We start from the raw sequence: 72,089 nt of genomic DNA, 5'->3' as shown, positions 1-72,089 counted from the left end.
ATTATCTTTTTATTGAGACATCTTTTATTATAGTTTTAAATTCAAGAGCAGCACATTTAAACTACACTGAAATCTCTCAAATTGAAAATGAAACTCTTCTTCTACTCTGGTAGGCTTACTTCCCTGAGGAAAAGAAAGTATTGTGAGGTCTCTGGCTTTAGTTTGAACTAAATTTGCTCCTGAAATTATGAGGGGTGTTTCCAGCAACTGTGTAAAAATGCAGCTTCAAACCTGAGCTTTTTTTAAGTGTGCAACATTCCCATGGGATCTCAGGAAGAATATTCTAGCTCCGTTATCTTTTGATTTGTGGCCAAGGGTGCCATTCCTTGGACATTTCCTGTTGTGTGTGGATGACCATTTTTATTTTCAGGATTTGGCTGCTTGTTTGTTACTGGGGAGTCAGTTTCATGACTAGGTAGCAGAGAGCAGCACCGGGAAAAAAGGATCTCCTGATTGTTTCTGCCTCTTCGAGTAGATCATTCATCTCTTCTGAAGACACTGAGGCCCGCAGGGGCAGGACCTGGAGCTGCCATCTGTTGGCACTGTTGTTGGCCATGAGAGGATCAGGGAAGCGTCCTGGGTCCTTGACTCCTAAAGTCATTATCCTATGGTTGGACACTGGGCACACTGTCGATGTTGGAGCTGACCACAAGCAGGGCATAGAGCACGGATAATGAATGTGGCAGAGTGTGGCCTCTGAAGTGAGACAGGCCTGGGCTCAAATTGGTCGGATCCAGAGCCTACTAAGGATTCTTTGCCTTTGAAGTAACTGAGCCCCTCTGCACCTGAGCTTCCCAACTGTAAAGAGGTTGTTAGACACTCTGTTACGTAGTTTGAAGAAGATGTGAAAATGTTTGGTTCTATTTACCTGACACGTCTGTGCCATCAAATAAAAGTTTGTTAAATGAAGGGGTGGATGAATGACCCATGGAGCCAGTTCAACCCCCTATTTTTAAAATGGCCATTTGTGGGGCGCCTGGGTGGCTCAGTGGGTTAAAGTCTCTGCCTTTGGCTCAGGTCATGATCCTGGGATCGAGCCCCGCATCGGGCTCTCTGCTCAGCAGGAAGCCTGCTTCCTCCTCTCTCTCTGCCTACTTGGGATCTCTGTCAAATAAATAAATAAAGTCTTTTTTAAAAAATGGCCATTTGTGATTGAAAGTATAAGAAATATCAATGCCATGAGTTAAATGTCAATTTCATTTCTTCCCCAGGATTGCAGAAAACAGAAACCAACTCTAGCTAGCCAGAATGAAAGGAATTTATTGATGGGACACTCAGGTCCTGAAATCTAAGAGTTAAATTAGCCAGTCTTTGGATGGGCCAGATCTAGGCAATTCTGGGGACCTTAGAAAAAGAAAATCAGGGGCACCTGGGTGGCTCAGTGGGTTGAGGCCTCTACCTTCGGCTCAGGTCATGATCCCAGGGTCCTGGGATCGAGCCCCGCGTTGGGCTCTCTGCTCAGGGGGGAGCCTGTCTCCCTTCCCCTCTCTCTGCCTGCCTCTCTGCCTACTTGTGGTCTCTGTCTATCAAATAAATGAATAAAATCTTAAAAAAAAAGAAAAAGGAAAAGAAAATCATGGACCCCTTCTCTAAAGCACCGACATCCATATTTCTCATTTTTTAGTGACCTGCAGTGTCAGATGGACCAGCTCTGTCCAGGGAGGTAGGGTTGGGTGGTATACACATGGTTGCTGGAGGCCCCTCCCTTGTGTCAGGGACAATAAGGCCAAAGGGAGTATTGGGAGCTAAGAAATTTTTAAGGCTTTCATGAGGTGTAATTGTCATATAATAAACTACACATATTTAGAACGTACAAATTGATACATTTTGATATATACATAAAGTTATATACAATTATATTTATGTTATATATATATTAATCTGGAAAGCTGTGATTGTGATGGAAATAATGAATATGTCCATCATCCCAGAAAGTTTCTCTTTTTAAAAATGTGTTCTGTTCTTTTTTTTTTTTTAAGATTTTATTTATTTATTTGACAGAGATCACAAGTAGGCAGAGAGAGAGGGAAAAGCAGGCTCCCCACTGAGCAGAGAGCCTGATGCGGGACTGGATCCCAGGACCCCGAGATCGTGACCTGAGCCGAAGGCAGAGGCTTTAACCCACTGAGCCACCCAGGTGCTCCTAAAAATGTTTTCTTTATTATTTATTTGAGAGAGAGACAGGGAGAGATAGTGAGAGAGAGCATGAGCAGGGAGGAGAAGGAGAAGCAGGCTCCCTGTCAAGCAGGGAGCCCAATGCGGAGCTTCATCCCAGGACCCTGGGATCATGACCTGAGCTGAAGGCAGACACTTAACTGACTAGCCACCCAGGCACCCCATCCTAGAAATTTTTTTTTGATGCTCCTTTGTATTTCTTCCTTCTTATCTCTCCATGCCCTCCACCTTTTCCCAGGCAATGACAGATCTGCCTCTTTCACTATAGATTAATTTGCATTTTTTAGAATTGTGAATAAATGGGATCTTGTAATATATACTATTTCTTGTCTGCCTTTTTCACTTGGCATAATTATTTTGAGATTTATTTGTGTTGGAGCATCTATCAGTACATCACTCCTTTTTATGGACGTGTAATATTCCATGGTACGGATATACCACAGTTTGTTTATCCTTTCACTTCTTCATGGACTTTTAGGTTGCTTCTGGTTCAGAGCTATTACCAATAAACCTGGCCAAGCAGTTTTCCAAAGTGATTGTAACATTTTTCATTCCCACCAGTGATGTCTGAGAGTTCCAATTGTTCTATATCCTCATCTTCCATTTGGTATGTATCCAGGAATTTATTTTTAAAACTTAATACTAAGAAGACCAACAACCTGATTTTTTAAAAATGAGTAAAATATTTCAATAGATAATTTTCCAAAGAAAATATATGGTGGCAAATAAGCACATCAAAAGATATTCAACATTAGTAGTCATTAGAGCAATGAAAATTAAAAGTGCAATGGTATGCTTACTCAAATAGCTAACATTAAAAGGGAGCTAATATTTTTATATTATTATGATGCCCATCTTATAGGTAAGAAAACTGAGGCTCTCAGAATTAGGTGAATTGACCAAGGTTGACCACCTGTGAAGTGGTTAGAAGTTGAATCTGAACCTGAGTCTGCTAAACCCTGCTTAATCTTTTTTTATTTTTTTTTAAGTTTTTTATTTATCTACTTGAGGCAGAGACAGAGCAAGCACAAACAGGGAGAGGGCCAGAGGGAGAGGAACAAGCAGGCTCCCTGCTGAGCTTGGAGCCGAAAGCGGGGATTGATCCAAGGACCCTGAGATCAAGACCTGAGCTGAAGTCAGATACCCACCCCTGCTTAATCTTGATGTGATACCAGCAATCGTCTTTTGATGTAGGCTTCGCCAGCAAGATTGAAAACAAGGAAATTCACTTATTACTCAGGAATACATCCCTTTCCTCTCTTGAGGATTCAGGCTATCACCATGCACGGTGGACATTGTACATCTTCCAAGTTTTGGTGTTTGTTTTGCCTAAAACATCAATTTGGTTTTTCCAATGTCCAGTTTCGTCTAGAAGCCTCTGAGAAAAGTATTCAAAGTGTAGAACGCCCACCAAAGCTTCACTGGTCCAACAAAGACAGAGGTCTATTTAGCCCATGATTGCTACATAATGAGGGGTTTTTTGGTTCAGACAGATCTTCATTTGAATCGCAGATCTACTGTTTCTTAACTGTGTGTGATCTTGGACAAATTACAACACCTTGAGTTTGATATCTTTGTCCATCAACTGGGCATGATGCTAATCTTACAGTGTTTTAAGGGTTAGGGGAGCCGATGTGTATACAGAGTTCACCATAATGTCCTACACTTAATAGAGTCCCAAAATACTGTTACCACAGCAAGATAGTAATACAGAACCACCCTCACACTAGGTGTGTTCAGCTCCTCGCTCGCGATGAACCCTAAATAAAACTCATCCTTAGCTGATGGCTTGCGTTTCTCTGGGGACTTGCTCCTTCCATTAGGAAATGCTAAGCCACCGACAGATGATGGCATTTCATTCTACAGGAATGACTAAGCCAGTGAAACATGTATCCTTTAGTTATAACTTTCTCCTTTAGGTATAAGTGTTCTCTGAAGGGAGTATCTGTGGTTGCCATTGGGCCCATCAATGGAATTCCCGCATGGCGTTTTTGGAGTTCAACGATCAGATATGCGGGTGTACAGATACGTGCGTGGTGTAAAGAGATCAGAGTCCAGGTAACCAAGAGCTCCTCCGAAGCCCGTTCCTCAAGCTGAGGGGATTGAAGGACACGCTGCAGTGTCACGCGGCTTACACACCTTACCAGGCCTCACATTCCGGAGACTTCCTTCTCCCCTTCCCTGTTCTCCCGCCCCCAGCTCTCTTTCCAGGCCCCTGGAAGTGCTCCTTCAGCCACCCAGGGGCTGTTTTCCTTCATCCTCTTACTTTGTTTCTGAAATACAGTCAGTGTTTTCAGCTGCTACTTGGGGACTAGAGCGAGCTTCCTCTGAGCACTTGGATGTAAGATTATGTGGAGAGACCAGCCAGCTCCTTTACTGAAGGCCTCCAGCAACTTCCTCGCAGGTGGTCCAGTAATGAGCTGGCCCAGCACAGAGAGCCAGAGGTTCTGCTGCTTGGCACCGATGCTCAGGATGCAACTTTTGCAGAGGACGGCGGCTGAGGGTGGAATGTTTTCACGCTGGTGAGGCTGGGCTTCGTGTTCAGAGCACCTGAGCCAGGTGATCTCTGTTGCCGTCCGGCTGTTAGTGAACAATGAGGTGGCAGAGCACTGGGGGTGGGGTCGGGGTGGGGGTCTTCCTCCTAGAACACAACTTAAATTGTCTCCAGCAGTGCCCATTGAAGCAGGACACGCATAGCTGAACTCCTGGGATGACCAGAGACGAGGAGACTGCCTCCACCATGGGCCTTGAGCCCAAATGTTGACATTTTCATCATTATGTCTTATTGTGATGTTTGACCCAATCTCTTGTGCAAATAGAAAAATACTACTGCTTTTTCATAATTTGACTTAAAAAAAACAACAACACATAGCACTTTAGAGAGGAGATACCTAAATTCAACCCCAAGGACTGTAAGAGAGGCTCATAATTCATCTGATGGATCCATTTATTCCTTTTTTAAAAAAATTATGGTATAATATACATAAAATTCACATCTTTCCTGTTTTTAAACGTGTGGTTCAGTAGCATTCAGGACATTGAGACTGCTGTGCAAGCACCACCATCCATCTCCAGAATTATTTTGTTCATCTTGCAAAACCAAGACTCTACGCTCACTAAAAAATAACTCCCGTTCCCTCTCCTCAGCCCCTGGCAACCACCAATCTACTCTTTGTGTCTATAAATTTGGCTGCTCTAGAAATCTCGTGTCTGTGGAATCATACAGTATTTGCCTCTTTGTTCCACTCATCCTACGTTAGAATCCTAAGTTAGATGTTCTAGAATACTCAGTAAGGAAATTCATGTGGAGGGCTGCCTGGCTGGCTCAGTCAGTGGATTGGATCATGTGGCTCTTGATCTCAGGGTCATGAGTTTGAGCCCCACACTGGGTATAGATTTAAAAAATAAAATCTTTAATTTTAAAAAAAGGGAAATCCATGTAGAAAGTTGTGTGAATCCTACTGGTTACCTTGATATCATTAAGGACTTTGTATCTGTTTTCCTTCATTCTGATTCCGTGTCACAAACCAAACCACTGATTATGGTATGGCTTCTTACAGTAGATACAATTAGTTGCCCCCAACCATCCATCCCATCCTGTATATATTGATTAGCATTGTATTGTGGTTTGAATGGTATTACCGTCCTGTAACTCCAGAAAGCAACCATCAACCAATTCTTATTAACCCATACTCTTTGTCACAGCAATTGACTCAGGGACCTATTGACTGGGCCTACACCAGTCCATGATGATTCATAGATAGGTGTTTACCTAAGTTGGCCCAATCAAAGTGAAGTCTAGGACCTTTGTTTGATAGCTGGAGAGAGAAGCCATCCTTCTTTTACTGAAGTTGAATTTTTAAAAATGTGCTTACATCTTATTGTTGCAAGCAGCCATTTTGTAGCCATGAGGATAAGTAATCCTAAGAGGGTTCCAATATGATGAAAAATAGGGTGAATAGGTGGAAAGGAATTTAATCCTTGGTGATAGCCTTAAACTGCTGGATCAGGCCTTACCTGGAACACTCCCTACCACAGTCCTTTTGAGTTCTTGGGTCAATAATTTCTCTATTATTTAACCAAATTTGAGTTGGGTTTTCTGTTACTTGGGTTTTTTCTTTTTTCTTTTTTTTTCTTTTTTTGGGGGGCAAGGAGAACATACAAGAGGGGAGGGGTGCAGAGAGAGGGAGAGAGAGAATCCTAGACAGGCTCTACATCCAGCACAGAGCCCAGTACAGGGCTCAAAACTCACGACCCTGAGATCAGGACCTGAGTGAAACTGAGAGTCAGATGCTCAACCAATTCAACCACCCAGGCACCCACTATTACTTGTTTTTAGGTACATTTTAATCGATTATTCATAAAGATCTCTGGACAGAGTCAGAAAACAATGATTGAATGGATCTTACACATTCCCTTTGATATTAATTTCTCATTATGAAAAAATAAATTGGCATTTCAGGTTGACATATTATTTTCTTTAGCTTGTTTCAGGTAAGATGTGGATTCATTCTTGGGATCCTGACAAGTTTTTAATTTCTGGCTTTATCCTGTGAGGGACCAGAGTAATACTGTCAAGGTAAGGAATGTTATACTAAGTAGGTGTCGAGAAGACCTTAGAGAACACGTGTGGTCTACCTCAAAAGCTGTCCTTGAACTTGAGCTTCCATTTCAACTCTTTGAATTTCTGTAGTCATTGGAAATTCTTCTGAATATCAGTGATTGCTCTAAACTAGCAGCCAATGCTAGCTGCACTGTTGGCTACCTGGTCTCTGACATTTGGCCTCCCAATCCTGGGAGGCTTTCACCTTGGATCCTATTGCATTTTCTGGTTAGCAAAGGATAGCCAAATCTCTCTACAAAAGTGAGGACCCTTTGCATGTGACTATGATGGACGTGCACAGTGCCTAGTGTATAGTGCATTGGCTCTGAATCTGAGGGGCGCCTCTACTTCTGTCATTGGCAACCCTGGGAAGGATACAACATACCAAGTTCAGTAAAGGTCCAGACTTTTTCCACATCTTGTTAGACACTCTTCACAGCTATCTAGAGGTACTACATGAGAATTTGTTCTATGGGAAATTGTGTCTTTTTCGTGTTCCCCTCCTTCCTACGTCCCTTAAAGAGATCTGTGCATCATTTCTTCTTTTGCTGGTCCTGGGTAAAAATATATTACATGCAGAATAGAAACAACACATTAACAGGGTCATTTCCATGTGGTGTGCTCATGAAGCATTTCTTTCTAAAGGGATTGAAGATTAAAAAAAAGAAGAAGAAGAAAAAAAGATACTAACAAAAGACTGCAATTATACCAAAAACCTGAGTGTTTATTGCTTTTAATTTTATGCTAGAAGTTGAGGAATCCTTGAATGTAGAACAAGTTGTGAGTGAAATTCTGTCCAGCCTTCCTTTAGAAACGTCCATGGACACATACTCCATCGGTTATGGCTAAACACAGAGCCATTCACCCTGTCAGTATCAAGACAAGATGCACTTGGAATTCTAGTCCATAAACATTTAAATACGGTCACTCTAAACCTAGTGTGGCCCTGACTTGCATTTTCTCATTTCCAGTGACGGGACCATTTTTTAACGGAGCTTGCTGAGTGAACTGGTTGAATGGAGTGCCACGAAGGTCTTTAATAAATTATAGGTGGATTTATGAGTTCTGCTCAGGGCCAAGGTAGGCCGGCTAGTTGAAATGAAATAGTACATATTCATCCAGAAGGTCCAGTGGGTCCTCGGAATTAGGGAAAGAAGATTCATGAACGGATGTTGTGTTTTTCACCTTATAGCCTTCCTATTCTACATGGACAATTGTCTCTAGTCACATGAATGGGACACATTGTCTAGTTGGTTGCTTAGGACAATTTCTTCAGAGTAACCCAACTACCTTCTCTGAAATCATAGGAGAAAGCAAACTCTCAAAACCAACTGTAGTTAAAACAGGAAAGCATCAAAGCAATCCAAGATAGATGGGCCTCATTTGTATTCTGACCACCTCTAAGTCACAAATACTCTTATGACTGGTGTTTCCCAGCATGGATCACGTTGTCTCCCTCCTGTGCTGTCATTAGGAGGAAGAGATGACTGTAGATGACAGGTGAGAGCTTCTGCTGAGCTCAGCCACTTGTAGGGATACTGTTGGCTTTGTCAGTCCATTGTAACTTTCCATTTTCCAATTATAAGTGCTATGAACTGTGAACTTCCAAGAAAAATGTGGAGATGAGAAGGAGTGAGGTTCTAATTTAGACAACAGTGTTTCCCTAAACCGGGGCCAAAGTGTTGGCAGAAGCTGTGATGTTTGGAGATTATTGCTGAAATAACTGGGATTCTTGAAGGAATGTTCCAGAATCCTGAAGATTACCTATGTTGAATATCCATATTGAAAGGGAGAGAGCTGTTCTATCTCCTGATGAATGCAGTTACATGGACCTAATTCCTCCTTGAGCAATAATGATGTACATCATGCCTTTCCTTTCCTTGATACGAGTTTCTCTTCAGCTGTCTCTTTGGGATGGTTGGTAATTAACATGGGTGTTTGCTATCCACCATCACTGAACTTGTGTGGTCATTTTATGCTGCTCAGGCCAGTGATCTAGTTAGTGACATCATTGGGCTAATGGCTAATGTTTCTGAAGCAAAACAAGGAGAATTTTATCTGAAAGAAAAATTTCTTCCCTGTTTTCCTCTTTCAGAAGATCACTGGGGTGGCTAGAATTTATGTTTGCTGCACTAGAAGAGCTCTGGTAGATAGTGCAAAGGACAAGGAAAAAATAAAGAAGGAAAGATAATGAGCAAAATAAAAGATAATGAGCAAATTCCTCTTTGTTGGCAAAAATCATAGTTGCTTTTTTTCTGCCTCCGAAGTTTTCTGTAACATTTCCATTGACTTAGAAGCTTGAGTGCTTTCTGGTGGGCTCCTGTGAAGGTCCTACTCAGTGGAGAAAGACTAACAAAAGAGTAGTTCCTGATACAGGGGATGGGATTGCCTCTCTTTGCTGTAGTACCAAGTTGTAAAATGAGTCTAGACATTTGTCAGGGGGTGTCTTAACACTGGAAGCAGTTGCATGCAAGAAAGAAAGAAATGGAATTAGTGATCAAGGTGTGGTGATACCGTTAGGATCACGATACACGTTGCCAGTTAGCGCCCAATAGAGCTTATACCAGTTTACCTATAGGCTAGCTGTGTTGGAGCATGCTCACCATTAGTACTGTAGCTTTTCCCATCTTGACAAATGTGATAGACTGAAAAAGACATTGAGCCAGACTCAAAAGGCCGCTTACTGTATGGTTCTATTTCTGTGACATCCCAGAGAAGGGAAAACTATCGGGGAAAAAAAGCTGGATCAAGGTTTGGGTGTGAGAAGGATTGACAGAAGAGAGATCTGAGGGAATTTCTTGGGGGTGAGGGAAATGTTCCATGTCTTGATTTTGCTGGTGCTTTCATGACTGTATATATTTGTCAAAGCTCACTGAACTATACACTTGGAAAGGGTGAATTTTACTGTACATAAATTATACTTCAATAAACTTGACTTTTAAAAAAATGACATTGCTTTGTGGTTTTAAGTCACAGTTCTTTTGCTTTGTGGTGAAATTGAACAGCTTTATATTTATTTGCTATTTATATTCCTTTTTTGGAGAACTGTCATTTCATCCCATTGCAGAATTGTCTATGGAGACTGAGTCTTTTTTCTGTTAATCGGGTGATCTTTTAATATTGCATGTCAAACTTGTTAAAAATAGTTCTTTAAGTTTCTTTTTTCATTTTATTTGTGACTAGTTTACATCTTTATTTGATCTAGCCAAATTTATTGACTTTTACTCTAATGGTTGCTTTACTTTTTTAGAAGAACTTCCCGATAGAAACCTTTGGAACGCGGAAATATTTCAGTACATGCTACTTCATTTTCTCTTGCAAATTCACCAGGTGGGCTGTGGGTAGCCTTTCCAAATTAAAAGAAGGAAACAACCCCTCTGCACATCAGGGTAGTTGACCTCCCTAAAAAATGCTCACTAGGCTCATGGCTCATCCCCTTCTTCCTGTTCCTTGGGTCTCCACTGGGCTGAGAGCTGAGCCACACTTGGCCTCACCAACTCAGTCTCCCCCCGCCATAATCAGCTGCAGTAACAGTGCCCCTCAAAGTAATTGAGAGCAACAAAAATCAACAAAGGCCTCAATCAGTCAAAAACCTCATTTAACATTTCCCTTTGCTCTCCAGTTTTTGGAAGTTCTGTTTTGTCCTGATTTGCTCCATAATGAGATTTGGGTGGGGGGTGGATATGACCTCATTTGTACATTATGTAGTTATTTATTTTAAATATTTTATTTATTTATGGTAGGGAGATAGAGAGAGAGTGGTAGCAAGCGAGCAAGGGGAGGAGCAGAGGGAAAGGGAGAGAAAATCTCCAGCGGACTAAGCGTGGAGCTCAGAGTTGGACGCGGGGCTCGATTCCAAGACCCTGAGATCAGGACCTGAGCTGAAACCAAGAGTCAGATGCTTAACTGGCTACATGACCCAGGTGGCCCTCAGTAATGATTTACTGAATGCTGACCATGGGCCTGGAGCGTGGCCATGTGCTAGACATACTGTGGTGGGTGACATAGACTAAGTTTTTGTCCTCAGAGCACTTACAGGTTGGTTATGCCAATAGTCAATGAATACGTATCAAACTGTGACACAAGATAACTGGAAATTATGATAAATGCTGTGACAGGAGCAAAGAGGATGTTGTCCCCTCTTGAAGTGGGGATGCAGGGAGTGGCAGCGTTCCCCCTTCTCTCCGAGTTTTTTTTTTAATATTCATGTATGTATGTATGTATGCAATGTATGTATGTATTTAACATATAATGTATTGTTTGCCCCAGGGGTACAGGTCTGTGAATCAGGCTTATACATTTCAGAGCACTCACTATAGCACATACCCTCCCCAATGTCCATAACCCAGCCACCCTATCCTTACCCCCCAACCTCCCAGCAACCCTCAGTTTGTTTAGTGAGATTGAATGTCTTATGGTTTGTCTCCCTCCCTGGTCCCATTTTGTTTCATTTTTTCCTTCCCTACCCCCCATAACCTCCCACCCTGCCTCTTAAATTCCTCATGTCAGAGAGATCATATGATAATAGTCTTTCTCTGACTGACTTATTTTGCTCAACATAATACCCTCTAGTTCCATCCACATTGTTGCAAATGGCAAGATTTTGTTTCTTTTGATGGCTGCATAGTATTCCATTGTGTGTGTGTGTGTGTGTGTGTGTGTGTGTGTGTGTGTGTGTAACATCTTATTTATCCATTCATCTCTTGATGGACATCTAGGTTCTTTCCATAGTTTGGCTATTATGGACGTTGCTGCTATAAACATTTGGGTGCATGTGCCCCTTTGGATCATTACATTTGTATCTAGGGCAAATACCCAGTAGTGCGATTGCTGGGTGATAGGGTAGCTCTATTTTCAACTTTTTGAGGAACCTCCATACTATTTTTCAGCGTGGCTGCACCAGCTTGCACTCCCACCAACAGAGTAGGAGGGTTCCCCTTTCTCCGCATCCTTGCCAACACCTATTGTTTCCCAACTTGTTAATTTTAGCCATTCTGACTGGTGTGAGGTGGTATCTTATTGTGGTTTTGATTTCTATTTCCCTGATGCCAAGTGATGTTGAGCACTTTTTCATATGTCCGTTGGCCATCTGGATGTCTTCTTTGCAGAAATGTCTGTTCATGTCTTCTGCCCATTTCTTTTTTTTTTTTAATTTTTATTTTTTTTAAAGATTTTATTTATTTATTTGACAGACAGAGATCACAAGTAGGCAGAGAGGCAGGCAGAGAGAGAGGAGGAAGCAGGCTCCCCGCCGAACAGAGAGCCCGATGTGGTGCTCGATCCCAGGACCCTGAGATCACGACCTAAGCCGAAGGCAGAGGCTTTAACCCACTGAGCCACCCAGGCGCCCCTTCTGCCCATTTCTTGATTGGATTTCTCGTTCTTTGAGTGTTGAGTTTGATAAATTCTTTATAGATTTTGGATATTAGCCCTTTATCTAATATGTCATTTGTGAATATCCTCTCCCATTCTGTCAGTTGTCTTTTGGTTTTGTTGATGGTTTCCTTTGCTGTGCAAAAGCTTTTGATCTTGATGAAGTCCCAATAATTCATGTTTGCACTTGCTTCCCTTGGCTTTGGTGATGCATCTAGGAAGAAGTTGTTGTGGCTGAGCTCGAAGAGGTTGCTGCCTGTGTTCTCAAGAATTTTGATGGATTCCTGTCTCATATTGACGTCTTTCATCTGTTTTGAGTCTATTTTTGTATGTGGTGTGAGGAAATGGTCCAGTTTCATTCTTCTACATGTGGCTGTCCAATTTTCCCAACACCATTTGTTGAAGAGACTGTATCTTTTCTCCATTGGACATTCTTTCCTGCTTTGTCAAAGATTAGTTGACCGTAGAGTTGAGGGTCTATTTCTGGGCTCTCTATTCTGTTCCATTGATCTATGTGTCTGTTTTTGTGCCAGTATCATACTGTCTTGATGATGACAGCTTTGTAATAGAGCTTGAAGTCTGGAATTGTGCCACCAACTTTGATTTTCTTTTTCCACATTCCTCTGGCTATTCAAGGTCTTTTCTGGTTCCATATAAATTTTAGGATTATTTGTTCCATTTCTTTGAAAAAAATGGATGGGATTTTGATAGGGATTGTATTAAATGTGTAGATTGCTTTAGGTAGCATAGATATTTTCACAATATTTGTTCTTCCAATCCATGAGCATGAAACGTTTTTCCATTTCTTTGTGTCTTCCTCAATTTCTTTCATGAGTACTTTATAGTTTTCTGAGTACAGATTCTTTGCCTGTTTGGTTAGGTTTATTCCTAGGTATCTTACAGTTTTGGGTTTAATTGTAAATGGGATGGACTCCTTAATTTCTCTTTCTTCTGTCTTGCTGTTGGTTTATAGAAATGCAACTGATTTCTGTGCATTGACTTTATATCCTGACACTTCACTGAATTCCTGTAAGTTCTAGCAGTTTTGGAGTGGATTTTCTTGGATTTTCCACATAAAGTATCATATCATCTGCAAAGAGTGAGAGGTTGACTTCTTTGCCAATTCGGATGCCTTTAATTTTTTTTTTATTGTCTGATTTCTGAGGCTAGGACTTCTAGTACTATGTTGAGTAGCTGTGGTGATAGTGGACATCCCTGATCTGTTCCTGACCTTAGGGGGAAAGCTCTCAGTTTTCCCCATTGAGAGTGATATTCGCTGTGGGTTTTTCAGAGATGGCTTTGATGATATTGAGGTATGTACCCTCTATCCCCTCACTTTGAAGAGTTTTGATCAAGAAAGGATGCTGTAGAATAGAGAGCCCAGAAATAGACCCTCAAGTCTATGGTCAACTAATCTTCGACAAAGCAGGAAAGAATGTCCAATGGAAAAAAGACAGCCTCTTCAATAAATGGTGTTGGGAAAATTGGACAGACACATGCAGAAAATGAAATTGGACCATTTCCTTACACCACACACGAAAATAGACTCAAAATGGATGAAGGACCTCAATGTGAGAAAAGAATCCATCAAAATCCTTGAGGAGAACACAGGCAGCAACCTCTTCGACCTCAGCTGCAGCAACATCTTCCTAGGAACATCGCCAAAGGCAAGGGAAGCAAGGGCAAAAATGAACGATTGGGACTTCATCAAGATCAAAAGCTTTTGCCCAGCAAAGGAAACAGTTAACAAAACCAAAAGACAACCGACAGAATGGGAGAAGATATTGCAAACGGCATATCAGATAAAGGGCTAGTGTCCAAAATCTATAAGGAACTTAGCAAGCTCAACACCCAAAGAACAAATAATCCAATCAAGAAATGGGCAGAAGGCATGAACAGACATTTCTGCAAAGAAGACATCCAGATGGCCAACAGACACATGAAAAAGTGCTCCATATCACTCGGCATCAGGGAAATACAAATCAAAACCACAATGAGATATCACCTCACACCAGTCAGAATGGCTAAAATTAACAAGTCAGGAAATGACAGATGCTGGCGAGGATGCGGAGAAAGGGGAACCCTCCTACACTGTTGGTGGGATGCAAGCTGGTGCAACCACTCTGAAAAACAGCATGGAGGTTCCTCAAAATGTTGAAAATAGAACTACCCTATGACCCAGCAATTGCACTACTGGGTATTTACCCTAAAGATACAAACGTAGTGGTCCGAAGGGGCACGTGCACCCGAATGTTTATAGCAGCAATGTCTACAATAGCCAAACTATGGAAAGAACCTAGATGTCCATCAACAGACGAATGGATAAAGAAGATGTGGTATATATACACAATGGAATACTATGCAGCCATCAAAAGAAGTGAAATCTTGCCATTTGCGACGACGTGGATGGAACTAGAGGGTATCATGCTTAGCGAAATAAGTCAATCAGAGAAAGACAACTATCATATGATCTCCCTTATATGAGGGAGAGGAGATGCAACATGGAGGGTTAAGGGGGTGGGAGAAGAGTAAATGAAACAAGATGGGATTGGGAGGGAGACAAACTATAAATGACTCTTAATCTCACAAAACAAACTGAGGGTTGATGGGGGGAGGGGAACTGGGGGGGTGCGGTTATGGACATTGGGGAGGGTATGTGCTATGGTGAGTGCTGTGAAGTGTGTAAACCTGGCGATTCACAGACCTGTACCCCCTGGGGATTAAAATATATGTTTATAAAGAATAAAAAAAATAAATAAAAAAAAAAAGAAAGGATGCTGTACTTTGTCAAATGCTTTTTAGGCATCTATTGAGATATATGGTTTTTGTTCTTTCTTTTATTAATGTATTGTATCACATTGATAGATTTGCGGATATTGAATCAACCTTGCAGCCCAGGAATAAATCCCACTTGATAGTGGTGAATAATCCTTTTGATGTACTGTTGGATCCTATTGGCTAGTATTTTGGTGAGAATTTTCACATTTGTGTTCATTAAGGATATTGGTCTGTAATTCTCCTTTTTGATGGGGTCTTTGTCTGGTTTTGGGATCAAGGTAATGCTGGCCTCATAAAATGACTTGGAAGTTTTCCTTCCATTTCTATTTTTTGGAATTCTTCTTAAAATTCTTCTTAAAATGTTTGGTAGGACTCTTCTTAAAATGTTTGGTAGAATTCCCCTGGGAAGCCATCTGGCCCTGGGCTCTTGTTTGTTGGGAGATTTTTGACCACTGCTTCAATCTCCTTACTGGTTATGGGTCTGTTCAGGTTTTCTATTTCTTCCTGGTTCAGTTTTGGTAGTTTATACGTCTCTAGGAATGCATCCATTTCTTCCAGATTGTGAAATTTGCAGGTGTATAGTTGCTCATAATATGTTCTGATAATTGTTTGTATTTCTTTGGTATTGGTTGTGATCTCTTCTCTTTCATTCATGATTTTATTAATTTGGGTCCTTTCTCTTTTCTCTTTGATAAATCTGGCCAGGGGGTTATTGACCTTATGAATTCTTTCAAAGAACCAGCTCCTAGTTTGATTGATTTGTTTTACTGTTCTTTTGGTTTCTCTTTCATTGATTTCTGATCTGATCTTTATTTTTCTCTTCTTCTGGTGAGTTTAGGCTTTATTTGCTGTTCTTTCTCCAGCTTCTTTAGGTGTAGGGTTAGGTTGTGTACTTGAGACCTTTCTTGTTTCTAGGGAAAGGCTTGTATAGCTATATACATTCCTCTCAGGACTGCCTTTGCTGTGTCCCAAAGATTTTGAACAGTTGTGTTTTCATTATCATTTGTTTCCATGAATTTTAAAATTTCTTCTTTAATTTCCTGGTTGACCCATTCATTCTTTACTTGGATGCTCTTTTAGCCTTCATGTATTTGAGTTCTTTCCAACTTTCCTCTTGTGATTGAGTTCTAGTTTCAGAGCATTGTGGTCTGAAAATATGCAGGGAATGATCCCAATCTTTTGGTACTGGTTGAGACCTGATTTGTGACCCAGGATGTGATCTATTCTGGAGAATGTTCCATGTGCACTAGAGAATATGTATTCTGTTGCTTTGGGATGGAATGTTCTGAATATATCTGTGATGTCCATCTGGCTCAGTGTATCATTTAAAGCCTTTATTTCCTTGTTGATCTGTCCATTTCAATGAGGTGGGTATTAAAGTCCGCTACTATTATTGTATTATTGTTGATGTGTTTCTTTGATTTTATTTTTAATTGGTTTATATAATTGGCTGCTCCCATGTTAGGGGCATAGATATTTACAATTGTTAGATCTTCTTGTTGGACAGACCCTTTAATTATGATATACTGTCCTTCCTCATCTCTTATTATAGTCCTTGGCTTAAAATTGAATTTATCTGATATAAGGATTGCCACCCCAGCTTCCTTTTGATGTCCATTAGCATGGTAAGTTATTTTCTACCCCCTCACTTTAAATCTGGAGGTGTCTTTGGGTCTAAAATGAGTTTCTTGTAAATAGGATATTGATTTTTTTGTTTTGTTTTGTTTTGTTTTTAATCCATTCTGATACCCTGTGTCTTTTGATTGGGGCATTTAGCCCATTTACATTCAGGGTAACTACTGAAAGATATGAATTTAGTGCCATTGTATTGCCTGTAAGGTGACTGTTAATGTATATTGTCTCTGGTCCTTTCTGGTCTGTTACTTTTAGGCTCTCTCTTTGCTTAGAGGACCCCTTTCAATATTTCCTGTGGGACTGGTTTGGTGTTTGCAAATTCTTTTAATTTTTGTTTGTCCTGGAAGCTTTTTATCTCTCTTTCTATTTTCAATGAAAACCTAGCTGGATATAGTATTCTTGGCTGCATATTTTTCTTGTTTAGTGCTCTGAACATATCATGCCAGTCCTTTCTGGCCTTCTGAGTCTCTGTGGATAGGTATGCTATTGATTTAATATTTCTACCATTGTATTTTACAGACCTCTTGTCCCAAGCTGCTTTCAGGATTTTTTTCTTTGTTGCTAAGACTTTTAAGTTTTATTATTAGATGACTGGATTTGGACCCATTTTTATTGATTTTGAGGGGGGTTCTTTGTGCCTCCTGGATTTTGATGCTTGTTCCCTTTGCCATATTAGGGAAATTCTCTACTATAATTCACTCCAATATACCTTTTGCCCCCCCTCTCTTTCTTCTTCCTCTGGTATCCCAACTATTCTAATATTGTTTCATCTTATGGTTTCACTTATCTCTCGAATTCTCCCCTCATGGTATAGTAATTACTTGTCTCACTTTTGCTCAGCTTCTTTATTCTCCATCATTTGGTCTTCTATATCACTAATTCTCTCTTCTGCCTCATTTATCCTAGCAGTAAGAGCCTCCATTTTTTACTGCACCTCATTAACAGCTCTTTTGATTTCAACTTGGTTAGGTTTTAGTTCTTTTATTTCTCCAGAAAGGGATTTTATTTCTTCCAAAAGGGATGCTCTAATATCTTTCATGCTTTTTTTGAGCCCAGCTAGCACCTTGAGAATCGTCATTCTGAACTCTAGATCTGACATATTACCAATGTCCGTATTGATTAGGTCCTTAGCCGTCGGTACTGCCTCTTGTTCTTTTTTTTTTGTGGTGAGTTTTTCCGCCTTGTCATTTTATCCAGATAAGAATATACAAACAAGAGAACAAAATACTAAAAGGTTGGCAAAGACCCCAGAAAAATATTCTCTAACCAAATCAGAAGAGACCTGAGACCAGGGATGGGGGAGAAGTGTTGGGGGGGGGAAATATATATATATATATATTTGACTGGTGAATAGAACAGAGCAACCTACCTGAGTTTGGGTGTATTTTGGTCTCTTAGGCAAAAATACCTCCCAAAATTTTAAAGAAAGAAAAACATATATATACAAAAATAAGGGTAAACATGATGAAGGGATGGAATATGACTGTAAAGATGAAAATTTAAAAAGATTCTAAAAAAGGAATTGATAAGATAAGAAGTTGTTTGGAAAAAAAAATAAAAAGAAGAGAATGTGATCAGGCTGGAGACTAGAACAAAGACATGCACTAGATTTAGGGTATATTTTGATCTATTAGAAGAAATTTTATCTGAAAAATTTAAAGAAAAAACCCTATATTTTTACAAAAAATAAGGTTAAATACAATGAAGGGCTAAAATATGACTATAGCAATGAAAACTTTTTTAAAAGATTTTTTAAAAATGTATTGATAAGATAAAATAGTCAAAAGACATTAAAATAGGAAAGAGGAAAATTTAAAAAGATAGAATAAGAAAAAAATAAGAGTAAAAGAATTTAACTTTGCAAGACTAAAGGATCTTAGGGAAAAAGCCATGAATTCTACGTTTTGCTTTTCCCTAGCTCTGGAGTTCCGCAGTTCTCATTGATCAGTAAACTTGGTCTTGTCTGGATGTTCTTGCTGATCTTCTGGGGGAGGGGCCTGTTGCAGAGATTCTCAAATGTCTTTGCCCGAGGTGGAATTGCACCACCCTTGCGGGGGGCCAGGGTAAGTACTCTGCACACATTCACTCTCGGAGCTTTTGTTCCCTGAACGCTTTCCGTACTGCTTTGGAGGACAAGAATGAAGATGGCAGCTTCCAAGTCTCTGGCCTGGAGGAAATGAGATCTCAGGGCCCTACTCCTCAGTGCGCCCTCAGAGAAAAGCAGTGAATCCCACCTGCCTCCCTGGTTTCTGGCCGCACTCTGAGCTCACCTGGCCTGTGACCAAGTGTGTCTATCTCTGGTTTACAGCCCTGTTTGGAGTCTCCAAACCCAGCTGATTCCTGCAGCACATTCCTGCACTGTTCTCCAGTGGAGGAAGGAGGGGTTCTTTCTGGATCTGCCATTTGTGGGGTCACAGCTCAAAGAGCAGGGCCCCCACTGTGCCTTAGATCACAGTTTAAGGTAACCCAAGCTGAGAGCCCCTCCTCAGCTCTGTCTCTGTAGTCGGCTTCCCCACTCTGATACCTGGTAGTTCTGCCACACTCAGACACCCCTGATCCTTCTGTGTCCCCACGCATCCTGAGACCACACTGTCCCTGCGAGGGCTCCACCCTCACTTAGCCTCTGGAGTGATGTCCCTCAGTGGAGCAGACTTCTAAAAGTTCTGATTTTGTGCTCTGCTGCTCTACCGCTTGCCGGGAGCCAGCCCCTCCCCACCACGGTCTATATTCCTGTCTCTTCAGATTCACTTCTTTGCACGTCCTACCTTCCTTACATGTCCTACCTTCCAGAAAGTGGTCAATTTTCTGTTCCTATAACTGCTGTTCTTCTTCTCTTCTATCTCCTGTTGCGTTTGTAGGTGTTCAGAATGGTTTGATAACCATCTAGCTGAATTCCTGGAACCTGATGTTATTTCAGTCTCCTACTCCCTTGCCATCTTGCTTTCTCCCCCAATCTGGGAAGTTTTATTTGGCCCCAAGCTTCCTATGAATTTTTGTTTCTAGAAGGATTTCTGCAGAGGAAAAATGTTCGCAAAACCAGTGCCCTGTCGAACTGTAAACAAATGTGAGAAACTGAGTGAGCTTGGGCTAGGCCATGTGTCTCCATCGTGTGTAATCTAGTGGCGTGACCTGTCCTGGGGGGCTGCTGTGAGAATTAGCAAAACTAGATGTCTAAGAGGCAGAAGGGATGCAGGCTGAAGACTCTGGAGGCAGACAACTGGGGTTCAAATCCTTGTTCCTCCATGGAATGGCTGTGTCCCAGGGAAGTCCTTTGTCCTCTCTGTGCCTCAGTTTTCTCATGTAGTGAATGGGGGTAGTAATAGTGTCTACCCCTTAGGGTTGACCTGGGAATTAAATGAGAGAGAAAATATATGGCTTTTGCAGTAGTGCTTGGTGTGTGCAAAGTATTCAGTCAAAGCTAGCTTCTGCCATTGCCACCATCTTGTCACTGCGTTCAGGTCCTAACACAGGGATGTGTTAGAGTCCAAATCTCTCATGTATTATAACCATGCATTTAGATTGCTCTGGAACAGCCAAGCCCTGGGACTGTGAACAACAGACACATGGAATAAAGAGAAACGTGAGCAGCACATTTCTGTGGCTATCGACTCAGGGATCTCATCTCAGTTCCAACCTCATTTCCCTTTCCCTGCGTTACTGGGGAAATGACCTTGAAGGAGGACCAACTGCACTGTGAGTGGATAGACCAGCTTTGGCTCTGGCCCAGCTCCACCACCCAGGCACAGAGGAGAGCTCTGATATCTCTTGAATGATTTAGCTTTATTGGCTATTGTCTCTCTCTCTCCAAATTGCCTTCAGGATGAATGTCATGGCCAGGACCTGTAGAGGACACCAGCTTCCCAAGGAGTTCATGGAGTGCAGATAGTCTCTCCGTTTATGAAACAACCTTCAGACTGACCATTAGTGGAGGCTGTATTTTGCACCTCATGAAGAGGAAATTATAGTGCATTAGAAGTTCTGCACTGTGACTTAGGCAGTGCATTAGATGCGGGATATAGGCTGGGGTGCTTTCCTACTGGGCATAATACCCAATTTATTTTCATTTACGTTACTTTCTCTACATCACTGACTGCATGAGGCATGAAACTGTTAAATGCAAGCAATTCCCAACTGCTTGGCACAAATAGAAATGTTTAATGAATAATAATAAAAAAGGAGCCTATGGATGAAACCAGTATACAAAAATTGTGAGAGCGTGTTAATCAATTTTTCTCGTTGTGCAGAGCTCAATAAGCCTTCCTTTTCTCCTTCTCCCTCTCTCTCTCCCTTCTTCTCTCCTCCCCTCCCTGCTTCCTCTTTCTTCCTAAGTTTTTTTTTAAGACTTTATTTTATTTATTTGAGAGAGAGAGCATGAGAGGGAGAGAACAAGCAGTGTGGAAGGGTAGAGAGGGAAGCAGGGGTAGAGAGAGAAGCAGGGGTAGAGAGAAGCAGGCTCGCCGCTGAGCAGGGAGCCCAATGTTGGGACTTGATCCCAGGGTCCTCAGATCATGACCTGAGCGAAACAAAGGCAGACACTTTACTGAGCCACCTAGACAGCTCTTTCTAAGTTCTTTTTGAATACACAAAGCAAATACGTTGAAGTGGAACGAAATAGAGTAGTCCAGTATTGTTAACACAACAGATAAAATAAAATGCACAAATGTGAAAGGCTTTATTTGGAGGATTTCAAGAAAAGAAAGAAGGAAGAAAGGGAGGAAGGAAAGAAGGGAGGCACCTAGCAGCTCAGTCAATTAAGCATCTGACTCTTGCTTTTGGCTCAGGTCATGATCTTAGGGTTGTGAGATGGAGCCCTGAGTCAGCCCTGAGTCAGGCTTTGTGCTTCAGATTCTCTTTCTCCCTCTCCCTCGGCCCCTCCCTCCCCTCTCTAAAGAAAAAGAAAGACTCTAGGGACACCTGAGTGGCTCAGTCAGTTAAGCATCTGCCTTTGGCTCAGGTCATGATCCCAGAGTCCTGGGATCAAGCCCCGGTTTTCCAGCTCCCTGCTTGGCGGGGAGTCTGCTTCTCCTTCTCCCTCTGCCTGCCACTCTCCTTGCTTGTGTTCTCTCAATCTCCGTCAAGTAAATAAATAAAATCCTTAAAAAAGGAAAGAAAGAAAAAAGACTATTTTCCTTCAGCTCCTTGGATGGGGGCAGTTTGGCTGCTGGTATGAAAGGGGATTTTAACTTATGCATCTCATCTCAGTAACAGTTACATGTAACTAATGTTTTCCCATCCTCCTTGGCTTGTTAGGAGAGTCAGCATAGGGAAAAGGAAGACTGGCTCATGCAGGGGAGGTTCATCAGCACAGTATTCCAAAGCTTCCGGTTTCCTTGTGAGTTCCCTTGAGCAGGAGGGGATTTTTAAAGCCTCCATCAAAATTGATTGATCTTCTCCCCCATTGGTTTACTCCCACTTTGTAACTTCACAGCATGCTGGGGTAGAAGAGGTGTGTTGTTAACAAGATCTCAGTTGGAATCCAGACTCTCTTTCACGAGCAGTATAACTGGGCAAAATGACTCTAACCTGTCTGGTCCTCAGATTCCTTATTTACAAAATGAGCAACAGATATCTGTCTCTCACGGTTATTTCTCACATTCTGATAATAGAAGCTCAAGTATATACAAATATACATAGAAAAGAAACCGGAAGGAAAAAGAAGAGAGTGTCAACAGTGGCTGTTTATTTTTCCTCTTTGTTCTGCATTTTTCAACTTTCTATATATATAAATTTTTTTTAAGATTTTATTTATTTATTTGACACAGAGAGAGAGACAGAGAGAGATCACAAGGCAGAGAAGCAGGCAGAGAGAGGGGGGAAGCAGGTTCCCTGCTGAGCAGAGAGCCTGATGTGGGGCTTGATCCCAGGACCCTGAGATCATGACCTGAGCTGAAGGCAGAGACTTAACCCACTGAGCCACCCAGGTGCCACTCAACTTTCTCTATATATAGGCAAGTGTTATCTTTCAATAAGAAAATTATAGTTTACAAAAGCACATCTTTTGTTTGAGCAATTGTGGATTATAATAACACCTACTGATTTTCCTTTTCCTTTTCCTTTGTTCCATACAATCTGCCCTTCTCTTTCTCTTTTAAAAGGAAAGCAGATATGGGCTGTATTAGTTTCCAATTGCTGCTGTACCAAGTAACAACAAGTTTAGTGGCTTAAAACAACACAAAGATATTCTCTTACAGTTCTGGAGATGAGTAGTCTTGAAATGAGTCTTAAAGAGCTTCACTCAAGGTGTGGGAAGGGCTGGGTCTTTGGAGGATGTGAAGGGAGAATCCATTTCTTTGATTTTTTTCAGCTTTTTTGTGGCTGCCTGTATGCCTTGCCTTGTGGCTCCTTCTCTGTCTTCAAAGCCCAGGATTCCAGCCTGCTTCTGGCATTGCATACACCATAGAAGGAGACATGCTTGGATAATACTCCAGTGTCTCCCCATCTCAAGATCCTATTCACACCTGCAAAGTCTTTTTTGCCATCTAAGGTAACATATGGACATCTTTAAGGGGGAGGCCGTCATTCAGCCCAAGACACAGGGTTTACTAAGAAGTGAAGGATTAAATAAAAACTGAACAAGAGAAAAAGCAACAAAATTTCTGGTAATGTGAAATAACAAACCAAGTAATTTATGCAGAGTTCTGTTCAATTTGTACAGAGTTTAACTGTACTGGACCAAGTGTCCTGGTGGGAAATACAAGACATTTGGGTCTGGTATGAACACAGGAGGTGATGTATTCTTTAAAAAACAAAAAACAAAAAACAAATCATGGGGCATCTGGGTGGCTCAGTCAGGTAAGACTCTAACTCTTGACTTCAGCTGAGGTCATGATCTCAGGGCTATGGGCTGGAGTCACACATCCATCTCCATGCTCAGCAGGGAGCCTGCTCAAGATTCTCTCTGTCTTCTCCCTCTGCCCCTCCGCCCTGCTCCTGCTCTCTCCTTTCCCCTCTCTCTAGAATAAAAAATAAATCTTAAAAACACCAACAACAAAATCATGACACACAACGGTGAAAAATTATCCAGGGCCTCCTCCCCAAATCTCTACGGGACCAGAAACTCAGTCTAAAATAATTGCATCTTTGAGGTATACTTTTTTTTTTTTTTTTTTTTTTTTTTTTTTTGAGAGGGGGGGGAAAAGAGGGGAAGGGGAGGGGAGAAGGTCAGAGTGAGAAGCAGACTCCCCATGGAGCTGGGAGCCCAATGCAGGACTCGATCCCAGACTCTGGGATCACGACCTGAGCCAAAGGCAGTCACTTAACCAACTGAGCCACCCAGGTGCCCTAAAATTATTATATCTTTGAAATATCAATACTTACTATTGAAAGGCACCAAAAAGACCAATGTCAGGGATTATTTCTTGATTCAAAAGCAGCCTATTTTCTTCAGGTTGGTATGAAGATGTGCCAAGAATGATTTTTTTTAAAAAGCAAAAAAGTTCAAATTATTATTTGTTGTTGCAAAAATGCCACAGGTTATTAAACCACCATCAGGAATGGATATAATCAGATCTCATCTATTATTAATGAGGTTCTGCCTTAATGTGATCATTATAGGTATGTGCCTCATACCTAGAAGCCACAATCTAACATAATAACAACCTGAAATAATGAGTTGCCAGCATGATATTTTTCTTTTGTGAAGGGTTATACCTATAGGGTTTCCTTTTCCTTTCCTTAGAACAACAACAATAATAATAAACGGTAACATTTGAGACAGAGACAGGTGTTAAGTTTTATTTGTAATATAATGGTTACTGCTTAACATCTTTAAAGTTAAGATTTGTTACACAGCCAACACCAAAATGTTTTGGAAACCCTATTATTACTACTTATAATGATGATCCAAGGGCCAGAAAAACTCATAAAACTTTTATAACATCTAACTGGGTGGGTGCGTGGGTGTGAAAGAGACAGAGAGAGACAGAGAAAGAGATACCCTCCACCCTCTCCCGCAAGACACATACCCCCCCTCCCCCACACACAACAGAGTTCCAAGATACGACTATACTTATAGGTCAATTTACTAAGAACTTTAAAAGTATTTTTTTCTCACAGATAAGCCTTTTAACTGCAATCCCTTCCTTTCTCTAAGGCATAGGCTCAGAAAAGATATAAATTAAGCCTTTGTGAACAGGGGCAGAGCGCGACCACGTCCTTAGTTTAGCTCCCTTTGGAGCAGGTTATTACAAATAGTTGTGCTGAGACTGGCTCACAAAATCCTATTTAAATCCTTAATGCAGTCGAATCCTGTGGGGTGCAGGCACCTAGAGACCAGATTAGGCAACCTAAGTGTCAGGAATGAGAGCGAATGCAGAAATAAGGGGGTGAGACCCGAGAATCGGAGCGCCTAACAGCAGAAACTGCTGAGAAACCCTCAAGGTGGACCAGTTGCAGCCTCCGTCTCCCCGGTGGTTATTGCGCAATGCTCCCACTCTTCGCGCGTCGCGGCTAGACTCTGCCTCCTCACTATCTACCGCTTCTGGCTGCGCAGCATGACTTCTGCTCTTCTGGCCTCCATTCGGAGGAGCCTCCGGGATGTCTCCAAAGTATTCCTCAGACTTGAGTTCCCTGCAGCGTGAACCACAGTGACTGCCCAGTCGTGGCAATCTGGAAGCTCTCTTGCCTTCCGGCTCCTTTGGCACCAGGCTTTCCTGCTTCTTTCCCGCCGTGTCCTGCGGGCTCCCGTGCCTCCAACTGCCCTGGAAACACTGTCATTCCCCAGGCTTCTTTTCTTGTCCAGGCTTCCATGGTCAGATCTTTATTGCCAACCTCTACATCTCTTATCTAGCCCTGTCTCTGCTAATGAGCTCTGACTTGAATTTTCGCCCATTCCCCACATGGCTCCACACCAATGTTCCCATAGCCTCACAAACCAGACAATCCCAGTTTGGCTCATTAGCTACTCTTCTCTCTCCATCTTCTGTCCTCACCTACTGTGCTCTGACTGGCCCTCTTGGCTAAAGGCATCACCTTCCTCTGACTCCTTCAGTCTGGAAACACCTTTTTCTTCCTTTGCTAAGTTCCCTAAATCCTAAATTCTACACTTTCTCGTTGGGCGAGGAAACACATGTCTCCCCTCATTCCCAGTTCCTGCTATCATTGCCCGGATGATTATAGCAACCACTTACTGGGTTTCTTTACCCCCAAACCAGCTTTCATTCTGCTGTTAGGAGTAACTTCCACTGGGGGACGCCGGATACTGTGAGTCGTACTCGTTTATTTAGTAGCTGCTCAGTAAAGGCTACTTCATTACTTCCTTGGCTTCAGTGACTTTATCTGGTAAACTGAAAGGTTTAGACTACATAGCTTTAAAATCTAGCCTTCATCTGATATGGTGTATGCCTCTAAGAAATAAAAGATGGGTTTTCATCTGCCTTCTGCCTGAACATCTTATCATGATGAATCTGGGCCCATGCCTAAAGAATGATCCCAACATTTGAGAGCCATTTTTCAGTCTCAGCCTTTTTTCAGTCTGAATCTGTTCATGGGTTTAGCCGGTGCCAGAATATCTTAAGCTCTAAAATCAGTGATAACTTAGAATTCAAGATGAAGGGGTGCCTGTGTGGCTCAGTCATTAAGTGTCTGCTTTTGGCTCAGTTCATGATCCCGGGGTCCTGGGATCAAGTCCCCCATCAGGCTCCCTGCTCAGCAGGAAGCCTGCTTCTCCCTCTCCCGCTCCCCCTGCTTGTGCTCTCTCTTTCTCACTCTTTCTCTCTCTCTCTCTCTGCCAAATAAATAAATAAAATCTTTTAAAAAAAAGAATACAAGATTTATTCTGCTGAGAAATGGGACATTGGGCTATTTTCTATAGGGTGGATTGTTTGAATACATTCTTCTTATCTATAAAATAAGGAGGTTGAATTAGTAAACTCTTATGCTGTTTCCAAAAAGTCAGTGTCTCTTTTGGAACCTCATTTATATGCTGACTTGGGTTTTTTTAAGTGACCTATCCTGGGTCACTTGGTGGCCCAGTCAGTTGACTGTGGATTCTTGATCTCAGCTCAGGTCTAGATATCAGAGTTGTGAGTTCAAGTCCTTCATGCTGGGTGTGGAGCCTACTTAAAAAAAAAAGAGTAAAAAGAAGTGAAATGATTTATCTCATAGAATCACCACTGTTGTGTGTGTGATCTTTATGGTTTTCTTTGGGGTGACCATGATGACACAGCTCTCCTCTCTCCTACTTTAAGGTGTTTGTAACAGTTCAAGGCCCCATCTCCTGGCCTTGAAGATCTATCCCGCATTTTCGTGAGGCCCTGCCCTGCCAGCGCCCACCCCACCTGCTCCCAGCCAGTAACTGGGCGTGGCTAGGAAACAAAGTGTGCCCACCACTGGGAGATGCCTAGCTCTGCTCAGGAGCACCTGGCTGGAGAACTCCCCCTAGGCCTTGCTGAACTTTTCTTAGAACTGCTCCACATTCCCAAATACTTCCATCCATTCCTCCTTTCTTCCTTAACCTCTTTCACTGAGGGTCAGACCTGTAGAACCAGTCTCACATTTTCTCTCGTAATCATGACCCGTGTCTTAGATACTGCTTCTTGATCAGCTGCTTTGATACACAACCTATATTTCGTACTATAAGAAATGCATGTGTCTCCATGGAAGAAAATAGGAAATTGGGTCTGGCTTTAATATCACCTGTACAACTGCAACCAGTCCCTCAGACTGTAGTGTCCATAGCAAAAGTAGTCATTCAGCTTTTTCTTTAAAAAGTTTGTCTCCCCTAAGTTACAAAAAACATAAAGCATTTGCAGAAAATACACATATGTAAAAAGGAAGAAAATAAAATTATCCATAATTCTTCCATCCCCCAGATAACCACTGCTTTCAGGTCTTTCCCGCCATATACAAGTAATTCTTACATAACAACAACAAATATAAGTTGATACAAATAATGGCTCAGTGGAGGAGTCGGCAAACTTTTTCCCTGAAAGGCCAGATTAATGAATGTTTCCAATTTCATTGGCCCTACAGACACTGTTGCAAGCCTTTCCACTCTGGCCAGAGTGGATGAAAGTAGCCATAGACAACGAGAATGTGGCTGTATTCCAATAAAACTTTATTTAAAAGTTGGATGTGGGGCTGAATTTGGCCTTGGGACAGTTGTTTGCTGAGCCATGATTTTGCAAAAGAAAAGATCTTGTAGAAAGAAGGTATCTGTGACTCAATGAGGATTTTCAGACCTTAAAATGACCCATGGAAGCCTGTAGAAATCAGCCCGAGACTTTGGCAAAGGGGCAGCTGCAGCCAAGGGCCCTAATGGGGTCCTGATAGGAGTGTGCGGCCGCAGGCATGGCTAGCTTACCTCTGTCTGGGGCCAGATCCCAGGCCCCAAGTGGCAGGCCGGACGATGTGTGAGAGGCTCCTCTTTGTGTGGAACTTTCCCGGAAGGACTAGCTGTGACTTCAGGTGGGAAGAAGTCCTAAGCTGACAGCTATATTGTGGTCTTCTGCTGTTGTCAGGCATGAGTTAAATAGGCTTCCAACCTTTCCTAATGTGCTTTTCCTGTTTAATTTTGTGACTGCATAAACTTTCATAGCCAATAACGAGTTGGGGCTGCTGCCCAAATGTTATGGACTCTTTATGGATCTGGAGAGCCTGTGGAGGACGGCTCTGCATTCTAATGGCGCACTTAGCCAGGCGCCGGCTGGGCCAGCAAGCTTGTTTTGGCTAGAAGAGGGATTCTGCTCAAAGTGAGGGGAGCCACCAGAGAGCTCCTTGGCCTCGCTGTCTCCGGCCTCCTCCTCCGTAGTGCTTTCCCCAAGACTTGACAGCTGTTCCTCTTGGGTCAGAGTGAATTTGTCTCCATGCTAGATTTCCGACTCTCTCTGTCTTGATTTGAGTGTTGAAGGGTAAATTCCTACCTAGGAGTCCTGTTTTCAGCATCCACACTTGATACTCCCGTTTGTCCATGGAAATCAACGTTGACTACCTATTCTCCAGTCCACCTGCTAGGATGGCTCTGTGCCCAATTCTTGGCAGGACGGGCCTACTCCAAAGGGCTGGGGTTTCAGTGCGCTGTTTGAGGGGGTGGCTGTGAGGGCTGGGGAGGGGAGGGGGCCTGGAAGGAAAAGAGCTGCAGGAAGCTGCTTTTGTGGGCATGGCCTCCAGTCTTAGGCTCCTGGCTCCTTACGTCCACAGACCTTGGTTTAGGGGTAGAGCCGTTTAGAAAACTTCAGCGGGAATTGCATGTCTGCATGAAGAAAGGTGAATGTTGGGATCTGGCTTCCATGCTCTCCCCAGTCACAAATATCTACAGGAGTCATTACCCAAGTAAAACATAGGGAAGTGGAAAAACCAGATGACAGAATGATAGCAGAGGGGTATCCTGAAAAATGTGTGGGTGTAGGGCACCTGGATGGCTCAGTGGGTTAAAGCCTCTGCCTTCGGCTCAGGTCATGATCCCACGTCCTGGGATCAAGCCCTGCATCGGGTTCTCTGCTCAGCAGGGAGCCTGCTTCCTCCACTCTCTCTGCCTGCCTCTCTGCCTGCTTGTGATCTCTCTCTGTGTCAAATAAATAAATAAAACCTTAAAAAAAAATGTGTGGGTGTGCGTGTGTGTCCATACATGCACACTGTTCGTGTTTTTGCCAGTAGGTGGTAGGATTATAGGTGATTTTTATTTTTCGTTTCTTTTTCATTATCTGCTTTTACATTTTTCTATGATAGATATACATGGATGACAACACAAAAGCCAAGCAAAGCAACAATAGCTCCAGAATATTAGCTGTAAGAAAAATAGTTCACTAAAAGACCTAACCGCTCACTGACAAAGAATTCCCAAGCCCTCTGTAAACTGGTACTGGTGAAGTCCAAGTTGGGACTTCAGGACAAAAGACAAAAAATCTGAAAACAGAGGAGTTGGTGCAGCGGCTGGAGCAAGGGAGTACGTCATGTGGATTCTGGAAAAGCTGGGGTGGGGGTGTTGAAGCAGAGCCCAACCTTTGGTGGAGACTCACTGTCTATCTGTTACTTTCCTTGAGGAGCCTTAGGCTGGCCCCCACCACACCCATCCCAGCCCTCTCTGAAAGAGTTGATTGCTCCCTTTTTTTTTTTTTTTAAATTCCACAGACACCTTTTGCAGGCTGCTGTGGGAGTGGTTTTTCCAGTTAGGTGGGATTCACTACATTCCAGTCCCTTTCTCTAGAGGTGTGTGGGTCCTTTGCGGGAAGGAATCATTCCCCCAGTGCTTAGAAGAGAACCTGGTTCATGGTGGATGCTCAGTGTAATCTTTCTCCTCCCCCCAGCCAGAAAAGCTTTTTGTTGTTGTTGTTTCTCTGCTTTAGTTTATTTCTATTTTTCTTCACAGGAAAATATATATAACATAAAGTTTATCATTTTTTAAAAAATTTATGTAAGCAATCTCTGCACCCAACATGGGGCTTGAACTCACAACCCAGGGATCAAGAGCTGCATGTCCTACCTACTGAGCCAGTGAGGCGCGCCTAAAATGAACTACCTTCATCATTTTCTAAGCGTATAGTTTAGTGTTGTTAAGTACTTTCATGTTGTTGTGCGACCATCACCACTGTGGATCTCCAGAACCTTTTCATCTTTCTCAAGTGAAACTTCATACCCATTAAAGAATAATTTTCCATTCCTCCTTCTGCTCGGTCTCTGGCAACTGCCATTCTATTTTCTGTTTCTATGAGTCTGAATGTTCTGGATGACTCCTATAATGGAAACTATACGATATTTGTCTTTTCATGACTGGCTTACTTCACTTATTTTAATGTTCATCCATGTTTCAGTTTATGTCAGAACTTCCTTCCATTTTAAGGCTGAATAATACTCCATTGTAGTTTATACTCCATTTTGTTTATTCCTTCATCTGTCAATGGTCACTCAAGCTGCTTCCATCTTTTGGCTCCATGGCTATGCTGTGACAAACAGGGAGGCACAAATATCTGTTCGAGTCGCTACTTTCACTTTTGGTGGGTATTTACCTAGAAGTGGAATTGCTCAGAAAACTACTTTTTCGAGTATAGCTGTACCCTGCCCTGAGGGAGAAGTGAGATGTGAGAGGGAGGGAGCCCAGATGTCCTCAGAGAACTGCCTACCGAATCAGAGCCTTTCTGGCAGCTGGGCTTGCAGTCTGTATTTTTTTTTTTTTTAAGATTTTTATTTATTTATTTATTTATTTGTCAGAGAGAGATTGGAGAAGCACGGAGGGCTATAGGCAAAACAGGTAGAGCAGGCAGAGGGAGAAGCAGGCTCCCCGCTGAGCAAGGGGCCGACACCGGACTTGATCCCAGGACGCCGGGACCATAACCCAACCTGAAGGCAGACACCCAACCGACTGAACCACGCAGGCGTCCCATGGTCTGTATGTTTTCTGAATACCCTGGGTAACTCTGGTGAACAGCTGGACTTGTGGGGTATCATAGAAGCCCGTGATTTTCCCACTTCACAACCAGATAGAACTGTTACCCCTGCTACCCATGGGCATCTATGAAATCTTTGGATATTTCCCTGGCAGATGAAAAACAGAATTTTATGAGTGGTTCACTATCTAATTCTCACAAAAGGAGTCAGAACAGTAAACCAAACCGTACCTACTAACTTTTTTTTTTTTTTTTTTGGGTCCATGAAGTGAAACAGAAGTCCCCAAATTACACGTTAGGTAGTTTGCTACATCGCTGTCTTTGTTGTTGATGTGTTCAGCATACCAGGCAGATCTGGAGTAAGACCAGCTACCACTGATTATACAAAGGATATTCTTGGAATTCTTTTAGAATTATTGCATTCAATTTCCACCAAATCTTGCAAGGCAGGTATTCTGTTTTAGAAATGAGGACACTAAGGCATCAAGAGCTTATGCAGCTTGCCTCAGTCACATGGCAATATACATCTGTTTGTACATATGTAATGACATGTCAGATTTAGAGTTTAAAGGAAATCCAACCCAGTGTCCTCATTTTCCACAGAGGGTGCAGTTTCTGGCAGAGGACCCAAGGTCAACAACACCGGGATCATAACTCATACAATCTCATTGACTCGCTCATGTGCCTGTAGAGTCTCGTTCCCTTGAAATTTTTTTTTAAAGATTTTACGTCTTTATTTGAGAGGGCAAGCGAGCATGTGAGCATGCACAAGCGGGGGTGAAGGGCAGAGGAGGAAGGAGAGAGAATCTCAAGCAGACTTTGCCCTTGAGTGCAGAGCCCGACACAGGGCTTGATCCCAGGACCCTGAGGTCACGACCCAAGCCGAAATCAAGAGTTGGATGTCCAACCAAATGGCCACCCAGGTGCCCCCGGCTTGAATTTTTATTTTTTTTAAATGTTTCTTCCCAGCTAGGCTGTGAATCTCTTAGAGGAATGACCTCAGCTTATACCTCAGCATCACATCATGCCAAGTAAGGGGCTAGGCAGGTGACAGGGGTAACTGAGTGAGAAGGAGTAGCAGTTCAGATGAGAGGAAGCCACATCTGGCATGCAGAATGACCCCCGCCCCCTGCAAACTGTCTAATTCATATCTACAAATGCTATTCCTATGTACTGTCTGTATAGTGGGAAATCGCATGGTCTTTAGAGCCCCGAAGACGTGGGTTTGAATCTCATTTCACTGTTTACTCCTGAAGAGGCTTAGAGCATGTCACCCCAAAATATACCACTTGTGTGTGAGGATTCTTTTGAGTTGAAGGTAATGTAGAATCAACAGATGCAGGAAGGGTCCTCTGCCTTCTCTGTAAGTTGTGCAAAAGCAGGGGCATAGACTTCCCTTTGTGAGAGTGTCCGCCTTCTAACAGGAAGAGGAGAGCACTCCTATTACGGGAGATGGAGGGTCAACACTGAGACTGGCTTGCATAAACAGACCCTACTAAGATAACCTTAATCTTCCATTAGTTCCCCTATGTATTTCCTAGGTACTTCCCCACGACTTACTGTCTCCTGTAACGGACACGTTAATATCTACTTGAAAGGTTTATTAGAGGGGCGCCTGGGTGGCTCAGTGGGTTGGGTTGCTGCCTTCAGCTCAGGTCATGATCTCAGGGTCCTGGGATCGAGTCCCGCATCGGGCTCTTTGCTCAGCGGGGAGCCTGCTTCTCTCTTTCTCTCTCTCTCTCTTCCTGCCTCTCTGCCTACTTGGGATCTTTCTCTGTCAAATAAATAAATAAAATCTTTAAAAAAAAAGAGGTTTATTAGAAACAGAAGTAAAAGCACGCTTCACAGAGCCTGATACATACTGGACACAGTAAATATTCAATTTTCCCCCACTTCCCTCCAAAGAGAAAGCTCATCAGTCTCAAGGAGAAGGCTGGCTCATAATCACAGGGATACGCATGGCCTGTGCAACTGAGGCAATTAATTGGAAGGTGAAGCAAAGGTCAAGTGTTTGACCCAGAAAATGTGTCTGTTTATAGCCAATCAAAAGAGGAGCCCATGTCCATAGAGCAGTATTCACATAACCCAAAGTGGGAGCAGCTCTAGTGTCCAAAGACAGGTTAATAGACAAACAAAATGGGGGATAGTCCTACAATGGAGTATTTTTCAGCCAGAAAAAGGAAGAAGGTCCTGACAGATGCTACAACTTAGATGAACCATGAGGACATTATGGTAAGTGAGGTAAACTGGTCACAAAAGACAAATACTGTGAAGTTCTACTTCTGTACAGTAGCTAGAGTAGTCACAACCACAGAGACAGAAAGTAGAATGATTTGCCAGAGGCTAGGGGCAGGAAGAATAAAGAGTTGCGGTTTAATGAAGACAGACTTTCTGTTTTGCAAGGTGAAGAAATTCTGGAGATGGGTTGCACGTCAATGAGTATGCTTAACACCACGGAACTACATGCTTAAAAATGGCTCACGTGTATATGTATGTTACCACAATTAAAAATTAAAAAGGGAAGAGTCCAGGAACAATAAATAGTATTTCATTCCAGCAGCACATAAAACCACATCCATCTTTTCTTTCTGATTCCAACCTGAGAGTCTGAAGCCATTTCCGTGGCAGCAGAACCCCATCCGTGATGCAACAGGTGAGAAATAGCTTCATAATTTTCAGATTAGCAGACTTTCTCTGCTAATGTCTCACTAATTACCATGTAGACTTAGCATTGAACCATAATTATTATCAGTTAATTAGACCTTAAAATGTATCTTTGATAACACCTCTGGCATTTAATTATGTAACTGGTAACTTATGAATGTTATTAAGGGGATATATGACTACAGTAAAGTGTAATTAGATCTCATTTTTGTTTCTTGATATCATATTGATTCTGATAATAGTGTTGTAGTTTTTACAGCTTGTATGGAAATAGTCATATTAAATTGATAGTCTATAAAGCAAATGCACATTTTAGGAAATGTTTAAAAAGCATATTAAAAAGAAAGAGTCTGTGGGAAAAGGAAAAGTGGTTCTTATTCTTGATGCCATTCAACAAATTAACAGTAAATACACAGCCTGTTTTTGAGGCCACTTTTTGCCAACAAACAAATGATATTCAAGAATTTATGTAATACGGGTGCCTGGGTGGCTCAGTGGGTTAAGCCGCTGCCTTCGGCTCAGGTCATGATCTCAGGGTCCTGGGATGGAGCCCCGCATCGGGCTCTCTGCACAGCAGGGAGCCTGCTTCCTCCTCTCTCTCTGCCTGCCTCTCTGCCTGCTTGCGATCTCTGTCAAATAAATAAATAAAATCTTTTAAAAAAAAAGAATTTATGTAATAAAAACTTAATTCCTGCTGTTGGAAAACAGAAAAAAAAAAAAAAACAACAAACTACCAAACTGTGTCCAACATTGTGAGAGTAACAAATATGTTTCCCCAATAGTTGTATGCACATCAACTCACTTTTCAAATGTCCCATTGTCATTTAGGAAATATGCAGTGAATCTTTTTGTAAAGTGAAGAATCCCTTTTAAAAAGAAATGTGATTAATTCCCTCTTTTTTTTTTTAAGATTTTATTTATTTATTTGAGAGAGAGCATGAGCGAGGAGAAGGTCAGAGAGGGAAGCAGACTCCCCGTGGAGCTGGGAGCCCGATGCGGGACTCGATCCCGGGACTCCAGGATCATGACCTGAGCCGAAGGCAGTCGTCCAACCAACTGAGCCACCCAGGCGTCCCTAATTCCCTCTTTTTGTGGGAGAATTAAAACCAGCTAGAAATCAGATCATCTAGTTAGAGTACCTGGTAAATGCTAAGCCCCTTGAGGGCAATGTTCTGTCTCTTTTGCACCTTAATACCATGTACAGTTCCCAACGTGGTGGTTCATACAGAGGAGTTGTTTTTTTTTTTTTTTTCCGGCTTTATTGAGGTATAATTGACAAAATCATTAGATATTTAAAGTGTACATCATGATGATTTGAGATATGTATACATTGTGAAAGGGAGTCCTCTCATCTCTTTAATTAATACATCCATTACATAACATATTTATCTTTGTTTGTCTGTGAGAACATTCAAATTTTACTCTCTTAGCAAATTTCAGTTATACAATACAATGTTATAAACTGTGGTGCTCATGCTATCCATTAGATCTTCAGAGATGTTGTTTGTCTTATAGCTGAAAGTTTGTACCCTTTCACCAAGTTCTTCCTATTTCCTTACCCCCAGCCCCCTACTTTTCTAGTCTCTGTGTCCATAAGTCTGACTCTACATATGGGTTTGATTCTTCATATAAATGATACTATGCTGTATTTGTCTTTGTCTGTCTTATTTCACTTGGCGCAATATTCTCAAGGTCCATTCATGTTGTCACAAATGGCAGGATATCCTTTCTCATGGCTAAATAATATCCCATTGTTTATTTATCTCACATCTACTTTTTCCATTCTTCTGCTGACTGATACTTCAGTTTTTTTCCATATCTTCACTATTGTGAATAATGCTGCAGTGAACATGAGAGAGAAAGTATCTCAATATTCTGTTTTCATTTCCTTTGGATATGTACCCAGAAGGGGGATTGCTGGATCATATGATATGAATATTCATTGCCTGTTGAGTAAGAGATATTGGAGGAAATTAAAGAAACTCTGCTTTATGTGCTTCCTCTCCAAAATGAGGATGATGAAACATGTGTTGGAAAACAAGTAAAGATTCTGATGTGGAAAGGATAGTCAGAACCTGGTGAACTGACAGATAGATAGATAGTCACAGAGGAGATTATGGGATATATAATAAATCAAGACAAATAGATGGGATTGATTTATATAGTTTTAACTCCATATCCTGATTTATAATAAAAATGTAAAAAATTAGCTGGAATTTTGGGTACTACTTGAAATGCAGCATAGAGCATAAGTTATTATCAGAGATAAATTTTATCTGAGTGACTAATCTGTATGGGCAGACAGACACCTAATTGCCAAATATTTGTTCTTATTACTCTGTGATATGCCTTCCACTTATTTGAGGCTCCAGGCCTTTATTCCATTCCTTAGCTTAGGATAGCCTATATACCTCCTTTGATCTTTCTGTCTTTGAACCTCTCATATATGTGGGGTGCCCATACATACAAAATGAAATTTGTTTTTCTCCTGTTAGTCTGTCTTATGTTAATTTGATTATTAAACCAGCCAAACGATCATGAAGGGTAGAGGAAAAAATTTTCCTTCCCAACATTTCCAAACCAAAAATCCATGTGCATACTTTACATGGGAAATGTATGGTTACAATGTAGAGACCCCCTGAACATACTAATGTGTAGCAGGATGACTTTACCTTTTAATAGCAAGTAATCCATTTCTGAGAAACCATCGCAGGCAATTGGTACAATTGAACTTCGTCTTTAACCTTTTACTATGATTTATGTGATTAGGCCACTGGAGGAAGTGGTTTTCAACAGCACATGATTAAAGCACTTTGAGGAAATAATTTCTATCTTCAAGCATCTTGCATACATTTTTGTTTTCAAGTGTTTGTCCTTTCTCATTAAGAAGGAGAGGCAGGAAATGGAGAAATATTGACTTTTAAGCATTGTCTTGGATGGAAAAGAAGGATCACAAAATAGCAGAGTCAAAGCCAGGATATCAGCCTTTAGCAGGCCTGTGCAGTGTGGTTTCTTGCCTGATGAATCCTGGAACTTCGGGTATAATTAATTCAGCCTTCTGCAGGTTTGAAAATTTCACCCATCTACTAGGGATGAGGATGATGATGATTCTTCTTCTTCTTTTAAATTTAGGAGACCCACCAACTTTTAAATTTACTAAACAAAGGCATATTAAAATACAAACAAACATGAGTATCATCTACTAAGAACAAATTTCATAAAAGAGACATTTTAATACCAGAAAAATATGAAGGAGCTAATTTTATAATAATGGACTATTTTATTCAAGAAAATAGAATTGTTGCATTAGTCTCATTTTGCCAGGAGGTGAAATTGGGTCATGGACTAGGTTTGGAGCTCCCTGTTCAGATGACTTGCTCAAATCTAGTTCAGACTAATTTTAGGCCAAAAATATTTGACTCTGTTTCCATATGCACCCCTGGGCGTGAAATTATGTCCAGAGGTCCTCAATTAGTGTTCAAAATCAATACAGTTCATAGACAATATGGACTGTTCCACATTTTGGGGAGGAAGGAGGAGTGTTATAAGATTGTAGCTGAAAGTGGCGTGAGATTTGCAAACCTCAGAGTCATCATTCTGAACTCTTCCTGTCCTTTGCTATTTTCTTTTGAGAAACAGAATCTTGTGCCACTGCCCCACAGTACTTTACATCTCAATGAAAAGGAAAAGAGGATGTCTTCTTTATGGAGACAGTAGGTTGTGGGTGACCTATCTGAGTTCACCGGCTCACTGAACAGTGATTAACATTTAAAATGTATGCAAACTAGACTCCTAATTAAAGTCCAATAATGTAAGACTTTGAACCTATTCACTGCCTTTGGAAATAATCACAGATGCCGGCTGCTTATCATGAAAAAGTCATTATGGTAAATGACCAACTCCCCCACCTTCTCCTTTCCATCAAGTGCAAAAGTGATTCTCCATTGCAGGCATTTGCAAATGGTGCATGTTGCAGAGTCAAATGTCTCCTGGTAGCTGTAATTGTTATGCAAATTATATTGGTTATAGGAAGAATAAAATTTATAGAACTCCTGTCATATGTGAATTTGCAAGCATGTACCAAATTTGAGGAGGGTAGACACTCATGTTGATCTGAGGGGTCGTCAAGAACTCTTGATGGCAATTTGGACATGGCAGTGATGAAGGATGAGTGACCTCCCTCCCATTCTTTATTCTTCCTCCCTTGCTTTGCTGACTTCTGTGGGAGGGTAGATATGAGACACAGAGAGGGAATTGAAAAAAAGTGATGAGATCCAAAGCAGGTCAGAGGACAGAAATATTCAGGAGCCAAATATTAGTTGCAGATTGAAGAACTAAATTCAATTTGTTTGTCACAGATAGTGAATCTAGGTAAGAATCAAACTCAGCCACAGAAGAGAAAAAAGGGAAAAGTGAGAACCAACATTGATTGGGCACTTGCTATGTGCAGACATTCAAATGGGCATGGGACCCATTTTTTCATTTGACCTGTAAGCTAGCCTGGCGAAATAGGTGAGGAATCTGGAGTTCAGAAAGTTGGTGTACGAATGTACGAGTGACGAATAAGGTTCTAATGACTCAAATCTAAACCTCAACTCTAAATCTCTCTGATGTGAAAATTCACGGCCTTCCTCATGTCCAAAACCGCCTCTCAAAATTACTCCGAAATGCACCTTTGGCAATGAACTTCCAGGAAATGTGACTTTAGAGCTGTGGTTTCACACTCTCTTATCCACCTGGACCTCAGTACCACAGAGACAATGTGGCTCCCATGGCCTGTTTGCGGCAGAAGCAGTTGTGGGTGTGACCAGTGTGCGTGGCCTGGGGATAGCATTGGTGGAATGCATAACTACAAAAGGGGGCTCTGAGGAGGTCTTCGGTGTGCTTCATCAAGCCCTCTTGCCATACTCTGTGTGCTGGATGTGGGGTGGGGATTTTAATGTTTACTTGCCCTAAGCAAATACTGAAATGTAGTCAGCAAGTGAAATCACTTTCACCTTTAGGAAATTACTTATTTGATGGAGACATTTAGAAAAGGCAGGTTGATTCTTTGAAGACTGATGAACAGAAAAAGTGATGATGAGCTGTGAGAAAATATGTTTTCCCCTCTATTCTTGTCTTTTTCTTCGGTCTGGCAGGCTTTCCCAAATATGTGTGAGGCTCAGGACCAAGAATAAGTAGAGGCCTAGATTCCACATGTGTAAATATCTGAAGTTGTGAGTCTAGTTTAAAGCTATAAGCTAGCAAACTATTGAAAACTATTGCAAACTGTTGAAGTTGTAAGCTAGCAAACTATTAAATATGTTCTATCATCCTGTTTTACAAATATGCCTTTAGAATGACATGGAAGACTAGGTTTGCATTCAGACTTCTTGGACTCCGTGGAGTTCCACTGTAGAATGGAGGAGTACAAGGATGGCAGGCCCGGTTCTTAGAGGGAAGTCTCCCCTCTTCTCTCCTTCACATGTTCCTGCACTCTAAGAGCCCTCAGAGGCACCCATGAGTACATCCCAGGCGATCTGTGCAAGCTCTTCCACAAGCTCCACAAATAATTACCCTCTCTGTATTCACCCCTCAGGCCTAGGGCTGTGTATCCTGGTGGTGCAGTAAGAGGGAAGGTATTGGTTTTTGGTAGGCAGGTCTTCTTGGCCATGTAGACTTCTCCCCTCATGGGTGTGGATGGAGAAGGGCCATGGAGTTGTGTCTTTTAAGCCTAAGACCCAGGGCAGGCTCCTCTTTCTGGGTCTAAAAGTGAAATTATTGTCCATGGTATGTGATAGAGAGGGACAGCCTACCAGTGGGAGATAGGAGTTGTTACAAGGAAGATAATCTTCAACATTAAAATAGATTATTTGTTACAGGGAAGATAATCTTCAACATTAAAATAGATTTTCATGTATTTTTTTATTGTACCAGGGAAGATAATCTTCCCTGGTTTGTTACAGGGAAGATAATCTTCAACATTAAAATAGATTTTCATGTATTTTTTTATCGTACCAGTTCTTCAATATTAAAATCATTTCCATTCAGCAGGTTTTTGTTGTTGTTGTTTTGTTTAATTTTGTTTTGTTTACAAAATGAAAAGCTAGTATTACACTAGTATGACTGTAGAGTTCTTTGCATTCCCAAGAAGTGGAAAGATCATCAATAGCTTTTCCTGACTTTATAACTTGTTTGTAGAAGAGTCTGTCAGGAAGAAAAAATTGTTGATGTGAGTCCCCAATAACTTTAATCTTGAAGTAGTTGGAAGAAAATGAGCACAGAATCCATAAAGGCCATTTTCAGAGAGTCACTTTTCTGAATCTAGTTGCATTCTAATTAATATCACGGAGCATCAGCAAACTAAGTAAGGAGCAATTATTAGCTATCAGATTCTGGGTTTGGGAGAGAAATGATGGTATATTGTGCATAATTTTTGCATCATTAAAAATTAAATCCCGTAAGCATAATGACTCAAACATCAGGCTCTGACAGTATCTGCAGATGATAAACTATGGTATGTAAAAAAACAATTTACTAGGTAATGGTGCAATATTTTCTGTATTTCGACAGAAATACCCCCCTCTCTACCAAAAAACACGCAAATGATATTTTATATTAAATTATTTCTGAGGCGAAGTTAGCAAAAGAATAAAGATAGTTTCCTAATGGCATTTTCGTTTACATACAAGTCCACGGACATATAGGACAGGCTGTTGTATAGAATACATTCATAGTTTTTCTCTTTAAAGAAGGTAATTTATTGAAAAGAACATAGATTTCATTGTCAGATAACCCCATGTCTGAATCTCAGGTTCACAACCTTACTAACTGTGAACTTGAGTACTTTTCTTAGTCTCACACATCTTCAGTTTCAACACCTGTCAAAATGAGACACTCACCTTACCTTATGGGATTTTTGTACCAATTAAATGAGATAACATAATTAAAACACTTCATGCTGGGCTTGGTACCTAGCAGACATTAAAGAAATGTTAGTTTGTTTCTTCCTTCTTTTTTCCATGTTGTGGAGCTCTTTCTCTGAGGAGAGGACCTTAAAATAAGAATCTGTTTCTACAGCAGAAACTCAAGTTTGGAGGATAAATCACAACAGGGGAAAAAATTGCATATTGAAATCTCCCAGGAGCTCCTGAAGACTCACCTGTGAGAAATCTGAGCTTGAAACCAGTGACCGATGCACGCACGGTCAACCTCTGTGAAGGCTGCTAAGATTTCCAGGAGGTGGAAGAATGACAGGCATTTGTTTCTCTTGGTTTGCTTTTCCTGAGGGTCTTGTCATAGTTCCCTCAGTGATGATTTTAAGGCTTCAAGGGAAATAAAATGTAGCTTATGTCTGAGAGCACCCAGAGTGTTAGGGAATGTGTCAGTCCCAGAGCAACCCCTGCCATTCTAATCTGATTGGTCATCTCACAAATGTGCACTCCAATTCCAAGCTGGGACTAGAAGAGACTGTGGGTAGTGACTGCTAACTGGTAAAAGATGACTTCCATTCTTGAATGCCACTTGTGACTTCTGTGACCCAAGGAACTGGGTCTACATTCTTCAGGGTTTCTTACTGTAAACAGGATTAGCCACCTCGGTCTTACTCAAATTCTTCCTGGAAATTCCTTACTCAAAGCACACCACCTGCACAGTGCATTGTCATTAATAATTTTGCACCTGGGTCCCATGCCTTGTAGTACAGTAGCGCGTAAGAAGTGCTTGTCTTCCCGCCATGTGGGGGGATGTCTTGATGTGATGGAAATTACTCAGACTTTAGAACCAGAAACACCTGTGTTCCCATTCCCATTCTGTCACTTATTAGCTATGAGGACTTTGCTTATTTAACTTCTCTGGAACTCAATTTCGTCATTGGCAAGTAGGGTTGATAACACCAGTTTTATAGTAATTTTGAGGATTAAGTGAAATAATATACAAATGTTATTTCTTTTCTCATTCCTTTTAACTCCAAGCCAAAGGTCAAATAATATAATGGAGTATGGTGCAGTTTAGTCATGAGGTAATTAACAAGGTACTGTAATGGGCATGCAGAATTTCTCTGTCGCTTCCCAGAAGCTTTATATATTTGAGGGATTTTCTACATTATTTATGGTCTGTTGAAAGTTCCTCTTTTCTTTTCAGCCACCTATATATATCCATTCCATATTTATTTTATTTTATTCAAAGATTTTATTTATTTATTTGAGAGAGAGAGAGCACAGAGGGAGAGAGGGAAGCAGACTCCTTGCTGAGCACAGAGCCCAGTGTGGGGCTCGATCCCCAGACCTGAGATCATGACCTAAGCCAAAGGCAGATGCTTAACCTCTGAGCCACCCATGCTCCCCTCTATGTTTCTTTTAATAAACTTTATCTTTTGATTCACAAAGTGAAATGTGTTCAGTCCATCATCTTGAAGCTGGAAGTCCCAGCCTTATAAATGTTTTTAACAACTTAGTTTTCTTCCTTCCACTCAGGTTGCCTCTCAGTTGAGAAGGCTGTGCGTGGTGGCAGGGGTAGGGCAGTGTGGTGCTGAGGAGTCATCGGTATAGTCAAACTTCTAGGTAGATATTATGAGATGGAAAGAAATACAGAATAATTATATATCAAGGTAGAATGAAGAGAGATTAGAAATAATACAATAGTTCCCTCCAGATAGTCAAGATTTTAAAGGAGCCTTAGAGATGTTCAAAGAAGTGACAACATAACAGTGAAGAGAAAGAACATTGGCTTGACCTTAGGGGAATCTAAACAACTTCTCAGTTTTGCCATTCCTGCTTTGTAAATTGGCCAACTTGTATCAGCCCTCTCTGCCTTGGTTCCATTTTCTTTTCTTTTCTCCACCACCTCCCATCCCACAAGATTTATTTATTTTAGAGAGAGAGAGAGAGAAAATAGGAGGGGCAGAGGGAGAGAATCTCAAGCAGACTCTGTGATGAGCACGGAGCCAACTAGGGGCTTGATCTCACAATCCTGAGATCACAACCTGAGCCTAAACCAAGATTTGGATGCCTAACTGACTGCTCCACCCAGCCACCCCCTGCTGACTCCATTTTCTTAGAACGGTGGTGAAGGAGGTAGACTACACAAATGGTTTCCATTGTCTTGTTTGAGTCTTGAAACAATTAAGGTCAACACCTAATTCATCAAGTGTCTGGGAATTCATTGCAGAAGATTTAAAAATTTTTTAATTTTTTAATTAAATTAAGTTTTGTGGGAAAAACAGATAATAAATCCATGATACGAGGATTCCATTTTAAGATGAGGGATTGAGGGTAAAACGCTAGGAACCAAAAATGCCATAACATTTTAGTAGGAATATTAATAAAGAAATATTAAACTGTAAAACTAGATTCAGTGACCTAATGAACCATAGGAAAAGAGATCTGTCACATTGAACAATTAAAATATATATATGTATATATATACATATATACATATATGTATATATATATATATATATATTTGAAGATTGTATTTATTTATTTTAGAGAGAGAGAGACCACACACAGACCTGTGTGATGTTGGCAATAGTAGGGGGAGGGTCAGGAAGGGCAGAGGAAGAGGGATAGAGAATCTCAAATAGGCTCCAAGCTGAGAGTGGAGCCTGACATGGAGCTCAATCCCAAGAGGCTGAGATCATGATCTGAGCCAAAATCAAGAGTCAGACACTCAACTGACTGAGCCACCCTGGTGTCCCTAAAAAATAGTCTCATGGAAAGTGTGTCCATTTCAACAGTGTCTGGTTGTCTTACAACCTACAATAAGGTAGATATAAGTAAATAAATCTATTTTTTTAAAAATGAGTGCAACTCACCAATTATTTTATGTATCTACACGGAAGCACATGGTTTCAGAAGCTATAATTAGATATCAATAACCTCATATGGCTTGTCCATGCAAAGACGATGCCTAAGTGCCTTATCAAACAATAGATTATACAAAAAAAAAAAATCAAGTATTTTTTGAGTGAAGGAAGAGTAGACATAAGGACACACTGCCTTAGATCTTTAAATATCTCATATCCCTTTGCATCTTTGAAGTTTTGTTTTTGTATTATAATATTAATGGAGAGAGTAGAACAGAATGGGGAATGTGACTGAAGTTTATTCTGCCTTACTCCAAGTGAGAAAATAGCAGGTTTCAAAAGGTAAAAGCCAAGGCATTTGAAAAGGGTAGAACATAAAACATTGATGATTGGGTTAAATGGAGATTTCATTAATTTTTTTCACTCAGCGGATATTTATCAAGAGCCTATTGTGAACCATAGTCTAAAAGCTTGACAAAGGAAAAGCGATGGCCAAAGAGGAATTTCTTGTTTATAAAAGCCATGTATGGCCTGATGTGCAGTTATCTTACCAATATATGAAATTTCTAGAGAGCAAGGGGGGTAAGTGTGGGGACTGGGGGGTGAAGTGAGGTTGTGTGGCAGGGAAGGATAAGGGAAAGAAGGATAGCTCCAGAAACCATACAGGGAGAGAACAAGAGATGTAGGTGTGCCGTAAAGAAAAATGTGAGCACTGGCAAAATAACCAGAAGACAGGCTGACAGAAGACGGTGGAAAAGAATATGGTTAACATAAAAACATATTGACAGGATCGAGGGAGTTATTGTGATGATTTCACCTGGAATTAAGGCATCATGGAGGAGCTAACAAGGGTGATTTTACAAGTACAATTGCGCAATGTAAGTTGTCAAGAAGGATAAAGAACAAATTTATTCTCAGTAAGGAAAAAGCATAACTTTTATCTGTTGTAAATTGGAGAACTTGAAACTATAGAAGGTGAAGGAGAAGGGAATTGGCTTTTTTGTCCCTTATTATGTATGTCACTGGACATAAATTACCTCATGAATCCTAACAACTCTAGGATATTATACCCATCTTGAATAACGAGTGCAGGAAAACTCGGGGAGGGCTTACTTTGCCAAGGTCACACAGTTTCTAAGTGGTCTCTCTGATTTGAAAAGAAACAAGGCATATCCAGGAGGGTACAGCCAGGAGACCGAAAGCACAACCATTAATTTTCAGAATTCAATATTAAAAATTGTATAAAAAGTATTAAAGAACTGAAAATACAAAAAGTGAACATTAAGGTATTACAGAAATAGCAGCTGCAGGAAACAGTGACCAGCCACTGGGCTGGGGGAACAAAGGAAACAGGATGGAATTTTCAAACCCAGAGGTTTGGAGGAAGGGCCCCTGATGCTGGAACCCCATCTCTGGGGAGGTGCGCTGCGGCCGGGGGCTGGTGTGTCTGACAGTGTCAGATGAAACTGTTTCCGCCTGTGTTGGAAAAAACTGCAATCTGGGGTCGGTTGCCGCTACTGCTACTGGAGCCAGCTGCTGCCCGGGGGTCAGGGGAGACTCGGGCTGTGAAGCGGGCTGCTGGGGTGTTGCTCTCAAGAACTGGCCGCGGGCGGGATGGTGAAGTCCTTTCCTTCCCGTGAGCTCCGGTCTCCCTTAGCGCCCCCTGCTGGCGGAGTAGCCCAGCCGTGGCTTGGGGGAAGGGAGGCTCAGAGCTCCAAACCCAAAGTCATAAAGCCCAGGGTACAAAGATAGGTCTGAGGCAGGAGTCAGGGCTTGATGACTGGAACAAAGAAGAGGAGCGCAGGAACACAGTTTCAGTATTTCACCCCCGTGTAACAGTTCCAAAGAGTTTTACGACCGATTTTAATATTGGTTTGGTTGAAAGGGGCGTGAATCGCCACGTTTCACTAATTTCTGCAAATTAATGTAAAATCTAAACTACAGAGTAGGTTTGGAAGAAATGTAGCTTTAGAATTTTCACTTATATACAGAACTGCTTTAATTGGGTCTTAAACAATAAAAATGCATATTAATTGCCCTGTGCAGTGAGGTAGGAAAAGACAATTAATTGTTTAGCTATTAAAGATTCTCTGTTATTAGGACAGAAGGACGATTAGCTTTAAAAGCACTGCTCAGGACGTGTGCATTCTTTTTTCCCCCAATGTTTCTGTTTTCCAAAAGAGAAAAGAACAAACCAAACCCTTTTCCACGAGAACTATGGTTGTGAAAAAGCAAATGCTAAACAGGAATTAGGAAAGAGAAAACATTCCCCAAAGCCCCATGGGGATGACAATTCTTGGTTAACTGTAAAAAATGGGGAACATAATTGAGACAGATGACCAGATTTAGGAAAAATAAACCTCACCATTAAAATCTAATTAAATATTTGCATTTCAGCATTAAGTTTCTTCTCAAAAGTTTTGTGAGCAGCAGGGTGACAGTGAAGATTATTGACTATAATTTGCTGAAGTTTTTTGAACTAAATTAGTTTTGTGCAATGTATGGAAGGTTTACTCAGCTGTGCTTATCCAGTGGCTGCTTTATTATTCTTTTAAAGTGAATCATTTATAACCGTTCTCAGAGATCTTTTATCAGCCACTTATCTCCTTCAACTGGACTTGTGATGCCAAGGGATGAAATGAATTGCTGGCTAATATTGTGAGAATTAATCAGACCACAACAGCGGGAGAGTAATGACTTACTTACACTTAGATATTTGCATTTGGCAGTAAAATCACAACAAAAATATAAGGATGTTTAATCTTTGATTTCGACTTGAACACTGGAACATGTTGGCAATACAAAAAAAACTGAATATGAGAACCGTGTGTTTTAATTTTTAGGTGATTAACTCATCTGAGGCATTTATTCTGGGAAGAAAGCTCTTATTTTGATGCAGACTGTTTTGTTTTGGTTTTCGTTTTGAGGTACCTTTGAATCAAATTGGTCTAGTTTTCTGAGTTTTTTTTTTTTTTTTTTTTTTTTTTTTTCTCTAAGAGGCCTTTGGACTGATGAAGTGAGTCTTGTCCCTCATCTCGGATCCTCCAAAGTGGGCTGGTTCTGTTCAGGTTTTTTTTGTTTCCCCTCTGTCTTTCTCACTTGGACTTGCAGTTCCCTAGGCCTCATAATCACTGAGAAGAAGGCAGTGACAAAACCACCACCAAGCGGCATAAATATTCCTGCTGCTGCTCTGTTGAAATGATCTCATACACGGCTTGTTCTCTGAGATCTTCAAATAAGGGGATTAGGTTCTTGGTTGCTGTAGAAGCAGTGGAGAAGGTGTACAATGAGAACTTTCCTGATTTGAGTCCGTTGAATCAAATGCTCCGGAGAGCATTTCCTATGATCAGAAGCTACAGTCTTCAATTCGTGTGTCTGCAGTCAGTGTATTGATGACGGCCATTACTGTTTAGTTGTGATTCATTGAAACGCAGGTGTCCCGGGGAACTGGGTGGTTTTGGCCTTTGCTGTGTACAAGCTGATGTATATACCATATGTATGTGTGCGTACTTGTGAGTGTACCTGCTCACACAAACCGACACGTGTATTTTTTCCCTTTTCAGAGGTGGGCTGGCATGTTGGAAAGCACATGGCCTCAGAGAGATCTAAGCTTAAATCCCATTTTCACCCCGTAAAGACTATTTCCTGGTGTTCATACTTCATTCAACCTCTTGGAACTTTATTTTCTGATGCCTAAAATGAGGATAATAATATCTACCTTGCAGAGCTGTTGTGAGGAAGAGAGTTAGTAAGTGAAAATACTGGACACTTGCTCAACAGAAGACATTACTGAGTATTTCTTTTCTTTTTTAAGATTTTATTTATTTATTTGACAGACAGAGATCACATGTAGACAGAGAGGCAGGCAGAGAGAGAGGGGGAAGCAGGCTCCCTGCTGAGCAGAGAGCCCAACGCGGGGCTCGATCCCAGGACCCTGGGATCATGACCTGAGCTGAAGGCAGAGGTTTTAACCCACTGAGCCACCCAGGTGCCCTGCTCTGAGTATTTCTATAGTTAGGAGAGAGTCAGCATTTTTGGATGCCTTGCATTCCTTGTGTTTTCTGGGCATAGAGAGAATAAAGCCTGTACGTTAATTGCAAGAGCCCCTGGGTTGTAGTTCTTGGAAATCTAAGCTCTGAGTTTACCTTTAGAAGAATGTGGTTGGCCAAGGGAAAGGACCCCTCCATAGAATCTTATGCATCTTATTTTTTGCTCTTTCTGAGGTCTAACTTCCTAATTTCTTTTTTTTAACTTCCTAATTTCTAAAGCAATTTTCTGTCTCTTTCTATAAATTCCTTAAGGTAAGAGACTGTATCTTAGTTTTCTTCATATTGCCAGAGGTGGCACACAGTAGGTGCTTAGTAGATGCTAAATAAAATATATGACTATGGTCTTTTTTTTTTTTTCCTTAAGATTTCCCTCACTTCTACTTTGGTGTTTTGCTAACAAACTGCTCCTTTGGCTTTGGGTCAGAATTTGTTCCAGAACAGGACCTAGGGATGGCAAATAGCTTTCAGCTCATGAACCAACTCTGTAGGGAGCAGATCCCTGCCTAATTGTCATCCAGCCTCCAGTCTGAAAGAATGCCATGGTCAATTAGGGATGACTGTCACAGACTTGGGAATAGGGAGCAAGTATGTCGTGTACTTGCTCTCTATGCTAGAATTATTTCTTTTACCCACTGGAATTTAAACCCTCTTTGGATGTTTCCCTTGCATTCCTGAGGCTTGGCTGGCTGGAGCATGGGTTGGTTAGAAGGATGAGAATCTCTTCCTGAATCTTGTTGCTTCTTCTAGCATAACTTGAATGTCACTGTAGCAAACGCTCTTGAAACATGAGAAGAGGACTTTGATCTCGAAGTATCCCTATTACAGCCAGAGGCTGGGGAATTGTTCTACCCATCAGGTGTCTGGTGATGTTGGAATGGAGTCAAACTTCCTAAAGTCTCTTGCTGATGAAAGGAAGTGTCCAAGGTAATGGCTGAAAATGATGCTTCATTTTTGGCAAACTCTGTGCTTAATTTGGAACTCTTACCCAAAATTCTCAGTAATGTTAAGAGGGATTATTTTCCTTGACCTTCTATTTTCTTTAAAATGAAAATAGAAATCTCAGACTTATCATAGGCACTTATTACAGTGCTTGTGGTAAGTCTGGATTGATGGTGGGCAGGGGAGGAGGTGAAGAAGGAAATATTTGTTATGGGGTAAAGAAAGAAATTTTTGTTATGGCATAATTTTAAGAGGACATCATTATTATTATTATTGTTGTTGTTTTTGTTGTTGTTGAAAATAGCTTTAAAAAAACCCAATCATCCTTAATATAAAAAATTACAACAATACAAGAAACATGAAGAAATCAACTCAACGCTATCCAGAAATGACTGACTAACATCTTGGTAAATATCATTCTGGTAATCTCTCTTTAGGATAAGTCATAAGATGCCAAAATATTTGATGACCTATTTTATTCTACTCAACTGTATGTTCACAGATATCTTTTCCCATCAATAAATTTGAATCTACATAGTATTTCTTTTTACCATTCATTGTGATGGAAAATTTCAAATGTATGCAAAGCATTCAAATATTGTATGACTCCTATGTATGATTATCTTCATTTTGTCTCATCCATACCTCTCTCCAATACCCATCCCCCCAATCAGGGATCATTTTTAAACAAATCCCAACATTGTTTCTGTATTTGTTTTCTAGAGTCACCATAACAAATGACCACAAACTGAGTGTCTTAAAATAACAGAAATTATTTTCTCACATTCAGGAGACCAGAAGTCTGAAATCAAGGTGTTGACAGGGTTAATTTCTTCTGGAGGCTTTTAGGGAGAATGTGTTCCATGCCTCTCTCTTTGCTTACTGTGGTAGCTGGTAATGCTTAGCATCCTTTAGTTTATAGCTACAATTACCCCTTTCTCTGTCTCAGTCACCACATGGCTTTCTTCCCTGTGTGTTTCTGTGTATCTCTCAGTATCTTCTTTTCTTATAAGGACACTAGTCATTGGACTCAGAGCTCACCCCAAAACTCAGGATGATTTCATCTTGAGACCCTTAACTATACCTGCAAATATCCTATTTCCAATTAAGTTTACATTCTGAGGTTGGAGGTAGATATGAATTTTTGGAGGACACTATTCCATTTATTGTAGTATCCCTTTGTTAACTATCTCAGAACTAATGTTCTATTGTCTGAATAGTCCAGTTTTTAAAACTGTTCTGTACTAATGACAAAACAAGTTATTTATAGTTTTTCATGAAGCATGCATCTTTTCACTCCTGTGGGGGATGGCTAGGTCAAAAGCGTTCACATTTGCCACTTTATTACACATTATCAACCTATCTCCTAGGAGAAGTATACTGATTTACATACCCAAGATAGTGCCTGAGTATATACACTCACCAGCACTGAATTTTGCCCATTTCTTCAACCTTTGTCAGTATGGTAGGTGGAAAATATTTTTTATTTGCATTTTTAAAAAAATTTTAAGTGAGTTGGGTGATTTTTTTTTTTTTTTAAAGAAAGAATATGCAACAGTAGTGGAAATAAGAGCAAGGAACAGCTAGGAATGCTTGAATGCTGGTGCTCAAAAGTGATTCAGATCCAATCATTTTCATGGGCACCACTTGTATTGAGAAGTTCAGGGGAAAAGCACTAAAGAAATGCTATTAATCTTCTATATGTAGGGTATATACATTACACTGTGGGATGCTTATAGGAGAAAATGAATGCCCTGTAGACCAAGGAAATAACCTCTTTAAGTTTCTGTGGACAATTGTAACAAAATGTTCAATCTAGAGGAATTATAGCCCATTGGAGGTCACTTCTTTAACCAAGGGGCAATACTTTTTCCAATTACATATTTCACAGCCAGGTTGTATATTAGGCTTTTGTTCATTTTGAAAAAAAAAAAACGAAAAGAAAAGAAAAGAAAAAGACCGTTCTAGATGGTCTCCTGTCCCATTTACCATCAGTCAGATCTATCACGTTAGCTAACAGAGTTATAGGGCATGGCCAGTTTTCTGGCTAAAGGTCAGAGGGCCTTGGGGATGAGAATCATCAGAAAGAATAGTTTAAGATTTTTAACAAAGTCATTCTTTTTCCCATATTTTATCTTCCTTCCCATTAACAACTGGAATTTAAAAAATAATGTTTTTGTTTTTTAATCACCAATGTAGTTAATAGTATGGTCATTTATAATATCTAAATGATAAGGTACTGCATACAGTAGAAAGTGAAAGCCCCTGATATCACCTTAAAATAGAATAATTTTGAATACATTTTCTAGGTTTTTTTCTATGTATATACGAAGGCTTTTTTACCCTTCCTCCCTCACCCCACCAAATTGGGCTCCTATTGCCCTGCAATTTGCTTTTTTCACTTACTCATACATCTGGCACATTTTTTATCATGGAAATATACATAGATCAATTTCCTTCTAACAGCTGCAGTATATACCACTGGAGGGATGTATCATAATTTATTTAGCCATTTCCCTATTGATTTGGGTTGTTGCTGATTTTTCACTCCTGCAAACAGTGTTTCACACTGTTCATCTAGAACTGCACATTTGTGCGGGTGTTATTCTAGGATAAACTCTTGGATGAACAGTTGCCAGCCCCAAGGGTAATGAGCACATTACATGTTGATAGATACTGTCAGTTTGCCCCCCCTTCGTCCTTCAAGGTTTTTCCAGGTTCTACTCCCATTAATACTGTATCTGAGTCCCTAATATCTTCGCTTTTGTTTGCTTGGTTGTTTTGTAAATCAGAAATTTTTTTTGATTACGTGAAACCTAGAGGTCACCAAAGACTTCAACTTTCGGTTTTTGGGAGACATTCTTTCTTGCCCAAATGTCGAAATGGTCTAGTAGATGCCTTTCAAGGCAGATTACCCAGGAGATCCATCTGACCCCCCCTGGAGGATATGGGGACATTACTATTGCAGGCAATGACTACTGTTGGATCTGAAGTGAAGCAGCAGCAGCTTAAAAACAATTCTTAATTTTGTACTTTCATGCTCCTGTAAGCCCCTCGTAGTACACTAACTTCACTGGGTAATAATGGCGACAGCAAATATTTATTGAATGTCTTCTATATGACAGGCATTTTGTTACTTTAACTAATTTTGTCCTTAAGCATCAGTATTATCCTGTCAGTTTTACAAAAGCTGAACATAAAACTCAGATGAAGAGACTTTCTCACAAACCCTCTAGGTAGAAAATCCAGGTTTTACATCCATTGCCTCTCCCCAGATTCATGGCCCAAGACTCTCTACAGCAGCACATTTACCTTGGGCTTTGATTAACTGATTCATAGATACTTTGGTTATCTGATGGTTATCTGATGGAACTGTTGGGGTCGGTTATCAAAGGACAAGACTGAGACAAAGTGAAAGTTATGCAAAGCTTTATTTCATGCCAAGCATCAGAAGTCAGACTGACCGGCCAGGGCCGCCTCTAAAGAGAGCCACCCCTCCTAGCCTCACAGACTAACTTTTATAGAGCAAAGGCCATGTGGTTAAGCCTGGCCACACACAGGTGGCCAATGAGATTGTAACATACACAAAAAGTTGCATAGTCATGTTAGGCCACACGCAGGCGGCCAATTTAATTACAATTTACCCTATAGTAGCTGTTTGAACTAGCCTATCACTCTGATCAGAATTGGCGCCCAAGTTTTACGCCCAAAAGGCGGGGTTTACATTCTTTGGTGGTTAGGGACATAGTATGTGCTTTTTACTGATTGGATGTCTCCACCTGGCCTGACCCGTCCTTGTATTCTGGGCTCTGTTATTAGGAACTGGTCGACCATATTTTACTGGTTTCCTGGACTTGCTTCTAAGTAAGTTTCTCTGGCGGGGAGGGTTAATCTAAGTTTACTGCACAAACAAAAAAATGGCTGTTTAACTGAGTTGGAGCCGCTCTGGCTGAGTAGGCCCTTACAGGAACTCATCATCAGCTTTCTGAAATTAAACATCATCCATGAACTGTTGGTTCCTTCCTTCCTTCTCTCCTTCCCTCCTTTCTTCCCTTCTTTCCTTTCCCCTTTCCCTCCTTTCTTCCCTTCCTCTCTCCTTCCTTCCCTCCTTCTCTCACTCATTCATCAGAGGATTTCAGAATCAAGTGAGGGTGACAGATGTGTAACCTAAATGTTTCTAGTAGTGAGATAACGATCTTATGAGGAGGAATATACTCAGAATGTCCCAGAAGCCCAGAGAGGAAGCATCTATTTCTGCCTCCAGTGGTCAGGGAAGACTTTGCAAATTAGATTTGCAAATCTGAATAAAGACAAACCCTTCTTTTCTCACGAATATCCCTTGATGTCACTGTCAAAAGCTGGGCGGGATTGCACCAGGTGTTTGACTTTTTAGGAGGAAGAGCAGGGACTTAGTGTCTCACACAGAAAAATCTTAACTTTTTTATCTGATACTTATCTCTATAGTTGTTTAAAAATTTAAATAATTTGAAGAGAATGAAACCACTGGTAAGTCTGCTCTGTGTCTTTCTCCCCAACACGCATATGCATACACATACACATGCATACTTCTATTAAAATTGTCTTCTATAATTTGCATATTTGACCTCAAAGAGGTTGTATATCAATATATACCTTACCTTGAACTTTATTTATTAAAAGGTTTATTTATTTTTAGGGAGAAAGAGAGAGAGAGAGAGAGCATACATGCGTGCCAGAGTAGGGGGAGCGGCAGAAGGAAAGAGAGAACCTCAGGCTCCCTGCTGAGTTTGAGCCCCACTCAGGGCTCCACAACCTGAGCTCCTGACCCTGAGATTGTGACCTGAGCCAAATTCAAGAGCTGGACGCTTAACCTACTGAGCCACCTGAGCACCCTACCTTGGAACCTTCTAAACAGGTATATACCATCTCAGTATGTGGATTTATCAAAATTATTTTTTTCAGTCTCAGTGGACACTTTGGTGGTTGCCAATTTTTTGTGTCATAACCAACATTGCAATAGATCTCTTTGTGTGTACTGCTTCGGAATGTTGTTCAATTATTCCCACAGGTTAAATTTCTAGAAAAGGAGTAGCCGAATCAAGCAAGCAAGGGGATACATAATGCTAGATTGTCCTAGAAAGGATTATTTCAATTGCCGTCTTTTGTGAGAACTCCAGAAGAGACTTTGGAATCAGAAAGAACCAAGGGCAGGTCTTGAATCAGCCACTTTCTATCTCAAGTTACTTACACCTTAATTTTAGCTTCCTCAGCTCTGAAATCTATTAGCAACACTTACCTCACTTAAATTAAGTGAGATAATCTTTGTATCCTTTAAAGGATCTAGTACAGTGCTTGACAATAAACAATCGCTTAATCTGTGATAGCTACTGATCTATAGAAAGCTACAGCTCTAGGAAAGCAACAAGAATAATTTTTCACCCTCATAATAAGGGTGCCCTTCCAAGCTTCTGGTGTGATGAACTACCTAATGTTCTTTTCTACGAGGAGATCTTAAGAAATTGCCTTCCCACAAAGGGCTAAGACCTGTCCCCATATGACTGTATTATATATCCTTGCATGGTGGTTCCCCCAAACATTACCTTCTTTCAATCTTATTTATCTGCTTTAATGTGTCCAGGACACTACCCTGTGCGCCTTAATGACCAGGTATAAGAATGCTTTTTTTCTTTTTCTTACAATGTAAGGCCTTAACAGTATTGGTGATCTGTAAGCTGGAGCTGTTTCATGAAGTCCTAGATCACTTGCAGTGAGATAAATTGGCCCCGCATAGTAACACATTAAAAACAGGGACATCTGCACAGCTTCCCCCTAGTGCTTTATAACTGGTCTCTTCCTTTTAAATCCACATCTGTTATATAGCTCCCAAGTAAATGGCATGCATTTTGCTTAAAGACAGGACAGACTGTAAGGACTAAATTTTATTTTTTCTGACCATTAGTGCCTGTCATCAAACAGATTGTGAAAACGCACACATTTTTGAGCTGTAAGCAGGCATTTTGTATGCATCCCCACAAGGGAAACAATTCATTCTCCCTAAAAATATGTGTGGATGTATAAATTTATTTGTTAATATACATATTTGCTTCTTTATTTGAAAATATTTTGAGTGTTGTGGTGCAGAATTCTAAATTAATACATTGTTGTAGGATTTTGAGACTTTTTTTTTTTTTTTTTTTAGACTACTTTTCCTCCAAGAATGGCAGAATCTTGATAATTGTTGAAGCTGGGTGATGGGTACATGTGGGATCATTACACTATTCTCTCTGCCTTGTGCATGCTTAAGATTTTGCTTAATAAAAATTAGATTAAAAAAATTATATTTTTCTGAGCTAAAATATAGCCTGTTTCACTGTGCTCTGTCCATCGCAGAACATATAAAATTCCACTTTAAACTGAGAAAGGATCCTTAGAGCTTAGTGAAAAATCAAATGACTGAGAACAACCAGTGTTCTGTTGGCCTTTGATTAGAGTCAAGTGTTTTTGTGGTATTACAGTCCGACCGGGCTATGGAGAGTCAGGGCAATTTACTTTGAATTGTAAATGTCCAACATAAGAATTTTTTAATCCCATTCTGGGCTCTCATCTTTTGATTATTTGAGATTTCAATCTAAGTCCCATTTACCCTCTTTTTTTTTTCTTTCTTTCTTTTAAGGGCTATTTAACTTTTCAAGGGCCACAAGCCAGACTCAAAACATGAGAATTAGCATTAGAAAATCTACCGTTGAATCTCAGCTCTGTGTAACCTTGAGAAAGAGACTTAATTTCTCTGAAAATCCATTTTTTTATATAAGAAATTGGTATAAAAGTAATCCTTACGGGACCGCTGTGAAGATTAAAAAAGAGAGTCCATAAAAACACGCTTTACTAACCGCAAGCCTCTACAGCTGGAGGATATTGTGATTGTATCCTCCTAGGGCTCTAGCATCTCAGAGAATAAGGAACACTTGTGCGCCCGGAGTACAAAATATGCACAGGATAGGATAATATCCCCCCCCCTTTCTGGAACAGTGCTGAGGCAAAGGGTTTGATAACCTTATTCACACCAAGTAGTGGTTTTCAAATGTTAAAATGCCCCTGGGAGCTTGTTAAGATTCAGACTCCCAGACCAGTTTCTGGGATACTGATTCGGAAGGTCTAGGGTGGGGGTGAGAATGTACATTTTTTATAAGCATCCGTGGTGATTCTGATGTAGATGGCCCAAAGATTACCATTTGGAGAACATGGCTTCAAAGGTATAAAACGTTTCCTTTTGAAGGATATTTCCAGTTTAAAAGAAAACTCCGGAAGAAGTAAGTATTGAAGCCAAAGGAGGAAGTCCCCGAAATGCCAGAGGGCAGTGTAAAAAGTTTTTTTTTTTAATCTTAAATTATTATTATTTCTTCCTGTCGTTTACACAGTGTAGGAAGTTTTGACCCGCACCTCCCCAGGGTCCTTCAAACTTCGCCCTAGAAGGAGGGAGGAAGGGGCATGGGGGCGGCGCTGAAAGGTCGAGCCCTCCAATCACCAGGCTGGTTCCCTGGCAACTAGCACCCCCCACCCCGCGGGCGGGGGGGGGTTCCCCAAAGTCACCTCATTAACAGAAACTTAGTTGTGGTAGAAAGGGGCTTGTTATGAATAACAAAAACCGCTCCCTCTCACCTGTGTTCCTCTTACCCTTTAGGAAATTGCTGGTTTGCAAACTGGCCTGGTACTGGGAGGTACTGGCTTGGGGTGGGGGGCGGGAGGGTTGGGCAAGGAGAGACCGAGGAAAACGCAACCACTCCAGGTAGGTGGAGGGAGGTAGAGGTTTTCAAAAGCCCGGGAGTTCACGGGGCGTCTTGGGCTGTGCGGGACGAGGATGTTCTCACACCCGCTTGCCAGAAGCTTCCAAGTTTACAGAGAGGACCCAGCTAGCTTGGGCCACAGGTACTGAGCTCAACAAGGCAGTGCTCTCTCCCGGCTGTGTCCTTGAAAGTGGCCCCGCTGCGGGAACAGTGGGGGGAACGCGCCGGGCAAGGCCTTCATAGCCTGGGGCTCACCGGTGGGTCAACGCCCGGTCACGGCCTCCGGCTGACCTCCTCCAACAGAAAATCTAAAGGCTTTAGTAACTATGCTGGGAATGGGAAGAAGACCCAGTATTTCTTACTCTACGTCACAACATCACAGGCTGCTTTCTTTTAAAGCCTCTGTGGATGATTTTTGCCTCTCTGGATCTGTCCTTAAGACAATGTTGCTTCAGAGCCTTTATTCGTATTTTTTGAATTATTTTGAATGTGATTATTGTTCTGTCAGGAAACTATAGCTTTTACTTAATTGACTTTAGAGGAGTTTGTTACATTGTGAAGTGTGATTTTTATTTGGACTTAGGGCTAAAATATTTCCTGTGGGGAACAAATCTTTGGTTTTGTAATGTAAGTCAATGAAAAAAATAGGTTTTGATTAAAAGAAAATTGCTTTATGGTCAAATTTTGTTTTTACAAGAATTGGGACAATTGCATTAGATGAGATTGCCCTGTGTACCTGAATACCTACTCTCCAAATGTTATTTACTCTTTAGAGTACAGCTAGTTTTCAGTGTTCTCTTTATCCTCTATGTTTACCTTCTCCAGACTGTTAAGAGTTTGATTCCCTAATTATGCAATATTCAAGTCAAATAATATGAAGAATGTAAAAGCATTTTGGGAGCTATAGTACTGTAAAAATGTAAGGGAGTATTAATATTATGGAGACTCCCTCCTCTGTACATTCTATGTCATACTTAGGTTCTCAAGAGGTTTGGGAACATCTTTTATTTATTCTTTTTTTTTTTTTTCAAGATTTATTTATTTTGGAGAGAGAGAGTGTGTGCATGAATGGTAGGGAGGGAGTTTGCAGAGGGAGAGGGAGAGAGTCTCAGGCAGATTCCCCGCTGAACGCAGGGCTCAGTGGGGGGCTCGATTCCATGATCCTGAGATCATGACCTGAGCTGAAATCAAGAGTCGGATGCTTAAGTCACTCAGATGCTCTGAGGTTTGGGAATATCTTAAGGATATTCTAATTATATACTATTCTCTGCCTAGAAAGAATCCTACCCAGAATTTCAGCCTCTTATCCTCATAGCTTGAGGTGAATACATTAGAATGTAATGTTTCTGATTATCTGTCTTCTGTAAGTTCAGGGCCAGGGGGTGGAGCTGAAAGTGGAGAGAAAGATCTATCTGGGAAAAAATATCTTGCCTGACCATTTTCCTTAATGCTAATTTTAAGCAGACTCCTGAGCTGTTTTATCCATATACTAGATTTTGGTGATGACCTCTCCTCAAGGTGATTTTAAGAGCAGCATAAGGATCATATCTCTTTCTCTTCATTGTTTTTTTAAAAAAAAAAATTTTTTTTAAAAGACTTTATTTATTTATTGGACAGACGGAGATCACAAGTAGGCAGAGAGGCAGGGAGAGAGACAGGTGGGGGAAGCAGGCTCCCTGCTGAGCAGAGAGCCCGATGCGGGGCTCAATTCCAGGACCCTGGGATCATGACCTGAGCTGAACGCAGAGGCTTAACCCACTGAGCCACCCAGGCACCCGTCTTCATTGCTGTTTTAATCAGCTTGCTATCAGGAGATAGAATTCAGCCTAGATGGCTCAAATGAAGGAGCCCTAATGCAGTGGTTACTTTCAGCTTTAGCAGAGTTGAGGCACCCAAGGCTAGCAACAATGGGGAATTGTTGCCAATCAAAGCACCCAAAGGACAAGGGAAGGAAATAGTATTGTGGTTAGTCAAGTAACTACTAGAGCTGCCTGGCTTTAGCTGTGATAGTGGAAGGAGACAAAAGCAGAGACTGAAGGTGTCAAGCAGTAGGAAGAGAGAGCTCAGCTTCCCTTTCCACTGTCTCCTATTGGCTGTACCCAATTAGAACCCAGTTGGCTAGAAAGCCCAGCTCCTGCAAACAGCAGGTTTCAACTTGCTGAAGACACAAAACAAAAAGAGGTAGGGAGTAGACTGGGAATAGGGAAATTTAATGAACAATAGCAGTCTAATTGTTCTTTAGAGTGACCAAAAACTTTCCCCCCATTTTCCTAAACCAGATAATACCTTTTTATAATGCAACACATTGAGATGTTATTGATTCTTTAAGTTAGAGTATATTTGGCTATAACCCATGAGTGTGGTGACTGACCTGAGAAGTATTAGTCAAATCAAACCTTTCCACATGGACAAGTTGGAGTTTGGGAATTCTAAATGACATGAAAATATTTTATATGTGATTTTGTGTTCTTTGTCATCAGAAAAAAAATATTTGGATAGTGTATTTTGCAGGAAAATAGATTATTGGTATCAGTTGTGATAGATTGTCAATTGTCTACATGTGAATAAAGGTTTTTCAAAGAGGGCATTTCAATGTAAGCCTATTCATCCCAGAGATTTTTGACATTGTGATTTCAATGTGACTTTTTGGACTGCGGAATTAAACTTTCTGCTTTTATTAAAAATATTACCAAATGTGTAAACTAGTTTTGTGCTTGACTTGGGCCATGTACTCTTGCTGAACCTCACTCTCAGGGATGTATTGTAGAGTGACGGTGAGGGATGAGTGAATTTAAAAAAATGCTAGCTGCATTAAAAAAAATCCACAGTATCAAAAGACAGTAGTAAAGTGGCTAGATAAATAAAAATGTCCTGCTTATTTGCACATTATTCTTTACCCTAAATTGTGAGCAATTCTGCAGGAGTTTGGGCTCACCATAGGAATATAAGTTGGTTAACTGCTTAATGACTAGATTGTAATACTCCCACTTGTCTCAGTTAGACAATTTGGCTTGAAGGAAGGGGAAATCACAAGAGTCTGTAGCTTATCATACAACTGGAGGCTGGCAAAGAACTATGGTGGTGACAGTGATGGTGATGGCGGAGACAGTGATGGTGATGGCGGAAGTATGGGGAGATGGAAGGCACCGTGGACATGGTGTGCTGGTCAGTGTGTGAGGGTTGGTAATGATGGTGAGGGAAACTTGGATGGAGATGGATACAGGGATGATGGTGGTGGTGGTGGAGTTGGCAACATTAGTGGTCGAACCGTTCTCATTGGTGGTAGAGGTGTTGGTGTTTGCAGTGGTTGAAGTAGTAGTGAAGGTTGTGGGTGGGCGAGATGGTGAGGTGGGAGTAGAACTGACCTTGGAAGTGAGGTTGTTGGGGGGGAGTGGGGAATGGGAAAGTGGTGGTGATGATATCAATAACTCCAAAAATGGTGGTGGGGCTTTATGAAATGACGTGATGCCACATGACCTTTGCATTTTTTTTTATGTGCCTTTGGTTGGAAACAAATAATGAAGTGCAGTAAATTTACTTGTAGAGATATTTGTCAAACTAAGCACTCACTTTGCAGATGCTCTTTAAGCTTTTCCTTAATTACAGATATTAGCATCCCACTGTGCCAAAAAGCACCACTCCTGTCAATTTCAACACAGTACACAAGTTCTTCTGATAAATATTATTCAACCCCAATTATTGGAAACTTTTAGAGTAAACCTGGCTTCCCCTATTCGATACAGTGCACTTGAAAGTTGATTTTTATCTTGAAAGTGATGCTATTTAGTCAGGGATTATCTTTTATCTCTGTTTGCGAAACAGCTGGAAGTGTAGCTACTGAGATTCGATATTTGTCTTCCTGCACTTGACTGCCAAGCAAAATAATTTCATTTGTAATCAACAGAATGTACCTTCATGAATTAGCATAAATGTATACCATTGAAAAACTGAATCTATAAGCTTAACCTTCTAGTAGATGAAGTATATGATCAGTTTTTTTGTTTGCTTGTTTTTTTGTTTTTGTTTTTTGGATAGACAGAATTTTCTTTCCTTCTTTGACTCTATATTTGAAATTAGGTCAAAATGCTCCAAGTAACATTTTCCTTTTTCATTGTTTAAAGTAAGCCTCCTTCCCTCTCCTGGTGACATGTGACTTTTCCAGTTATGAGACACATTGATTCTAGAGATCATCAGGAACTCTGCTCAACAAATTTGTGCTGCTTAAACAATTAAAATATGTTTTCCTATTTGATATATAGTTGAGAATATCAGATAGAAGAACACATTTAATTACTATGGCTTATATTTACTGGATATTTGCTACGCAGCCATCATTTTTCATGGATTATCTCATTGTATGTTCTAAAACTCTCCCATCTTACAAATAAGAAGAATGGGACTTATGGAATCATACTAGCACAAGGCTTAGCCAGGATTTGGACCCAGCTGCCTGCTGGAAACCACACTCTTAACCATTGTGGAACACTTCCTGTCTGGTTTCTGACAATGTAGAATTTAGCTCCATCTTCCTTTTTTCCTAGAAAACCAAGTCGATTTGTTCTTTTACAGACTTCTGGATTTATTGGAAAAGAGCAAAGATTGCCTTCCAGGAGACATGGAAACCATATGTAAATTACCTATTTTACTCTTGAGTTGGGAAATATTTATATGAAGAGATTAGACTGGGAGTTAGGCGTCCTTGTTCTGCAATCTGATCCACATGATCATGATTTAGTTTCTTAATGTGGAGACCGAGACTTTTGGAGGCAGAGGCTCTTCTTCCTCATCTGCCAAGGAGAGAAGAATCTGTCATATCCATCTTAGATGCGACTTTTTGTAAAGACCAATCACTGTAACTAATTCTTTACTGGATCACTGCAATGACATTTAATCAGTCTTCTTTCCTTTGATCTCCACCTTGCAAAGTCATTCTCTAAACTTTTCCCGTGATACTTTTTCTTTTCTTTTTTTTTTTTTTTTTTTTTGACAGACAGATCACAAGTAGGCAGAGAGGCAGGCAGAGAGAGACAGGAGGAGGAGGAGGCAGGCTCCCTGCTGAGCAGAGAGCCCAATGCGGGACTCGATCCCAGGACCCTGAGATCATGACCTGAGCTGAAGGCAGAGGCTTTAACCACTGAGCCACCCAGGCGCCCTGCCATGATACTTTTTCTAAAATGGAGCATTATTCTTGACTTATCTGCTCAAAAACCTTTGTTATCTATGGGGTAAAGTAAAAGTGCTTTTCACGATACTCACCGTGCTTCATCTGGTCTCAACCTAGCCTTCCAATCATACCTTTCACTATTTCCCTTAAGTAGCCTATATGCCAGTTAAATAGGATTATTTGCTGTTGCATTATTCCATGCTTTTATGCCTTTGCTCCTACCTTGAATTGCTTGTCAGTTACTTCCTTAAATATTTATTGAGCATGCTATGGCCTGAATTGTGTCCTCCCTCCCCCCCTAAACTCATGTTGGAGCCTTCACCCCAAATTTGACTATATTTGGAGATAGGGTTTTTAAAGAGGTAATTAAGTTTAAATCAGGTAATAAAGTGGGGCCCTAATCTGATAGGGTTGTTGGCATTATTAGACCCAGCAAGTAGGGAGGGCATAGCAAGATTGCCATCTATAAGCCAGGAGGAGAACCCTCATCAGAACCTGACCCTGCAGGCACCCTGATCTTGGACTTCATCCTCCAGAATTGTAAGAAAATAATTTTCTGGTTAAGTCACCCAATGGTGGTATTTTGTTATGGCAGCCTCAGCAGACTAAGCCAAGGGCCTCCTATTAGGGATGTGAGTCTGAAGGGAACAAAATACCTTCTTTTTTTTTTTTTTTAAACATGTAATGTATTATTTGCCCCAGGGGTACAGGTCTGTGAGTCATCAGGAAATCCCTTCATTTTTGATTCTGTGATCTGGTGAGTTTTACTGGTTGGTGAGTTTTTCCTCATTCTGTGTCACTGGTCTTGGTTAATCTCTTGATCAGAGGATTTTCCAGTATGTCTCAGAACAAGGCTCATTTATGATCAATATTTTGAGAATCATGGGAAGTATCCCTGAAAGAAAGATATACAGTTGTATATGCCCTCTCCTTGTTGAAGGTATCCGTTTGAGTGGGTAGATGCAGACTGAAAAAGACCACATTTTCTGTTAGCTAGTGGTAAGACAAGCAGCTGAAGTGATCATCCAAATGATTGGAGTGGTCTGCTATTTCAGCAAGAACACGTGTGAGGGGAACTGTGGTAAGAGGATAAAGAAAGGATGGCACGTTATCTAATTAATTATTTTAGAAAAATTGGAGCAAATAAAGTAACTATACTTGAAATGTTATTTTAGACAAGTCTTTTTTATTTTAAAGAGAATTATGTATTTTTCCACCTCACCTTGGCTTTACACTGCCATTTTATTTGACAGAGCGTAGGTCCTCCTTCTCTGGAATCATGGTGGGAAATTAATCTAAATTCTTAATTGCAATGTGTTAGTGTTAAGATGGGCAAATTGCCTCCAATGTGGTTGTTATTAAGAGTGCGGTTACAGCTTTTTACAATAAAACCTCATTAGTGACATCTTCATCCTTGGGAGATTAGCTGAATTGTTTCTTACACCTCGGTGAATACATTTTATACAGGTCATGGAAAATTATGAAACTGATTTAAACTTCTAGTACATTGCTGCCTCGGCCTCCAAGCCTTTTACAAGCAGATAGGTAGTAGTAGGAGAATAGAAACATAAGAGATTCCCAGGAAGGTTGGACAGAGATAGTGACACCCATGCAGTTTTAAATATTGATCTAGATTTCTCTAAACATGTTAACGTGTTAACATCTCTAAACATGTAAACATGTTAAAGTCCCATGAGAGTCCAAGGAACAAGATGTTCCCACTGTTTGACCCAGCAATTACATCTTGGTGTTATGTGAAATAAAGTACATATTTAGTAATGATTTAGAATAATATTGAGTACTTTATAATTATTTTAAATAATTACATTTATTGTACACTACTATGTCCTAGGAACTTTCCTAATTTTTATAGTAACGTTTCCAGGTATAAGTATACTTATTTTACAGATGGGAAACTGAGGACTGGAGAAAGAGAACTTTTCTTGAAAAGACAGGGGTTGCCAAAGGTCCTAGAGCTGGTAGTTGGCAGCAATGTCCTTTAAAGCCAGCCCATCTTTTCATTCCACCCCATGGCTCCCCTGACTGGAATCCTATTGTTACTCGGTCATTTTTTAAATAGGAGTTGGATCTTCGTGTTGCTTTACAGCAGGAACTCAAGCAGCCAAACCCTCTAATGGACTCTTTATCTTCGCAAATTAGGGCAATCTTCTTTACACAAGAGCCACTCACGGGTTTGATTAGCGTGGTCCAGGCTCTAGGGTACTAATCAACTCTTGGCATGTTGACAGTTGAGTTTGGAGGCGTCTAAAGCAGACGACCAGACTCAGGAGCATGGGGGCTGCTCCTACTCAGACCGCCCGCACGGTTGGAGCTGTCTGTAGAGCTAACTCCCTGCCCTTCCCTCAGTAATAGTGTATCTTGTGGCTTTCCCTTTCAAAGAATGTTAGAACCATATTCAGCAATGGCAGGGCAGTTTTGTAATGATCTGGTTGGCTGCTTCTTGATATCCTTATCTATATCAGGCCCTGGATCCCATCCCACTCATTCCATTCTGCCCTAGGTAGAAGCTTTCTAGGGAGTCTTTGCCCAGAATTCCAGGAACTCTGTATCATTGCAGTCAGACAGCTGGTCCTTCCCTTGTTTTGTGTGAAAGATTGTTTAATGGCCATGCTTTCTCCCACCCTAGTTTGTATTCCACTTTGCAATTTGACTTTGCTGCTCTTCTCATCCAGAGCTGGGGTCTGTTCCTCCACATCCTTGAGTTTGGGCTGGCTTTGTTACTTGCTTTGCTCAGTAGAGTGTAGTGGGAGTGATAGTGTGTGATGCCAGTCTAGGTCACAAGAATCCTGGTAGCTTCCATCTTTCATCTTCACGGACCACTGGCCTGAGACCACCGTAGAAGGAAGCCTGCAGAAAGATGAGCCATTAGAGACCAGGACACCCCTGCCTATGCAGTACCAACTTCCACATGGATGTGAGGTCCTCTTAGACCTTCTAGTCCAGCTGACTCTGCAGTTGAATGATGCACCTAGGCAATAATCATCAGAGGAGCTGCCCACCAACACACATAATCATAAAAAATACCAAGTCATTATTTGCTAAGTTTTGGGTGGTTTGTTAAAAAGCAAAGCCTGACTGATACACTATGTTCTCTGGTTCCAGTAATTCTGGAACTAAGTTTTCGCAGATGAAAATGAATCATTTGGAGTGAGTCATCTGCAAGGATGTTTCCATCGCTAGTATGCTAGGCATTACAAAGAATGGAGTGAGGAAAAGTGTGGAAGTGAGAACACAGAAGCTGTTCGTGGGATATAGTAGGCTATGTTAAGAAGAATCACTTTGCTGGAGCAGAGTCTTCAGAAATAGGATCTAACTCTAGAAAGTAAGTTAGAACAAGACTGAGGAAGGACGGTCATGCCGAGGTGGTGAATATTCATTTTGGCTGTTCACCTATGAAAAGACTGTAATGAAAACTGGAATTGAGAAAAGGAGCTTTCGTGGACATTGGCGAAAGATCCTGACCTGGCTGATAAGATCTGAGGGAGGAGAGTGGATGTCCATGGGAACACAGAATTTTCTTGGCCTCTTTTGTGGATTAGGATAGAGCTCAGACTGCGCACTGGTGAACTCTGGGGTAGCTGAATTTGGAGGCCAGAAAGTTCCCGCCAAATCCCCTCAAGTGAATTTTTGCCAAAAAATCAGTAAGACCAGCTGTTTCATCCCACGACTGTGCTAACCACCACATAGACACCATCTGTGTATAATGAGGGAACACTTTGGTAAGAATTTTAAACTGCTTTATTATTCCACATGTTGTCTGGATTGGGTTGTGATTATAATTTTCATTTTTTAGCAGAGCCATGGGAAATAAATGCTTATAAATATAATAATTTGGGGCACCTGGGTGGCTTAGTCAGTTAAGCGTCTGACTCGATTTCAGCTCGGGTCATGGTTTCAGGGTTGTGAAATTGAGCCCTGTGTTGGGCTCTGCAGCGGGTGTAAGAGCCTGCTTGGGATTCTCTCTCTCTCCCTCTGCCCCTCCCCCCATACCCCTGCTCACGTGCCTGTCTCGCATGCTCTCTCTTAAAAAAAAAATGTACGCACACACACACACAATAATTCATAAGAGAAGGCTCAAGCACAGGGGAAAGTAAGAGTCAGTTATGAATGAAGCTGGCATTAAGTGTTAAGAGCAGTGCAATATTGACTACCTTATAAAGGGAAAGCCTCAGGTGGTGAAAGACTAGATACTGAGGCTTTCTGAGAAGGAAATTTACTTATGTTCTCCCAGATCCCACTTGGCATTTGCTTGGCCTTTCCTTTGGAAGAGGAGTTGCTGATCTTATTGTTCTGATTTCATGTACAGATGAGGCTGGTGGACCTCTTTAGTTCAAACACATAGGTGTGACTCTCTTCTGGTTTCATCTCCTATTTGGCATCAGGGCAAGATGGCTTAGCTACCCCCCTGCTGGCAGAAGCCCAAGACACCCAATATTCACCTCTTTTCTCCCACCTGTGTGTACCCAGGGACACTGAACTCATTCTCTCCCTGCCCCCACAATGGCAGGTTGGAGGTAAGATTCACCTTTGAAGATTGGCTCTAGGCTTCTGTACCCAAGCCAAGGGGTTCCTACTGAGTTTATCAAAGAGTTGTATTTTGGGGGTTGGGCCCCAAGCCTGATGAATAAAGGAGTATGACATTGCATTTTCTTTGTCATTGGTACTTGAGCACACATAACCTCAACACCTAATAGAAAGGTGGATAAGAGTTGGCTATTCTTGGTTCCTTGATTAAATGTTATCTAATGGCACCCAGATCCCCTTCTTACTTCTAATAGACATTGGCTGCAATGAAGTTGTGCTTCCATAATTAATGAATGAATCTAAGGGTCAGATTTCTTAAGGGTAAGAAATCCTAGGGAGGAATCTTTAACCCAGGAACTGAATAATCCTACCACCACTGATCTTTTAAGAAAGTCACCTGTAATGCTGTCATTCATTGGGAACAACTTGGAGTCACTGGGACAGAAAAGGACCAAACCACATACAGTAATTAACACAAAGACTGGTGATTAATTTATTTTCTATTATGTCATTGGGGATGCTTTCTACTGTAAGTAATAGAGAATCCAAATTCAAATGACTTAAACAATAAGCCATTTATTATCTGATAAAAAAGTTTAGAATTAGGCATGTCCAGAGTTGGCTAATTCAGCGGCTCTATGACATCATCAAAGACCCAGATCTTTCTTTATCCTACTCAGTTACTCTCAGTGTGTTAACTTACGTTGTCTCTCTTTTCTGCTAATATATGCCAGTTTTCTACAATCAAGTTAAACACAGAACAGTATCCAGACGCCATAAGAGAAAGAGTCCTTCTTTATGGACCTTTTAAAGAATAAGGAAAACTTCTCCAGCAACCCCTTTCAGACTTTCCGTTCTGACTCATGTCCAGGCTTGTGTTGAATTCCCTCTTCTAAACCATTAACTGATAAGAGAAAGAGAACTGATACAATTACCTCAGATAAATTGAGGCATTCTCTGAACCTTGGGAGTGGCCCCCTCTCCTGAAGCACCCTGAGAACCAACCTCAACTGAGGTTCTGTAAAGAAAAGGGAAGGGGAGGAATGACCCTCGTTCTGCTATGAATGATGACCAGTCACACAGTTAAATCTGGCACAACCCTAGCATAATTGTGAAGCAAGTCTGAACTCTTTCTCTAATGTGGAGGGATTATGCATTGGTTTCCTATGGCCAGTGTAACAAATCACCACAAATCTAGCAGCTTAAAACAACATAAATTTAATATCTTATGGTCCTGGAAGTCAGAAATCCAAAATGAGTCGCACTGGGCTAACATCATGATATCCACTGGGCCGCATTCCTTCTGGAGTCTCTAGAGAAGAATGGATTTCCTTTTCTTCTCTAGATTCTAGAGGATGTATTCCTTGACTTGCAGCCATCTTCAAAGCCAGTAACATGAGAGAGCATTCTTCTCATGCTGGCCTCTCTCTGGTTCTTTTTTTCTGCTTCCCTCTTCCACTAATGATCCTTGTGATTCCATGAGGCCCATTGGGTGGGTCTCAAGGTCTTATGATTGGCAACCTCAATTTCACTTGCAACTTTAGTTGACCTTTGCCATGACACCTAACATATTCTCAGGTCTGAAGAGTAGGTAAGACATCTTGGGGGCGGGGATTATTCTGACTACCACAGATAGCATTTTTACCTCTCAGATGCTAAGAGCTCCTATGGTGGTGTCTATGGGAATGAACACAAGCTTTGGATTCAAAATTCACCTGCTCCACTTACACATGATATATACACCGTATGGCTATGCACACTTTGACAAGTTAGAACTTCTTTAAGATTATTTCCTCATATAAAAGTGAAATTCATATTATCTCAAAGGGTAGTTGCAAGAATTAATAAGACCTTATATAGAAAATGCCTAACACAGTGTCTAGCTAGGAATAGATCTTCAGTAAGATGACATCATCACCATTCTTTTCATCTCTGAAAGCCTATGAATATTATAACTATTGCTTCTGTTACTAAAGATATAGATTCTCGTGCTAGCCTTCCTGGCCATGTAATCATTGGTTGGCTATGAATTTTTTTTTTTTTTTTTGCGATTAAGTTTCTTATCTGTAAAATGGAGTAATAAAATCCTCTTCGTGGAAGAGCAAAGATGAAATCACACAGCATATATTTATTGCCCAGAGCAGTTCCTGATGCATGGCAAGTCATCAGTTGACTTCAGTTCACCTCCTTTCCTCAAAGCCTGTTCACGTGAAAGCTCCACAACTCATTCCTACCAAGGAGGTAGATCTCAAACCAGTGTACTGCAGAATCACTTAGAAAGTTTGTTTTTAAAAAAACACTTTTTGGGTCTTCCTTTAGGCCTATTGAGTCAGGGTTTTGGAATGGGGAGGGGTTTAGATAGTGGGAATGAAGACACAAATAACTAACCAGACTTTAATGTTGTGTATTTCACAGAAATACTTGAATTTTCACATTGAACAAAACATGTTAAAGGGTTAACAAGGACATTTTAGGCCCCATTCAGAAGATAGAGGAGGTATTCTAAGGGAGATACTAGACCTTGACAATGTTTCTTAAAAAAAAAAAAAAAAAAAAAGATTTTATTTATTTGAGATAGGGTGAGAGAGAACATGAGTAAAGGGGAAGGTCAGAGAGAGAGGGAGAAGCAGACTCCTTGCAGGGCAGGGAGCCTGATGTGGGGCTTGATCCCAGGACCCTGAGATTATGACTTGAGTTGAAAGCAGCTACTTAAGTGAATGAGCCACCCAGGTGTCTCTAGATCTTGCCAATGTTTCTGAATTGGAACATATGTCAGGCCAATAAGGCCTGATAAGGAGGAGAAAGAAGACCAGTGATTAAACTGAGTTACTTAAGAGTTCCTATGTCCTTATCAATTTTCCTTATCAACTTTGTGCTCATTAATGGGGAAAGTGGGAAGTTGGTGGTAAAACATTTAGCATTAGAGTACAGAAATTTCACATAGATGACCCTTGTTGATACTTCTTTGCTATGTGATAAAAGTATTTAATATTATCTCATCATGTTCTTCACTCTACGACTACTTGATGGTGCTTTATGTGTCTTCGCGTTAGGAATGTTCTCATACAAATGAAGAGAATGAAAGAGTGTAGAAAGAAGCTGAATGTTACCTTCTGTTCTTCTGCCTGCTCATCCCTTCCTGGCACGTAGCCTCCCATTTTTTTTTTTTAAGTTTTATTTTATTTTATTTTTTTCAGTGTTCCAAAATTTATTGTTTATGCACCACACCCAGTGCTCCATGCAATATGTGCCTCCTTAATACCCACCACCAGGATCATCCAAACCCCCCTCCCTCCAAATCCCCCTCCCACCAAAACCCTTGGTTTGTTTCTCAGAGTCCACAGTCTCTCATGGTTCGTCTCCCCGTCTAATTTCCCCCAACTCACTTCTCCTCTCCCTTTCCCAATGTCCTCCATGTTATTCCTTATGCTCCACAAGTAAGTGAGACCATATGATAATTGACTCTCTCTGCTTAACTTACTTCACTCAGCATAATCGCCTCCAGTCTGGTCCATGTTAATCCAAAAGCTGGGTAATCATCCTTTTTTTTTTTTTTTTAAAGATTTTTATTTATTTATTTGACAGACAGATCACAAGTAGTCCTCTGAGGCAGAGGCAGGCAGAGAGAGAGAGAGAAGGAAGCAGGCTCCCCGCTGAGCAGAGAGCCCTGGGTAGGGCTCGATCCCAGGACCCTGAGACCAGACCTGAGCCGAAGGCGAGGCTTTAACCCACTGAGCCATCTAGGCGCCCCGGGTAATCATCCTTTCTAATGGAGGCATAATACTCCATTGCATGTATGGACCATATCTTCTTTATCTATTTGTTCATTGAAAGGCATCTTGGTTCTTTCCACAGTTTGGCAACTGTGGCCATTGCTGCTAGGTAGTTCCCATTTTTATTGCACACTGATCTCCACCCAAATAATAACTTCACTTTCAGTATGTAAATATACAGTGCTAAGACTTCAGTTTTTGTTGTTGTTGTTATCAGGAATATTAAATGCAAAGGAGCAAACTGCCTCATCCCAGATAATATCCAATAGACATTTTCTCAGGAAATTTTTTTTTTTTAATTTATTTGACAGACAGAGATCACAAGTAGGCAGAGAGGCAGGCAGAGAGAGAGGAAGGAAAGCAGGCTCCCTGCTGAGCAGAGAGCCTGATGTGGGGCTCGATCCCAGACCCTGGGATCACGACTTGAGCCGAAAGCAGAGGCTTTAACCCACTGAGCCACCCAGGCGCCCCAGGAATTTTTTTTTTTTTTTTTTTAAACTACAAGGGCTGCTTAAAAGGAGAAATTTAATCTATTCCTGCTATTGGTTATGTGTTTTGTTTTGTTTTCCTGGATGAAGTGGGAGGCCAAAGTGTGATCAGGGAAAGGGACACTAAAGCCGGACTGACTGACTGAATTCCCAGGTTTGTAGAATCAGAAGGGATTCTTGCTCTTCAGGTAATACTCGCTGAAGATAGTGCATTTTCTTCTATGATGTATATGTCACTTTTCATTAATTCTGAGAGGCCTGTTCCTTTAGAAACCAGGGTAAACAGAGTAGTGTATTGGATTAGATCTCTACCGTGAATAAATTTATTTTCTAGCAAGTGTAAAAAATGAGCAAGGCCAAAACCCCCAGAGCAGAAAATGTCACAGTGATTGCTAATACATTACTGCACAGAGAAAGGCCTAATAAACCCCCTATTAGGATGTCATACCTGCTTATGACTGAATTCTCCAGAAAGTTTATTTGATATGTCTAAGCCAATTATCAAAGTCTTAGTGATAAGAAGCAGCTCGCTGGGCCTGAATGTGTCAGAATAGAATGACTAAATTGTGGGAATTCATGGGCCTCTGCTTTGAATAATTAACTTGGCTCTTTGTAGAATGCATACACTTTGGAAACGAATTTTCTCTTTGCACAAAGCATTTTGCCCTTGTGCTGCCTTTGAAAAGTAAGCTGTTTAGCTGTAAGGTTATTCCCTTTTTCATTATGTTTGGCTTGAGCTTCCTTGCCTGTCTTTTGGCCCACCCTTCTGCTTGCTGTTTGTCTTGCTGGCATCATTTTGACTAATGTAGCCTTCAACCGGAAATAGAACACACAGCGATGACATTTCCTCTGAATGGAAATTAAGCCTTTGCTTCGCAATAATATTATAATGCCTTGCCTGTTTTTGCGTTTCCTATGGCTAAAACGCCAACTTTATTTTTAAAGGATTTGAAGCTTTGGATTCCCCCCCACACACACACCCTAGAACAGAAGCAGAAGTGTTGGTTACACAAATAATTCTGTAGATAAAAACCAGAATTGATCTAAATTTATTTGGAATGACAAAGTCAGTGATTTGGACCAGACTGGGTAGCCAGTTTGTGCCAATAACGGGGAAAATCAAAGGGTCTTTTCTCCCTCAGAGGATTCTCCCCCCAAAATGGACCAAACAGATACTGTGTTTTAGCAACGGGTAGACACCTGTTTCCCAATCTTTAAGTTGTGGCGTGCGGATGTATGGGTTGCTGTGTGCACAGATGGGCCTCTTGTGTTGCCCCTCTAGCTCCAGGGTATATCCCCCAGCTGGTTTCATCAGTTACGTATTGAAACCATCCCTTTGCTTGGCTCCTTTAGAATCTGTCTGTCTGCCGCTGAGAGAAAGGAATTGCTAGAAAACACGGAGAGAGACCATCAGGGCAATGGGTGCTTTGCTTGATTCATGATCTAGGACTTGACATTTCTTCTCAGCACCTTTGTGAGGTAATTGTAGTTAGTTTCTGGTGGCTGTACATCTGGCAAAATGGTCATGAAGATTAATGAGAATTTAAAATTCTTTGAAAGAAATACAGTGTTGCGTGTAGTCTCGAGTTATATTTATGGATGCCTTATTCCTGTGTAATAGAACAAGTTCCTTCCCACTCCGATTCAAAGAAACCTGCTTAAGATGACTGGCTTTCTCTCAGAAGCATTGAATTCCTCCGCCTCCTATGCTGAATTCTGGCTTGTACAGAGAGCTTCTAACACAGTCTTAGAGGAAGAATTAAACCTTACCTTAAAGTCAATTGCCGACGGGCGCCTGGGTGGCTCAATGGGTTAAAGCCTCTGTCTTCTGCTCAGGTCATGATCCCGGGGTTCTGGGATCGAGTCCCGCATTGGGCTCTCTGCTCAGCAGGGAGCCTGCTTCTTCCCCTCTCTCTGCCTGCCTGTCTGCCTGCTTGTGATCTCTGTCTGTCAAACAGATGAAAAAAATCTTGAAAAAAAAATCAATTGCCAAACTAAACGTTCTGGATGTGGCTGCTTTTCTTTTGCGTTCACA

The sequence above is a fragment of the Lontra canadensis genome, unplaced genomic scaffold (genome assembly GCF_010015895.1).
Source record: "Lontra canadensis isolate GAN:19392208 unplaced genomic scaffold, GSC_riverotter_1.0 scaffold19, whole genome shotgun sequence".
In the NCBI taxonomy this organism is placed as follows: Eukaryota; Metazoa; Chordata; class Mammalia; order Carnivora; family Mustelidae; genus Lontra; species Lontra canadensis.
The sequence above is the reverse complement of the archived record's forward strand: the minus strand, read 5'-3'. Positions refer to the sequence as shown.